This window comes from Choloepus didactylus, chromosome 14 (genome assembly GCF_015220235.1).
Source record: "Choloepus didactylus isolate mChoDid1 chromosome 14, mChoDid1.pri, whole genome shotgun sequence".
In the NCBI taxonomy this organism is placed as follows: Eukaryota; Metazoa; Chordata; class Mammalia; order Pilosa; family Megalonychidae; genus Choloepus; species Choloepus didactylus.
The window spans coordinates 31,525,415-31,597,503 of NC_051320.1; the positions used below are offsets into that span (position 1 = coordinate 31,525,415).

The 72,089-nt window shown below is 35.5% G+C and overlaps 1 protein-coding gene across 1 annotated transcript; it reads left to right on the forward strand.

Annotated features, from left to right (window-relative positions):
- Nucleotides 1-17,450: 17,450 nt before the first annotated feature.
- On the forward strand, nt 17,451-53,989 carry LOC119508811 (dynein light chain Tctex-type 3-like). The gene is made up of 2 exons (XM_037802590.1): nt 17,451-17,616; nt 53,628-53,989. Exons 1-2 carry the CDS (start codon nt 17,451-17,453, stop codon nt 53,987-53,989), a joined length of 528 nt encoding a protein of 175 aa, XP_037658518.1.
- Nucleotides 53,990-72,089: the final 18,100 nt, after the last annotated feature.

The window sequence follows — 72,089 nt, forward strand, 5'->3', positions numbered from 1 at the left end:
AGGGGCTAGGTGAGAGATAAGCATTATATTTATATGCAGATCAAATCTATTTGAAAATCTCTATGAATAATTTGAATTTCACATTGCAAAGAAATACAGTCTTCGAGGGAGCTGAAGAAGGATGTGATGTGGTCAATGCATGGTATTTGCGAGATGATTTTGGCAACCTTGTGTGGCAGGAGGTTAAGGAAACAAACAAAAAAACATGCGGAGTTGAGGTGCGACTATATATGTGGAAGATGAGGAGTCCAGATGAAATTGACCATTGACCAGATGTTCAGGATTCCTCTGCAGAAACAGAGGAAAGGATATTATGAATGAAGAAACACACTGATAAGGTTTTTTCAGTTTGGGTCCAAAATAATACATGATTGATTTTAGGATGCGGGGTCTTTTTTTTTTTTTTTTTTTTTTTTAAAAAGGAATGGGAGAGTGAAGAACCAAAGGGCAAAAGTTAAAAATACCAGTATTTGGTAACATAAAGGAGATATTTAGAATAAAGGAAGTTATGGTACATTGTAGAAAATTTAAAATCAGACATAAGAAAAAAATATAATTTACTTTTCATTTCCAACCCAAGATCATTATTTTTTTGGCATGTATACCTCTAGCGTGTATATAGTATCATATACAGTTTTATTATACACATTTTAATTATGTGTCTTAAATATTTGTGAAAACATTAAATAATCTGCAATAGCATTTATCATGCATTATTCTGCTGATTCTTGTTCCATTAGGTCTTAGTAAGTTTTATGTGGAAATAGTATTCCAGGGCCAAGTTAAATTTGGAAGCATTCCATATAATATCTCCTGCATCCTCCAACATGGAGAAATACAATGAATCTTAGAATATTTACATATTTGATAATTAATGAAAAATAACTTTATATGATTTTGCAGATCCCAAATACTTATTTTTCCATAGAATACCTTCTGAGAATTAGCATTTCTTAAATATAAGTCTGGGAACCATTGTTCTATTTTACAGTCTATGTTGTTTTTCCATTCCATGGATATAGCGTATGTAATAGTCCACTTACTGGACTCTAAAGTTTTTGCATTTTTACTTACATAGAGTTTAGATGGTATAGTCTTGTACCTATAACTTTATGACTTATTTGATTATTTCTTTTTTTAAATTCATTTTTATTGAGATATATTCACATACCATGCAATCATACAAAGCATACATTCAGTTGTTCACAGTATCATTATATAGTTATGTGTTCATCACCAAAATTAATTTTTGAACATTTTCATTACCACACACATAAAAATAATAAGAATAAAAATTAAAGTGAAAAAGAACAATTAAAGTAAAAAAGAACACTGGGTGTCTTTTTTCCCCCCTGCATTTTCCTATTTATCCATCCATACACTGGACAAAAGGGAGTGTGGTCCGTATGGCTTTCCCAATCACATGGTCACCCCTCATAAGCTACATTTTTATACGATCATCTTCAAGATTCATGGGTTGTAGTTTGATAGTTTCAGGTATTTACTGCTAGCTATTCCAATTCATTAGAGACTAAAAAGGGTTGTCTATATTGTGCGTAAGAGTGCCCACCAGAGTGACCTCTCGGCTCCTTTTGGAATCTCTCAGCCACTGAAACTTATTTCATTTCCTTTCACATCCCCCTTTTGGTCAAGAAGATGTTCTCCATCCCACTATGCCAGGTCTAGATTCCTCCCCAGGAGTCATATTCCACATTGCCAGGGAGATTCACTCCCTTGGGTGTCAGATCCCACTTAGGGAGGAGGAGGGCAGTGATTTCACCTGCCAAGTTGGCTTAGCTAGAGAGACAGGGCCACATCTGCACAACAAAGAGGCATTCGGGAGGAGGCTCTTAGGTACAAGTATAGGCAGCCCCAGCCTCTCCTTACAGCAACAGTGTGACCAAGGGCAAGTCCTGTGGTAGAGGGCTCAGCCCATCAAACCATGAATCCCTTATGTCTGTGAGCACATCAGCAACCATCGAGGTGGGGAAGCCCAACACCCCTGCATTCTCCACCAGCTCCTCAAGGGGGCTCTGCATATTTTTTTCATTGTTTTTTTTTTTTTTTAATTAACTCTTTTTTTTAAATTAACTATATCAAAAAAATTGAAAAAAAAAAACACAACAAAAAAAATTTCAAACAAACCGTAACAAGAGAGTAAGAAAAAGACAACTAACCTAAAATAACTACTTTATTTTCAACATGTTCCTACTCTACCCTAAGAAAATGACATAATATAGCAACATTTCTGTGAACTGGTTCCTACCATACCCATCAGAAATTAACAAAACATAGTCATTTCTGGGCATTCCCAGAATGTTAAATTTACCCAGGATAGCTTATCTGTTCTTATTGGGTTATCATTCCCCCTCCATTAATTGCTCTCTATCGCTATTTCCCCTACATTCTAAATTATAAACCATTTATTTTACATTTTTCAATGTTCACATTAGTGGTAGCATATAATATTTCTCTTTTTGTGCCTGGCTTATTTCACTCAGCATTATGTCTTCAAGGTTCATCCATGTTGTCATATGTTTCACGACATTGTTCCCTCTTACTGCCGTGTAGTTATTCCATCGTGTGTATAGACCACATTTTATTTATCCACTCATCTGTTGAGGGAGATTTGGGTTGTTTCCATCTCTTGGCAATTGTGAATAATGCTGCTTTGAACATTGGCATGCTGATATCTGTTCACATCACTGGTTTCAGATCTTCCGGGTATATACTGAGAAGTGCAATTGCTGGATCGAAGGGTATCTCTTTATCTAGTTTTCTAAGGAACTGCCAGACTGACCTCCAGAGTGGCTGAACCATTATCCAGTCCCACCAACAATGAATAAGAGTTCCAATTTCTCCACATCCTCTCCAGCATTTATTTGATTATTTCTTATGGTAGCTTTCTCTCAGTGGTATTGTTGGAGAAAGTGCATATGAATAACTATGACTTTTAATGTGTATAGTTATATCATCCTTCAGAAGATATGTACTAATTTATATTCCTACCACCAAGGTTTGAATATCTGCAAATTTGAAAGTTAACTTTGACTTGATTTTGAAAAATAGAGCACTTGTCTGAGCTGTATTTATGACACGTATTCAGATGATTTTACTTTAGAATTTTTTGTATAATGTTAAAATGGTTTATTTCTTTTCGTTATAATAAATGAAAGTTTGGCGATATATCATTATATCTGGAACCAGAGTTGGATGAAATGTTCCCAAATCCACACAGTTAGTAAGTGACAGGGCTTGTTCTAGAACATGTGTCCTCACTCTCCATCTTGTTCTCTAAGCCATTAAACTGCACCAACTCCCAAGAAAGAAATTCCCTCTCATGGAATCAGATCTAGTCAATAGCAGGGAAAGTGCCGTATCCTAATGGCCACACCACTACAGTCAAGGAATCCAGGTATTATTTCCAATTCTGTCATTCCCCAGTTAAAAGACCTCAGACACTCAGCCTCCCAAGATATCGGTTTCCTTATTGTAAAATGAAGTGGGTGGAAAAAATCAGTTCGGGAGGCGGGGCAAGATGGCAGACTGGTGAGCTGTATGTTTTAGTTACTCCTCCAGGAAAGTAGGTAAAAAGCCAGGAACTGCGTGGACTGGACACCACAGAGCAATCTGTCTTTGGGCATACTTCATACAACACTCATGAAAACGTGGAACTGCTGAGATCAGCGAAATCTGTAAGTTTTTGCGGCCAGGGGACCCGCGCCCCTCCCTGCCAGGCTCAGTCCCGGGGGAGGAGGGGCTGTCAGCTCCAGGAAGGAGAAGGGAGAATTGCAGTGGCTGCTCTCATCGGAAACTCATTCTACTGATTCAAACTCCAACCATAGATAGACTGAGGCCAGACACCAGAGACTCTGAGAGCAGCCAGCCCAGCAGAGAGGAGACGGGCATAGAAGGAAAACAACACGAGAAGCTCCAAAGTAAAAGCAGAGGATTTTTGGAGTTCTGGTGAACACAGAAAGGGGAAGGGCGGAGATCAGGCCTTGAGGCGCATATGCAAATCCCGAAGCAAGGCTGATCTCTCTGCCCAGGGCACCTTTCCTTAATGGCCCTGGTTGCTTTGTCTATTAGCATTTCAATAACCCATTAGATCTCTGAGGAGGGCCCTTTTTTTTTTTTTTTTTTTTTTTTTTAAATCCTTTTTGCTTTTTCTAAAACAATTACTCTAAGAAACTCAATACAGAAAGCTTCAAAGAATTGAAATTTGGGCACGTCAAGTCAAGAGCAGAACTAAGAGAGCTCTGAGACAAAAGGCAATAATCCAGTGGCTGAGAAAATTCACTAAACAACACAACTTCCCAAGAAAAGGGGGGTGTCCGCTCACAGCCACCATCCTGGTGGACAGGAAACACTCCTGCCCATCGCCAGCCCCATAGCCCAGAGCTGCCCCAGACAACCCAGTGTGACGGAAGTGCTTCAAATAACAGGCACACACCACAAAACTGGGCGTGGACATTAGCCTTCCCTGCAACCTCAGCTGAATGTCCCAGAGCTGGGAAGGGGGAGCAGTGTGAATTAACAGAGCCCCATTCAGCCATCATTTGAGCAGACTGGGAGCCTCCCAACACAGCCCAGCAGCCCAGAACTGCCCTGGGGGGACGGCACTCACCTGTGACATAGCACAGTCATCCCTCAACAGAGGACCCGGGGTGCACAGCCTGGAAGAGGGGCCCACTTGCAAGTCTCAGGAGCCATACGCCAATACCAAAGACTTGTGGGTCAGTGGCAGAGACAAACTGTGGCAGGACTGAACTGAAGGATTAGACTATTGCAGTAGCTTTAAAACTCTAGGATCATCAGGGAGATTTGATTGTTAGGGCCACCCCCCCTCCCCGACTGCCCAGAAACACGCCCCACATACAGGGCAGGCAACACCAACTACACACACAAGCTTGGGACACCAATTGGGCCCCACAAGACTCACTCCCCCACTCACCAAAAAGGCTAAGCAGGGGAGATCTGGCTTGTGGAGAACAGGTGGCTCGTGGACGCCACCTGCTGGTTAGTTAGAGAAAGTGTACTCCACGAAGCTGTAGATCTGATAAATTAGAGATAAGGACTTCAACTGGTCTACAAACCCTAAAAGAACCCTATCAAGGACAGCAAATGCCACGAGGCCAAAAACAACAGAAAATTATAAAGCATATGAAAAAACCAGACGATATGGATAACCCAAGCCCAAGCACCCATATCAAAAGACCAGAAGAGACACACCTAGAGCAGCTACTCAAAGAACTAAAGATGAACAATGAGACCCTAGTACGGGATATGAAGGAAATCAAGAAGACCCTAGAAGAGCATAAAGAAGACATTGCAAGACTAAATAAAAAAATGGATGATCTTATGGAAATTAAAGAAACTGTTGACCAAATTAAAAAGATTCTGGACACTCATAGTACAAGACTAGAGGAAGTTGAACAACGAATCAGTGACCTGGAAGATGACAGAATGGAAAATGAAAGCATAAAAGAAAGAATGGGGAAAAAAATTGAAAAACTCGAAATGGACCTCAGGGATATGATAGATAATATGAAACGTCCGAATATAAGACTCATTGGTGTCCCAGAAGGGGAAGAAAAGGGTAAAGGTCTAGGAAGAGTATTCAAAGAAATTGTTGGGGAAAACTTCCCAAATCTTCTAAACAACATAAATACACAAATCATAAATGCTCAGCGAACTCCAAATAGAATAAATCCAAAAAAACCCACTCCGAGACATATACTGATCACACTGTCAAACATAGAAGAGAAGGAGCAAGTTCTGAAAGCAACAAGAGAAAAGCAATTCACCACATACAAAGGAAACAGCATAAGACTAAGTAGTGACTACTCAGCAGCCACCATGGAGGCGAGAAGGCAATGGCACGATATATTTAAAATTCTGAGAGAGAGGAATTTCCAGCCAAGAATACTTTATCCAGCAAAGCTCTCCTTCAAATTTGAGGGAGAGCTTAAATTTTTCACAGACAAAGAAATGCTGAGAGAATTTGCTAACAAGAGACCTGCCCTACTGGAGATACTAAAGGGAGCCCTACAGACAGAGAAACAAAGACAGGACAGAGAGACTTGGAGAAAGGTTCAGTACTAAAGAGATTCGGTATGGGTACAATAAAGGATATTAATAGAGAGAGGGAAAAATATGGCAAACATAATCCAAAGGATAAGATGGCCGATTCAAGAAATGCCTTCACGGTTTTAACGTTGAATGTAAATGGATTAAACTCCCCAATTAAAAGATATAGATTCGCAGAATGGATCAAAAAAAATGAACCATCAATATGTTGCATACAAGAGACTCATCTTAGACACAGGGACACAAAGAAATTGAAAGTGAAAGGATGGAAAAAAATATTTCATGCAAGCTACAGCCAAAAGAAAGCAGGTGTAGCAATATTAATCTCAGATAAAATAGACTTCAAATGCAGGGATGTTTTGAGAGACAAAGAAGGCCACTACATACTAATAAAAGGGGCAATTCAGCAAGAAGAAATAACAATCGTAAATGTCTATGCACCCAATCAAGGTGCCACAAAATACATGAGAGAAACATTGGCAAAACTAAAGGAAGCAATTGATGTTTCCACAATAATTGTGGGAGACTTCAACACATCACTCTCTCCTATAGATAGATCAACCAGACAGAAGACCAATAAGGAAATTGAAAACCTAAACAATATGATAAATGAATTAGATTTAACAGACATCTACAGGACATTACATCCCAAATCACCAGGATACACATACTTTTCTAGTGCTCACGGAACTTTCTCCAGAATAGATCATATGCTGGGACATAAAACAAGCCTCAAGAAATTTAAAAAGATTGAAATTATTCAAAGCACATTCTCTGACCACAATGGAATACAATTAGAAGTCAATAACCATCAGAGACTTAGAAAATTCACAAATACCTGGAGGTTAAACAACACACTCCTAAACAATCAGTGGGTTAAAGAAGAAATAGCAAGAGAAATTGCTAAATATATAGAGACGAATGAAAATGAGAACACAACATACCAAAACCTATGGGATGCAGCAAAAGCAGTGCTAAGGGGGAAATTTATAGCACTAAACGCATATATTAAAAAGGAAGAAAGAGCCAAAATCAAAGAACTAATGGATCAACTGAAGAAGCTAGAAAATGAACAGCAAACCAATCCTAAACCAAGTAGAAGAAAAGAAATAACAAGGATTAAAGCAGAAATAAATGACATAGAGAACAAAAAACAATAGAAAGGATAAATATCACCAAAAGTTGGTTCTTTGAGAAGATCAACAAGATTGACAAGCCCCTAGCTAGACTGACAAAATCAAAAAGAGAGAAGACCCATATAAACAAAATAATGAATGAAAAAGGTGACATAACTGCAGATCCTGAAGAAATTAAAAAAATTATAAGAGGATATTATGAACAACTGTATGGCAACAAACTGGATAATGTAGAAGAAATGGACAATTTCCTGGAAACATATGAACAACCTAGACTGACCAGAGAAGAAATAGAAGACCTCAACCAACCCATCACAAGCAAAGAGATCCAATCAGTCATCAAAAATCTTCCCACAAATAAATGCCCAGGGCCAGATGGCTTCACAGGGGAATTCTACCAAACTTTCCAGAAAGAACTGACACCAATCTTACTCAAACTCTTTCAAAACATTGAAAAAAATGGAACACTACCTAACTCATTTTATGAAGCTAACATCAATCTAATACCAAAACCAGGCAAAGATGCTACAAAAAAGGAAAACTACCGGCCAATCTCCCTAATGAATATAGATGCAAAAATCCTCAACAAAATACTTGCAAATCGAATCCAAAGGCACATTAAAAAAATCATACACCATGACCAAGTGGGGTTCATTCCAGGCATGCAAGGATGGTTCAACATCAGAAAAACAATCAATGTATTACAACACATTAAAAACTCGAAAGGGAAAAATCAATTGATCATCTCAATAGATGCTGAAAAAGCATTTGACAAAATCCAACATCCCTTTTTGATAAAAACACTTCAAAAGGTAGGAATTGAAGGAAACTTCCTCAACATGATAAAGAGCATATATGAAAAACCCACAGCCAGCATAGTACTCAATGGTGAGAGACTGAAAGCCTTCCCTCTAAGATCAGGAACAAGACAAGGATGCCCGCTGTCACCACTGTTATTCAACATTGTGCTGGAAGTGCTAGCCAGGGCAATCCGGCAAGACAAAGAAATAAAAGGCATCCAAATTGGAAAAGAAGAAGTAAAACTGTCATTGTTTGCAGATGATATGATCTTATATCTAGAAAACCCTGAGAAATCAACGATACACCTACTAGAGCTAATAAACAAATTTAGCAAAGTAGCGGGATACAAGATTAATGCACATAAGTCAGTAATGTTTCTATATGCTAGAAATGAACAAACTGAAGAGACACTCAAGAAAAAGATACCATTTTCAATAGCAACTAAAAAAATCAAGTACCTAGGAATCAACTTAACCAAAGATGTAAAAGACCTATACAAAGAAAACTACATAACTCTACTAAAAGAAATAGAAGGGGACCTTAAAAGATGGAAAAATATTCCATGTTCATGGATAGGAAGGCTAAATGTCATTAAGATGTCAATTCTACCCAAACTCATCTACAGATTCAATGCAATCCCAATCAAAATTCCAACAACCTACTTTGCAGACTTGGAAAAGCTAGTTATCAAATTTATTTGGAAAGGGAAGATGCCTCGAATTGCTAAAGACACTCTAAAAAAGAAAAACGAAGTGGGAGGACTTACACTCCCTGACTTTGAAGCTTATTATAAAGCCACAGTTGCCAAGACAGCATGGTACTGGCACAAAGATAGACATATAGATCAATGGAATCGAATTGAGAATTCAGAGATAGACCCTCAGATCTATGGCCGACTGATCTTTGATAAGGCCCCCAAAGTCACCGAACTGAGCCATAATGGTCTTTTCAACAAATGGGGCTGGGAGAGTTGGATATCCATATCCAAAAGAATGAAAGAGGACCCCTACCTCACCCCCTACACAAAAATTAACTCAAAATGGACCAAAGATCTCAATATAAAAGAAAGTACCATAAAACTCCTAGAAGATAATGTAGGAAAACATCTTCAAGACCTTGTATTAGGAGGCCACTTCCTAGACTTTACACCCAAAGCACAAGCAACAAAAGAGAAAATAGATAAATGGGAACTCCTCAAGCTTAGAAGTTTCTGCACCTCAAAGGAATTTCTCAAAAAGGTAAAGAGGCAGCCAACTCAATGGGAAAAAATTTTTGGAAACCATGTATCTGACAAAAGACTGATATCTTGCATATACAAAGAAATCCTACAACTCAATGACAATAGTACAGACAGCCCAATTATAAAATGGGCAAAAGATATGAAAAGACAGTTCTCTGAAGAGGAAATACAAATGACCAAGAAACACATGAAAAAATGTTCAGCTTCACTAGCTATTAGAGAGATGCAAATTAAGACCACAATGAGATACCATCTAACACCGGTTAGAATGGCTGCCATTAAACAAACAGGAAACTACAAATGCTGGAGGGGATGTGGAGAAATTGGAACTCTTATTCATTGTTGGTGGGACTGTATAATGGTTCAGCCACTCTGGAAGTCAGTCTGGCAGTTCCTTAGAAAACTAGATATAGAGCTACCATTCGATCCAGCGATTGCACTCCTCGGTATATACCCAGAAGATCGGAAAGCAGTGACACGAACAGATATCTGCACGCCAATGTTCATAGCAGCATTATTCACAATTGCCAAGAGATGGAAACAACCCAAATGTCCTTCAACAGATGAGTGGATAAATAAAATGTGGTATATACACACGATGGAATACTACGCGGCAGTAAGAAGGAACGATCTGGTGAAACATATGACAACATGGATGAACCTTGAAGACATAATGCTGAGCGAAATAAGCCAGGCACAAAAAGAGAAATATTATATGCTACCACTAATGTGAACTTTGAAAAATGTAAAACAAATGGTTTATAATGTAGAATGTAGGGGAACTAGCAGTAGAGAGCAATTAAGGAAGGGGGAACAATAATCCAGGAAGAACAGATAAGCTATTTAACGTTCTGGGGATGCCCAGAAATGACTATGGTCTGTTAATTTCTGATGGTTGTAGTAGGAACAAGTTCACTGAAATGTTGCTATATTATGTAACTTTCTTGGGGTAAAGTAGGAACATGTTGGAAGTTAAGCAGTTATCTTAGGTTAGTTGTCTTTTTCTTACTCCCTTGCTATGGTCTCTTTGAAATGCTCTTTTATTGTATGTTTGTTTTCTTTTTAACTTTTTTTTTCATACAGGTGATTTGAAAAAAGAAGGGAAAGTTAAAAAAAAAAAAAAAAAGAGAAAAAAGACAAACAAGGGAAAAAAAAAAAAAAAAAAAAGAGAAAAAAGATGTGGTGCCCCCTTGAGGAGCCTGTGGAGAATGCAGGGGTATTCGCCTGCCCCACCTCCATGGTTGCTAGCATGACCACAGACATAGGGGACTGGTGGTTTGATGGGTTGAGCCCTCTACCATAAGTTTTACCCTTGGGAAGACGGTTGCTGCAAAGGAGAGGCTAGGCCTCCCTGTATTTGTGCCTAAGAGTCTCCTCCTGAATGCCTCTTTGTTGCTCAGATGTGGCCCTCTCTCTCTGGCTAAGCCAACTTGAAAGGTGAAATCACTGCCCTCCCCCCTACGTGGGATCAGACACCCAGGGAAGTGAATCTCCCTGGCAACGTGGAATGTGGCTCCCAGGGAGGAATGTAGACCTGGCACCGTGGGACGGAGAACATCTTCTTGACCAAAAGGGGGATGTGAAAGGAAATGAAATAAGCTTCAGTGGCAGAGAGATTCCAAAAGGAGCCGAGAGGTCACTCTGGTGGGCACTCTTATGCACACTTTAGACAACCCTTTTTAGGTTCTAAAGAATTGGGGTAGCTGGTGGTGGATACCTGAAACTATCAAACTACAACCCAGAACCCATGAATCTCGAAGACAGTTGTATAAAAATGTAGCTTATGAGGGGTGACAATGGGATTGGGAAAGCCATAAGGACCAAACACCACTTTGTCTAGTTTATGGATTGATGTGTAGAAAAGTAGGGGAAGGAAACAAACAGACAAAGGTACCCAGTGTTCTTTTTTACTTCAATTGCTCTTTTTCACTCTAATTATTATTCTTGTTATTTTTGTGTGTGTCCTAATGAAGGTGTCAGGGATTGATTTAGGTGATGAATGTACAACTATGTAATGGTGCTGTAAACAATCGAAAGTACAATTTGTTTTGTATGACTGCGTGGTATGTGAATATATCTCAATAAAATGATTATAAAAAAAAAAAAAAAAAAAAAAAATGAAGTGGGTGCTTGGGTCCCTTTTAGTTCAAATATTCTATAATAGTGAATATGAGTAAAAATATTATACTTCCTAAGATAAAAGTTATAAATTATTTATGCCTGTATCACTCCTTTTACTTTTAAATAATCCTTCTTTTTCTTTTTAAATTTTGGATTTAAATAATTTCTTATTCTATTTGCTATAAATAATATTTACCATTATATTGCAGACTGTTAGCTTCTCCTAAACAAAATTAAAGACAGAGGAATATAAGATTAAAAGAAATAACATATATTTTGAAGATGTAGAGAATTTTTTGTGAAAAAAGGAAATAGTATAGTTAAAAGGAAAAAAAAAGGACACACAAACTAATTAAAACCCTTGTTCTTTAATTTTGTTTTTACATAATTTCTGATTTAAAGAAAAGCTGCGAGAATAGTACTTAGATTTACTGGACACCTTTCACCCAGATTCTACAAATGTTCACATTTTACTATATTTGCTATAAATCTTTTTTAAGATAGGTAGGTAAATAAATAGATGATTAGAAAATTTTTCTCTGAATCATTTGAGTAAATTCAGAGATAATGCTCTTTACTATAAACATTTTAGTATTTCCCAATAACCAATTACAGTACAACTATCAAAAGGGAAATTAATATTGATGTAATATTATCTAATTTGCAGACTTTATTGTGATTTCACCAATGTCCATTAATGACCCTTGTGCAAAAAATACCAAAATCATCTTTAATCTGATGTTTAATCTGAGTTTCTGAATTTTTGCATTTTATGTCATTGATAGTATTGAAGAGTATAAGGCACACACATACTCTCCTATGATATATATATATGTAACTGTAGCTCTCAATTTGAGTTTGTCTGATGTTTTCTCATACAGTTTGGGTAGAAATTCCAGTCTGGGGAGTAATTTCACACAACTGATGCTGAGTTCTCAGTACATCATATCTGGGAGCCCTTGCTGTCAGTTGGTCTCTTTTCTGGCAATGCTAATTTGATCATTTGGTTAAGGCAGTGTCTGTCATATTTCTCCATGTTACTATTTATTTCTCCATGTTACTATTTATTTCTCTAAAGTTACTATTTTACATTTGTTCTAGTTTGCTAATGCTGCCAGATTGCAAAACACCAGAGATGGATTGGCTTTTATAAAAGGGGGTTTATTTGGTTATACAGTTACAGTCTTAAGGCCATAAAGTGTCCAAGGTAACACGTCAGCAATTGGGTACCTTCACTGAAGGATGGCCAGTGGTGTCCAGAAAACCTCTGTTAGCTGGGAAGGCATGTGACTGGCGTCTGCTCCAAAGTTCTGGGTTCCAAGTGGCTTTCTCCCAGGACATTCCGCTCTAGGCTGTGGTTTCTCAAAAATGTCACTCTCAGTTGCTCTTGGGGCTTTTATCCTCTCTTAGCTTCTCCAGAGCAAAAGTCTGCTTTCAACAGCCGTCTTCAAACTGTCTCTCACCTGCAGCTACCCTCTCAGCTTCTGTGCATTCTTCTAAGTGTCCCTCTTGGCTGTAGCTCCTCTTCAAAATGTCACTCTCAGCTGCACTGAGTTCCTTCTGTTTGTCAACTCATTTATATGGCTCCAGTGATTTAATTTAGACCCACCTTGAATGGGTGGGGTAACACTTCCATGGAAATTATCCAATCAGAGTCATCACCCACAGGTGGGTGGGGCACATGTTCACGGAAACACTCAAAGAATTACAATCTAATCAACACTGATACCTCTGCCCACACAAGATTACATCAAAGAAAATGGCGTTTTGGGGGACATAAAACATTCAAACCAGCACAATATTGTATAATTATTAAATATCTTGAGAGGAGATATGCTAGGATTATGTAAATATTCTGTTACTCTTCAAACTTTCACCAACTAGTTTTTAGCCTCCCTTGATGACTCTTACCTGAATCAATTAAAATAATGGTGGTTAGAAACTGGTGATTTTGAAATACCATCCTACCTCTACATTTATTAGTAGAATTGTGAAAAGTGAATAGTAGAATAGTGAAAAGGCGTAATTTCTCTTCTCCCTGCTAATTCATTTATTTATTTTTTTTTATCACTGTGGACCTGTGGATTCTTATTTTATTCAATGAATTATAATCAGTTACTATCATTATTTATTTTTATGGTCAAGTTGTGAAGGTTGTAAGAGACCTTCAGATCAACTTCTGTGTCCTTTTGACATGTCCCCATCATTCTTTTTATCATTTGAGTCAGAGAGTAATCTGACTCAAAAAGTATTCCAGCATTACTTGTACTTTCCCTGCCTCAGCTCTGAAATCAGCTATTTCTCTAAGGAGTCCTGATTCCTTCAAGAGGAGAGTGGTTTTATAAACAAAACCCCAGAGATTAGATATATTTGTTGGTACTGGGGTGCCATGGCTTCTAATCCTTCTCAGAGGATGAAAACAGATAGCTAACACACTGATGTTGCCAATTCCAATTCCAATCATTCTATCTTATTATTTTTCATGTTTTGCTCTCTTCACTGAGAAACCTGTTTTCCCATTTTTGCAGAGTTTTTACTTAAGCATTCAGAATGTATAGAATGTGTAGAAAATGATCTCAAAATTGCTGACTGATGCTTTTGTCTATATGAAGCTATGTAATTGCAACTCAATTTATTTAGAGTTTTTAAGAGATAATTTCCTTTTGTCTTTGTTTTGTCTTTATCTTCAGGGCATATGGTCTAACTAGTAGGTTAAATGTGACTTGTTTTTGAAATCCCTCCCCCTTTCAATTTGTAATGTTATTCATTTAAAATATAGCTTGGTTTATATGTTTTTGTTTGTATTCCATTTTAGAATTTTTGTGGATTTCATTTAATTTTTCTGATAGTATGAAACATTCCATTAATATGAAAGTCAGGTCTATAAACAAAGGCATATTCAAAGAAGTGTCATCTCATTCCCCATTTCCTCAATCCTTTCTATCTCATTTCTATCCATTCCATAAAGGTAACCAGTCTCAGTAGTATCTGGTTTATCCTTTCTGTATTTCTTTATACTCAAATAAATAAATACATGTATATATATTTTTTCTTCTTTTTTTTTACATTAAAGTACTCTTACATACTTTTTCACTTATTACTATATCCTGGAAAGCACTCTCTATCAGTTCTTGGAGAGCTTCCTCATTCTTTTTACACCTGCTTAGTATTTAATTGAATGGATGTAGCATAGTTTATTCAGTCACTCTCTTATGTACAGGTATTTATATTGTGTCCAGTATTCCATAATAACAAATATTGTTGTAGTGAATAACCTTGAGCATGTATATTTTCATATTGCTGGAGGTGTATTTTAGGATAAATTCCTAAATATGGGATTACGTATACATTTTTGATACATTTTATACAAATTTCCATTCACACCAGCAATATATGAAGGTCCCTGTTTCTCCCAATCATTTCAATAGATGTGTCACCTTACATTTTTTAAATTTTTGCCAATTTGGTAGGTAAGAAATAGTATCTCAGTAATGTTTTAAATTGCTTTTCTCTAATTATGTGTGAAGTTGTGTATGTTTAAGGACATATGTTTAAGGACAATTTTGGCATCTTTTCTTTGTGACTTACCTGTTGCCTATTATGCTTTCAGGCTTTTATAATTTTCCCTTTTTAAGAGTTCTTTATGTGTTAGCATGATTAGCCCTGTATTTAAGATACGTGTTGCAAATATAATCTCCCAGATTGTCAGTTGTATTTTTATTTCCTTTATGGTATTTGTCATGCTAATTAAACAATTATGTAGTTTTTTTAATCAACTTTTTTATTGCCTCTAGATTTTGAGTCAATCAGAAATCCTTTCCCTGTGCCCAAGAGGGCTCCACCCATATTTTCTTCTACAACTTTTAAAATTATTGTTCTCCATATTAATCAGTGTAACCTTATTTTCAGTAAAGTATTTTTTTCCTCATTTTAGCTGTTAATGTTAGATATTTAAGTATACCTTCAACAACTTTCACATTCTTTTTTGGTAAATTTGATACGATTTGATGTTGCTGTTAGGCAAAAGGGTGTGGTATTTTCTGAGAGATAAGGGTCCACTAATCAGGTTGGCAATTTTGAGTTATAATATAGCAAATATGTTGATTTTTAAGAGAAGCTTCATATTAAAAAGGTAATAATTTTGCTTATTTTGCATGAGCATTTTAACTTATATTAAGAGGGTAAGAGAAAAAGTGACACAATAGAATGAATGAAAATAAAATTCATGTTGACTTAAATGATAAAAGTGGTTTAATTATGATAGGTTAGAAATGAAACTAAAGAAATATCAGGCACTAAAGCATGCAAGACCTATTAAAAATCCTATTTAATTTGAACTTCACCCTAAGAGAAGTAAGGAATGTTCATAGAGTTTTAATTAGGGGAGTGACATGATCGTTTTTTAATGATCATTGTGGCTCTAAGGTAAACAAGGAATTAGAGAATGTGTAAAGCTTGAAAGGAAACAAACTAAGGTCCTGAAATATGATGGTGGCATGTTCAAAGAACTAGTATTTGTGACAGAAGTGGGTAGATTCAAGAAATATTTGGAAGGTAAAATTGACAAGATTTATTAGCAAATGAATTTGGGTGTGTGGGCTATGGCGTAGCCTAAGATGAAGCTCAGGTTTTTGTCTAAGTCACCAGCATGCATGGTTATAACAATCAGTCATGTGTCAAAAACAATTGAAGAGAGATAAGAGAGGAGTGAGGAATGTGGGAAGATAAGGTAAGCTTAGGTTCTGAAATGATGAGTTTTATGGGACAGCCAAGTAGAGAGGTTTACTAGTATTTTGATATATAGATCTGATTCCCAGAGGACTGTTTTGGCTAAAGTTAATGATTTAAACATCTTCAACACAGATAAGGATGTTTTCCTCAGGAAATTATGAAGTACTGTAATCATAGTTACTAAAAGTAACATTTAGGAGAGAAAATGAGCGAATACTAAAATAATAGTTTCTTTCTTAATACTATTATACATACAGAAGCACTTGAATGATTCTATTCATTTCATCAAGAACTCTGGGGATGTTGGGTTTGGAAAGAAAACTTCAAACAGTTTGTGGGTTGGTGTAGCTTAACACCAGATTTTCTGGTCAACCAACTGGGACTATAATAGATGCCAAGTTCTCCTTTACTGATGATTTTTTTTTTTTAGCAAGGCCAATGGGCCACAGGGTTTTCATTAAACAGAAACAATTCTTGACATGCCTTCCCTGAAACCTTAAAAAGCAACAATAGAGAGTAGGAGAGGGCAGAAAGCAAACTTATCTAAACTCACATGGCATAACTCTTGAAGCTTAAAACAATGATCTGTGGCAAAACAAAGCTTCTGATCTATATACTACACAGTCTTTAAATCCCAGATCTACTGAACTTTCGTGAACTTTGAAAACATAATGCAGTAATGTATTTCAAAGAGTTAACGAGGGAAGTCAAGAGCAATAAAAGATCACAAGACAAGAAGGTCAGTCTAGCCAAAGAAAATGGTGATAAATTGTAACCAGGTGTCTTTATTTCCTGATTCCTCAAGTACTGCAGACTCAGCTTTCTCTGTTACGGCAGCTTGTGAAATCCCATACAGCATTTGTCAGCTTCAATACTTCCTTGCAAGATCTCAGACTTTTTTTGCTTAATCTTAACTACTTCGGAGCCAGATGAGACAGACTATTTAGAAAGTACACATGGAGTGAAAGAAAATAAAATGCTCGCTGTAATTTAGAAATTTCATATGAATATTTTATTAGTGTGCTGATGTTTGCTAAAACCATTTAGGACTAAGTAAATTTAATTGTGCACAAGTTAAAAGCAAAGTTGTGAAGCATTCCATAAGTATATGCTGACTTTTATAACACCCATACTAAAATTCCTGTGAATGTATTTCACACCTTATTTATGTCCTCTCTAATTCCTCCCAAGGCCAAATTTTCTTTAAATGGACATTGCACAATTTGTAGTATACTATATATTTGTGTTGGTATTTGTTTTAGGTCTGATTATTTCTCTGCACTATGTGAATAGATAAAAAACATTCAAAGAATTATCCAATCTAAGGGAAAATGATATGGCAAAGCTTGAGATACAGAACAGAGAAACCATCTGAGAAGTATACAGAGCAGGAGATTAAGGGGGAAGCCTGGAAAAATGGACTGACAAGAATGTGTCCGGAAACAAGCCCTCATCACTCGATGCGGTACAACGTGGCATTCCTACCTTCAGTCACAGGTTTGAGGAAAGGGAGAGATGGAAAATGATAGAGAAGATAGAATCGTCTTTCTTCTCCTGCACTGCAAGGAGATGCACCTTTCTATGTATTAATGGAGTTGTGCAAAATATTCAAGTCCAAGGTTACTATCCCCTAAGCATTTCAGTCTTCAGATGTGGAACCTCAGGAAAAATTCTAGTCATTCCGTCCAGGGAATTAATAACTACTGATACCTTAAAAGCTGAAGATCTTTTGGAAAGTGGTATGTGGTCCTCTTGTGCCTAATAGCTCAGTGCTAAAGAATTTAGCATCCTGAAGTGGACAAGGGATTCATGCATACTTAAATATAATGTCTTCAAATAAAAATCATGTACCTATTCCTTTTTGTCTTCCTATAGAGACTACTGGAGAAAAAACTTAGGATAAACTGGTTTTCAAAAACAAGTCTCTTCTGCTTGATTTTTCTGTAACCCTAATAAAACAAATTTTTAAACAGTTCTCTTTTATGTCAGAAGTTCTCCTTAATTTCAGAAACAGTAGTGATCTTACAGTGGGGAAAGCAAGTTATTCTACAATAATCTGATTATTTCCCATAAATTAAAGGAAAAGGAAAAGGAAATTAGCTCAATTTTTTGAACTGAGATATTGCAAAAATGACAATGTATTACCAAATGGCTGGGTTGGGAATGTTTCAAGACACTGCTTCATTAGCAGTGGAGAAGACCTGCTCCTGGAGGAAACAAATAAAAAAACGTCAATTACTGTAGTTACAGAGGGCAGCAGGCATGAGTAGTTGAAAAAGCACCCTACAACTCACCAACTGATACATTGTAGGATTAGAAGGTTTGCACCCCACCCTTACTAAAGAATAAGGGTTTCAACTTTTTAAATATAAATAATCAAAAGAAACAAACTGAAACTCAACCTTCAGAGAAGTGACTCATTTTCAGAAGACACCCTGAAGAAAAATCCTTGGGTGGGCCTGAAGCTTAATAACATGCAAGTTGTCCACTTGAATAAAAGAGGAACTTATTACTCAGAGTATTTTCTTAATGAAAGATAGTATGTTTTATAGGAACATATCTAAGTATGCATTGCTAAAGGCAAAAATATGAGTGTTGATTTATTAAATGAGCCACATCTCAAATAAAAACCAAGAGCCAGGCAAAATCATGTAGGAGTTTCAATTTTCAATTTTAGAGAAGAAAATTAATCATTTTCCAGAAATCAAGAAGTAGGAAATTTATAAGTTTGGTAGCTTGTTCACATTTAATTTTGTCAAGTCTTGTTTTTTCCTCACAGTGATTAACAGTAGACTCCATTTGGCTTGTGTATTTTTAGTGGCAACAAAAAAGGGAAAAAACAGGGGAGACAGCATCCCTATTTCCCTAAATGTTTTGAAAAAGAGAAACCCCCAAAGGATAAAGTGGTTGCAACCACTAATATAGAAAGAAAGAAAAATTAATTCTTTTGGCAAAGGGAAGGAAGAAAAAAATAGGGGTGTCCGTGGTATGGGCTGAAGACTGGCCTTGGGGCATTGCATGTGAAAGGCTTTTGCATATCTGTAATAACAATTAATTAATTTGATGAGGATACTAGAAAGAAGATAGGTGCAGTTGAGAACAAATTTTAAAAATAGAGGATTGTTTATTATTTAGATGAGTATTATTTCTAATAGTCACTATAATTTTTCACTGGTAAGGTTAAATGTAGAATCAAACCTCTCATTACTTCTTTTCTGTTGCATGGCAAAATATTGGTACTAAACTACATCTCATTAACTTCTCAGCTATTGACATGACAAGTTGTTTTTATCTTGAAACTGTGCTAAAATATACTTGGCTTTGCCAAGTCTTTAAAATGGCTTACTGTTTTCTTGCCAGAAAACAAGAAACTAGCAATTTTTTAAAATAGGTAATAATTTATGTTGTAATGACCTACACCTACCTCCTTTTGGGTAATATGGTTTTGTTTCATTTACATGTTTTAATGCATTCATATTTAATTTATTTATAGTAAAAACTACTCAGTTGACATTCTTAAGACTGAACTCCTTTGTAAGTACATAACTGTTACTGTAGGGGTATAATTTGGTAATTAAAATGCTCTTCTTGATTGCACAGCACATCTACTTTGTATTTGATGGAATGGAAAGCTTTAACCTCAAGACTGGGTATTATTTGTTTCAACTTACACTTTATTGGTTCTAGTGAATTAATAACAATGCAATTTTTATTGTAGTTACCATAATGTGTGAATTTTGCTCTTGAGGGCAATTATAGTAAGCAATAAAGTACTTCATTTGACCAGTACAGGTACTTACATCAAAATAGCATGAGTTAAGGTACTTGGGTCCAATAGAAATAAAAGGTTAAAGGACAAGACTTAGGTAGTAACTTATTATTTTGACAATATGTCCAATATGTCCTCCCCAAACAATGCAAAACTGTTAAGAAGATAAACAACAACAGCAACAACAGCAAAAAACTGTATAAAAATCTTCCCATAAGCATGACTTGAAGACAAAGAGTGCCCAAACTTCAAAATAATTACCAGTGAAAAAAAAAAGGAAAGCATCAAATCCAAGGGAGCAATTTATCACATTACCTAACCACTGCAAGCCTTGCTGCTAGCAAAGACAGGCCGAGAAAAGCTGCAAGGGAAAGAAAAGAGGATAAATAGTGATGAAACTAAGGTTGAACTAAAGATACTTCCAGAGGGAGTGATTCCACCCTGATTGTAAAAACGGTAAGATGGTGTTGTGTTAGATCAGAGCATGGTGTGGATGTAAATGTAAAAGTGTGCATGATGTGGAATAATAGTTTTTGAGAGTCATGGTTACCAGGGTAGAAAAAAAAGGAAAAAGGGAGAAGGATAGATACTTTTTGGGCAGTTGAGTGATGAATGGGAAAAAAAGAAAAAGGGAAAATTTAGGTTTTTACCGGACAAAAGAGAACCAAAGTCAGAGAAACACAACCTCTTTCTCAACACCCCACACACACAATAATAAACACCATCAAAGATCTGTATTTTGATCTATTTTTATCTACTAACACAAAAGGGTGCCATTGAACTAGGAATTCTGTAAAGAACTGAAAATCCACAATGAAAAAATAAAACAAATCTACACAGAATTATTACTAAAATCAGAAAACAAAATTCAACACACTTTGACTAATGAAACTCTCCAGTGCCCCAAAAATAAAATGAAGGAAAACATGTAGCAGAAGAAAACTGTAAGACAATATTTTGAATTAAATATACTCAAACAAGCATTTAGAGATAAAAAAAAAAAAAACACTTCAAATTATAAATTTTAAAGTTAAGAACAGAAAAGAACAAAAAAAGAGAGAAAGAAAGAAAAGAGGGTGCTTTGAACTCAATAAAGATGTGGAAGACATTGACTAAACTATCTCAGAATGAAAACAAATACATGATTCCCAAAGGAAAATAAACTTAAATAAAATTTAATACTAATATAGGAAAGGCAGGAGAACAATCAATCAATCAATCAATCAATCAGAAAAGTGAAAGAACATGATGGAAATGAAAGGCAAGCAAAGAGAAATAACATTTTTATAATTGGAGTCCCAGAAGACTAAATTAACCAAAGCTAATATTTACAATTGTAACTGAAGAAAAGCTCTTTGTGATAAAAGAAGGTTTGAATCTGTATACTGAAAGTGCCCACCTGGAACCTGGGAAAAGTAATCTGGTATGATTACTCTTGAGACTTAGGCTAGTAAAACTATTAGGTTTCAAAGATAAGGGGGAAAGTCTCAAGGATGCAAGGAAGAAATAAAATAATTTGCAAGAAAATTTATTATTTTGACATCAGAATTTTTAAAAACATGATATAAAGCAAGGCAACAATGGAACAACATTTTCAAAATAATCAATGAATTTGTGAACCAAAGATATTCCATCTAGCCATTCTGCTTCAAGTACCAAAGCAACAAAAAATACAGGAACTTAGGGAATTCTGTACCTCTGAGCCCTTCTTGAGTAATCTAATGGAGAATGAGTTTCATTCAATGTTTTAGTAGAAAATTTCAACAAAGGGAGTGCTGGTGAGCATTTTGTTAAGCTTAAATAGTGGATCTAAGACTAAAATGGGAGGGGTTGAGCGTGGAAAACTAATACACAAAGTTATAGATTGTGTGAAAGTAGAAATGATGCAACTAAAAAGTTGGAAGAGAAAGGAAAGGGAATGATCAAAGTAAAATAAGGTATTGATTATTGTAGGGACAATGTATGAGAGCTAAAAGATGCCAACAAAAGCTGACAAACCTGGTAATAAAAGGTTGAATGAGAAAACAGACGACTCAAGTCTTTAAAAATGTATACATAAAATAACCACTAAAACAAAAACACAAACCTTCCTAAATGTTAAAAATTACTTTAAAATAAAACAGCCAGCAATATACATCTTTTAGAGGAATAAAGCATAGCAAATGTAACCAAATATAAATAAAGTACTTTGAAAGAGTTGAAACTGAAATATCTGTGATATTAATAAATGTGAATGAGCATAACTTAACTATTAAAATCAAAAGATTTGCAATGTTACTTACAAGGATACATTCAACAATGTGCTGTATCAAAAATCATACTTAAAGTGATTGAAAAAGAATAAAAAATAAAGTTGTGGACAAGAGTTTGCTGGCACATGGGTGCAGTAAGAAAGTAGGTGTAGCAGGCCTGCTATTGGACAAAATCAAATTCAAGGCCAAAAAAAAAATTTAATTGAGAAAAATAAGGGTATATTCAATACTAATAGCTAAATAGCTAGTAGCTAATTCAATGCTAATGCTAATTTCCAACAAATATATAATACTTCATGAATATCAATGCACTGAATAACAGCAATCACCTTTACAAAGTAGAAATAGCAGGATATGCAAGAAGACACAGATAGAAACACATTAGTAAAACTTTAATACATCACTCACAGTGCAAGTCAGATAAAATGGACAGATAATAAATAAGGATATATAAGATGAAACAACATAATCAGCAAGGTAGAGCTTATGGATATATATTGAACTTTACGTCCTGAATATACCTTCTATTCCAGCGCTCTTGGGACATTCACAAAAACCAATCATATGTTAGATCATATGTTAGATCATATGTTAGATCATATGGAGCTCCATAAAGTAAAAATATTACAAACATCTATCTCTGGTCACAAAAGCAACAAAACTAAAAATTATTGGCAAAATTTAAAAAGTTATTCCATCTAGAAATTAAAAAGTAAATGTATTTCATAACTCTTGGGTGAAAGTGCAATCACAGAATTTCTCAAAAGTAATGATTTTTAAAACACTATTTGTCAGCATTTTTTGAGATAAATTCAAAGCAGTGATCAGTGAAAATTTCACAGCACTGAACTCTTTTATCATTAAAAAAAGAATACAAATAAATAAATCAAATACTCTGTACAAAAAGAAAACAAAACACTAGAAAATAACAAAGTGAGCCAAGAGAAATAATAATGAAGAAAGTCTTCAATTTCAATTTCGAAAGAGAAAATTAATCATTTTCCAGAGATAAAGAAGTAGGAAAGTTTTAAGTTTGATGACTTGTTTATATTTAATAAGAATAATCAAAAGACATTCCCAGACGTATTTTAGTATGTTGCAATGCTTAATAGGGCTAGTTCTCCCAAAAGGTTTTGTTTGCTTGTTTGTATTTTAGTGTTTCCCTGACTATTTGAGTATGTTTGTTTTTCTATATTAACTTTCATATCAAACTTACCTAGTTTCGTAAAATAGTTACTTGATATTTTTATTGGGATTGCATTACATTTATAACTTAAGTTAGATAGAACTATCATTTTTATGATGTTGAGCCATCCTATCCAAGAAGAAGAGATATTTTTCCATTTGTTTCAGGCTACTTTGTGTCTTTCAGAAGTGTCAAAAATATTCCTCATATAGGTTTTGCACATTTCTTGTTAAATTTTTCCCAAATATTTATTCTCATTTGTTGCTTTGTAAATGAGTTTTCTTTATGATTCTGTTACCACATTGGTAATTGTTAGTGTTTATGAAAGCTAGATTTCTGTACATTAATTTTGTATCCTGCTACTTTACTGAAATTTTGTTTTTATTTTTGGGGTTAGTTTTATCATTGTTTCTCTAGGCTTTTGCAGGAATGCTATCATATCATCTGCATAAAACTGGTATTTGTTATTACTAGTTATAATGCCATTTAAAAATTTTACCTTGTCTAATTGCATTGGATAAAACCTTTGGTGAAATGGTTCATTGGAGCCGAGATGGCATTCTTGCCTTTTCTGATTTTAATGGAAATGTGTTTAGTATTTCTCTCTTAGGTAAGATATAGGTTTTAGGACTAAGGAATATACTTATACACATATACACACAAACATATACACAATATCCATCATTTTAAAATTTTTTTATCTTGAGTGTATTTATCAGCGATGGATGTTAAATTCTGTCAAAGTCATTTTCAGCATCTATGGAAATAGTCCAATAATCTTTCCCCTTAAATCATTTTATTAACAGATTTCCTAGCAAGGAATCAAACTTGTGTTCTTTGAATAAGCGCAACCTCAAGATGGTGAGTTATTTTCTGAATGTTGTATTAGATTTGTTTGCTAATACTTTAATTAATACTTTGGTATATTTATAAGGGATATTTGTCTGTGGTTTTCTCTCTCTGTTTCTTTTGTACTACCTTCATCCTGGTGTGGATGCTAGACTTACTACATCTTGTTTTTAAAGAAGTTTCCTTCTTTTTCATTTTTCCGAATGGTTATAGACCATTGGGATGATTTGACCTTTGAAACCTAGTGTTTTTTTGTGGGGTAGTTTCTTAAACATTTTTCCTTTTTCTTCTGTGAAAATTATTCTTTTAGAGCTTTCTATATCTAATGGAGTCATTCCACTGTTACACAATTACTGTTAAACCAAATGTCTATCTTTCATTCCTTACCTACCCAGAAATAAAATCATCTGGGAAAATACAACCAAAAATATTCTGCATTTCTGCATTTACTTAGCATGTGGGAAACTTTTATGGTAAAGATGTAAAAATTGCATGAATATTCCCTTAGGTGTTTCTTTTGTTTAACATTTAAAATAATTAAATGCATCTGAAATTGTTTGAGAGGCCTCAGCCTTATTTATTAGCTTAGCACAGCTGTTGGTTTTGGACAAAGGATAAGGGATAGTTTATATTATGGTTTGGCTCTGATACTGTTTTAACTTTGAGGAGACCTTATGTTATATTATATATTTGAGGAAAGGTTAAGATTTTGCTCGAACAATTTTAAAAATCTTATTATATAAATTATTTTCTTTATTTTCTTCTTAATTTCTGATAAGCAGTCTGTTAAGGTAGGGATGATACTCTATACCACAAACCATCTAGCAGATTTGAAACCCTCTCTTCAGTTGCCATCTCTTATCGGAATTCTTCAAACCATAAACCAACACCAAACATCTCCTTGTGGTTCCGAGTGTTCTGTGGTTTGTTTTGGAAAGTTTCCAGGAATGCTTCAGCGGTAAGTTCATCTCAGTGACCAATGAATGTGAATTATGAAATAGACTGAAAGGCTAAAATTTTCTGATGAACTAAACATAATGTAAATGTAATTGATGACAGTTCTGGGTGTCTTTGTTTCAGAATGATCAAAGCCATTCATAACGGCTGAAGGACATGAAAGTGTTATCAGGGAGGCCTAGACTTGCTCAGTTTCTCCCACCTCACCCAGAACTCTGAAAAGTCCCTGGCTCCTAACAAGCAGGGGCTGCCCCCCTCAGAAGTCAATTCTCAGCCCCCCGTTATGGCATATCCAGAACCAGGTGGCTGAGGATCCAGATAATGGTAGGATGAATTGAGAATAACTCCTCGTGTTACAAAAAAGAAAGAATTTTAGAGTTGTTACCTCTCCATTTCAGGTAACTTAATCAATTATAAATTAATCTCTTCATTAACTTCCTTTTGTAATCATTATTATCTGAACCAAAGAAACCTCGCTAAGTCAGTGAATTGCAGATAAGAAACAGGGAAGGAATTTGCTTTAGCAATTAGAAGAAAGTTGCTTTACCAAGGTGTGGAGAATTATTTTGCAACTTCTCAAGTCACTTCCATCTAGAAAGTGTAATTATTTTTTTACATGAGGGTGAAGTTTCCAAGGGGAAATCAGACATAGATTTTCACCTGATATAAGTATGATGATTTTTTACTATTTGAATGTTCTTTGAGATACAGTCTCTGTCTTTTAGTATTTCTTTTTCTTATAAATTAAATTATTTTTTCTTAAGAAAAGCTTTCTCAGACCTTTGAGTTACATTACTTATAAAAGAAAATGTCAAACATCTTTAGTTCAGATATATAGCTATATAATTTCAAATTTTGAAGAGAAGAATAAAAGAAATAATTTTAAATACTCTGTCATTGCTCCATTCCTTGTTGCTTCCTTGCTTCTTTCCTTCCTTCTTGAATAAATCATTCCAAGAGATAATAGGTAGGGCCATGCATGGGAAGAATTTCCATGGGTCTACTGCTGGATGTTGGTATCCACACAGGTTGGGTAGGCCATTCATTCAGGAATGGTAAGGCTGGGGGCTGCTTACTGTGTGCTGTTGAAGCCCAAATTAGTAAAGGGAGCATGTGTGCAAAATTGGATGCATCAGTGCTGGGTATGTGTGAGCTGGGGAGAGTTGAAGAAAGTGTTCTTTATGGGTAACAGTGGCAGAGGCAGGGATTGTTTACATTCAGAAGAGATTGATCATATGAAACAAATGTTGAGAATAAATGGAACCAGATTTGTACCCAAGTTCATGGCCCTGGAGACCCACACAATGAGCCTCTGGTCCTGTAAGTCCACCCAGAGGTTCCCATGCTGAGATGGCATCCACAGGTTCACTGTTGAAGAAGGGAATACCAAATATGTAAGGGAGAAAACAAGAATGGCACTGTATTAGAATTAGAGGTGTCAGTGTCAGTTCATGGTTTTAAACATTATAGATAAATATATATATAGGATAAATATACGCATTTATGTGTGTGTATGCATGTGTTTGGGTGTGTGTTTACGCATATATACATACACCTACATCCTAATTCTCCACAAAGAGGGCCTGAGAGCAGCAACATCCTAAACTAAGATGGAGTATTAGTCCTTATTAGGACTAATAGCAATCAGTCTTGATTAATAATAGCAATCAGTCATGACTAATAAATACTATTCTCCAATAAAAGGAACTGTTCCTCCTTAAAAAAAAAAAAAAAAATGACTGATGCCAAAACTGGAGCAGGGAAAGAACAAGGTGATACTGGAACAGCTCATTTTCACTGAAAATAAGGACGTACTGAAGGAATGATGGATATGTCATAAAGGACTCGGAAACCAGCTTGAAGAGGCTCCCTTGTGCGAAATCTGGACAACTGGAGCATCCAAATAAATGTAAGGGATTACAGCTCAATGAATAAAATAGGAATTCATGAGTTCATACTGACATAAATAAGTAAACAAATACATAAATAGGTAAAGAGATTTCTTTAGAGTAGAATGTCAACTAGCAGATGTAAACAAATACATAAATAGGTAAAGAGATTTCTTTAGAGTAGAATGTCAACTAGCAGATGTAGAAGAGTATTTAAATTGGAAAATCACCATTTCGTCATTGGATGAAAAAACTAGTGAATGAAATATAGGGAAAAGTATGTATACAGTCTCAAACTACCTCTCTATAAAGATGTGAAAAGAGGAAACAAATAACTTTAAAGTAGAGAAAACTGGTAAGAAACTTTTTATGCAAGTAATAAAGTTAACCTCCCCAGGAATAAAATTAATCAAAATAGGGCACTATATGGTAGTATCCAATGTGACAAACACAGCATAACTTCAATAAAATTGCTCCAAAAATTTGTATACTATGATTCTAATCATGAAAGCACATCAGATAAATCCAAATTGAGGGTTAATTCTAGAAAATAGCTGACCCATAATTTTCTCAAGTCAAAATAATGAAACTCAAAGAAAGACAGGATTTTTTTTCTGTTTGAAGGAGACTAAGAAACATGGCAACTAAATGAAAAAAGTGATCCCAGACAAAATAATTCCAGGATATTTTGTCAAACCTTGAGTGGAGTCTGTAGATTGTTGATAGTAATGTACCAGTGCTGGCTGTGTTATGGTTGGGTAAGAGAATGACCTCCTGGAGGAAATACACATTGAGTTATTTGGAGATTTTGGGCATCATACTGGTACTATCTCAACTGATTCAGAAAATAAAAAGTTTTTTTGTACCATTATTGCAATTTGTGTGTACATTTAAAATTATTTCAAAACAAAATCACATATTGTAAAAGTAACATGTAATTATATTTAAGAAGAAGTGCAATCATTTATAAAACATTGATTATTTTTTACCTGAAAATCACTTAGAAAAGAAGCTCAATTTTGGACTAAATGTTAAGGTAGAGGGAGTTTTTGTGCGTATTTATTATTATTATTCTTAGTAATCAATTTTAAAAATTATCACCTGAATAGGATTATTAAAAACTTAATTTTACAACAAACAATATTTTGACAACAAATGACAAAAGACAGTTTATAAAATCATATGTAACATATATTTTGAAAAATAATTTAGCAGGTAAATTACATTGCATTCAGTGAAAGGAATTTACCATTTTATGAGATGGTCTGTGAGAACTCACTCTTAAACAGGTTAACAAATGAAGGACTAACTAAAAAATCAATTTCTGGAACAACTTTTAAGGAAGGTTCCTATATTAATTCTGTTGAAACTGAAATCACTGTTTATATATTGAAACAGTTTTTTTTAACAACCTGCATTTTTTCTCTTAAATACTTCACATTTCCTAAGAAAAGTAGAACAATTTCAGAAGTTAGACTTTAAAAAGTGAAGAATAATATTCTCAGAAAGATTAATATTTCTAGTTCAATGATTTGAAAGCGAGTTATTATTCAGGTCAATTTTTATCTATTAAAATAACTAACTATACAGAGCTATCAGTACCAAAAGAATGAGACTTGCCAAGATTAAAACCATTACAAAACTGTGATTGCCACTCCTTTTCCTCTTGAATCTTCATGATTTCTGAACAAAAAAAATCATCCCACCCACAATTATCCCCCTTTGTAGACATAATTGATAGCCTTGATGGGAACAGAATTTTCAGCTGATGGTCAGAATTCAGATTCCCAACTTTAACTGATTACTTCCGATTCTGACTCAAACACGCTGAGCTCTGTCAGTGAGGCCTCTCAGGAATGGTCAATTGAGACAGGGATAAACAGGGCTTGTTGAGTGTAATCCATCTTCCTGTGCATTAAACTTCCTCTCTGCTGCTGATAGTTCCTTGGTCTCTGAGATTTTGTCCTTTATCTCCTCTTCTGTGGCCCCTGCCCCTCAACCTGCCAATTGACTCAGAAATTTTTGAGTCCTGTTGCTCTGGCTACCCTATAGACGAATTAGCCACTGCCTCATATGCAGGGCTGTGAACAGGAACATCTCTCCTCAACCTCCTTTTAGACAAATTCCTCCAGGGGCTGGGAGGGGGCCTCCTAACAAGCAGAAGAATTTAAGGCGATCTGTATATGGATTACTGAGATAGTGTGCTAAGGCTACATAAAGGCGACAGTGAGCTGGGGTGAAGTCCCTGTTCTATTGGTCTTCCCAGTGGTGTCAGTCAGATTGGATGCTGAGGTCTACATCTGTCTGGAGCCTTAAATTTTCATTTCACTGAGAACCTCTGACCATGTAGGTTACTATTCTTATCCGCTACATAGGGACTAAAAATTTGCACATTACTGTTGCAAACATCCCATTGGCCACTAAGTCCAATGGCTGCAAACACTTGCTGGGAAATAAGGACTGTATTCTAAATTGCCTTGTGCCTAGGTAATAATTCTATCAATTTTTAAGAAGAGGAAAACAGATTTGGGGGACAAATAAAAACCTGTGTTACACCACTTCAAAATATTGTTTTCCAAGGTAGGATGCAGCCAGAAGATATTCTGAGAAAATCCTTCTGGTTTAGCTTTCCTCAGATGTTTTTACCTTGTAAATGAGGAACCCTTGGAGATGCCCAAACTGTTGGCTTGATAATATAAGGTGTTGCTTTAACTACATAAGATGGATTTTAATTTTGAATAAATATTCGGCTGTGGTGGATTGGAGAAGAATCCACCATGTAAGAACCATGCTCAGTTAGTCCCACAAAAAAATGAAAGCATTCAGCTGCCAGGGTAACTTGTCATTGCAGGAACACAGTCTAGCCAAGGCGTCACTCCTGCAAGGGCTGGGGCATGCTGACAGAATACAAGAAGGTAACTTTGCATCTTAATGGAGCTGTGACTTTCTTTTCCCCTTCCACTGTGGATAACTGGAGACTTAGCCACAGCATGTCCATGTTTTAAAGTAAAACCCTCAGCCATCTGTAAAATACCAGGGAGTGTGAAGTTCCCAGGAACAGACCCAGAGCTGGGAACTCTAGAGTTGGTCATTTAATAATCAGCTCACTTACAAATATTTATAAGACTTTGGTTATCCTCTCAGGAAGATTATGATAGTTTAAGAGACAAAGGGCAGTGTAAGAGGAATGCAAGTGTGGCTCAAGACTGACTGTAAGCCCTGAATGGGAAGTATAGGCAATGTATTCTCTGAGTTCAGAGGACAAAACCATTGTCCCTATACACACTGCAATGACCAATGAAGATTTCATGGAGGACCTGTTGGGGCCCTCGGTGCCTCTGATTCCAGAGCAAATAAGAACTTTTCTTTGGGGCCAAAATATATTACTTTACTACCCTGATTTCAGTCGAGAAAATTTTCCCCAAGTAGTCTTTTTCTTGATCATTTAGATCTGGGTCAGCCAATTCCTGCCTGTTGCCTGTTTTGTATGGCCTGCAAGCCAAGAATGGCTTTCACAGATGAATATTTGTCATCAGCTTGATGATAGGGAACACTAACATTGAACTCCACTAAGTGAGATGTTATCTCCCTAAACAAAAACTCCATCATTTTCATAAGTACACATGTGTTACAGTTTGCTAAAGCTGCTGAAAGGCAATATACCAGAAAAGGATTGGCTTTTACAATGGGGATTTATCAATTCAAAAATTTACAGTTCCAAGTCCATAAAAGTGTCCAAACTAAAACATCAATAAGAGGATACCTTCACTGAAGAAACGCTGATGGCATCTGGGACACCTCTGTCAGCTGGGAAGGCATGTGGCTTGTGTCTACTGGTCCTTTGCTCCTGGGTTGCATTGCTTTCAGCTTCTGATTCCAGTGGCTTTCTCTTTAAGCATCTATGGATTCTCACTTAGTTTCTCCGGGGCAAACTCTGGGCTTCATCTCTTAGCTTAGCATCACTAAATGTCTTTCTGTCTGTATCTCCAAGCGTCTGGGTCTGTGTCAGCTCTGGGCTCTTCCTGAGCTCTCTTAAAGACTCCAGTAAACTAATTAAGACCCACCTTGAATGGGTGTAGTCACCATGGAAACAACCTAATCAAAAGATCCCACCCAAAATAGGTCTGCCCCCACAAGAGTGGAGTAAAAGAATGTAATCCTTTATGGGGTACATAATAGATTGAAACCAGTACAACATGTATTACAGTAACAAAAATTTCTCCCAATTATTGTTTTCATACTTTGGATTTTGTCAATAAAATTTTTGTGAAATTTGTTTTCTTTCTCTCCTCTTTTTTTTTAATCAAAGTATTTACATCGTAGTCTCAATTTTGCCTCCTGGCTTTCACAGACTAAAATATTTACTCCCTGTCCCTTTACAGAAAGAGTTGGCCCATCCCTGATGTAACTCAGGCTAGGTTTACTGATTCACTTCTTGTCCTCAAGTTTTGCCTAAATTACAAATGTCTGCCAGGAAAATATTGCTGCTAAGATTTCTTTAGAATTTTCTATTTTGTTTTGGCTCTCTTCCCACAGAGATTCATCTCTGTCTATAAGCTTATTTTATAGACTCTCCTGAACTGTTTTGACAAGCATGGCATTAACTTGTTTAAAGCCCAGTTCTGTTTAAAATATTTTAGGATTATAGATGTGTTACAAAAAAAAACAAAACAAAAAAAAACAGAAACAAAACCCACAGACAGGGAATTTTCTCACGGTGAAGTTGAAGGGCCCCAGATTCCTGAATGCCTTTAGTACCAGGAATGTTTAATCCAGATTCCGGTGCCAGGCACACAGGAAGGGACTGAAGTAGTCTGTTCTTTTTCACCACAATAACTTGAATGTTTCTCAACCATTGTATGTGTGCCATAATAGAAGGGATAGCACTAGCTTTTATATATATATAAAAAGTGCAGGTTATTTTTTTGGTCTGTGAAATATTTGAAAATATATTCAGAAAATCCTCACAGAAAGTGCCTCTGTTCTCATAGAGAGTAATATATCTTTGTGTTACCAAATATACTAGAGCACTAATAATTACTATAAATAGAAATAAGTATAATTATTAAATATTTATGTTGAATAATGTATAATACTTATATATTTTTATTCTATAAGGTATGCTGCATATAATAGAATTAATAAAATTTATTATAAATATAAAAATAATAACTACAATGTATTGAGTATTTATTATGTGGTAGGCATTGTCTTAACAATATCTTTATGATATAGACCCTAATATGATCCCCACTGTATCCATGAGAAAATTAAATCTTGAAAAAGCTGTGTAACTTCTCCAATATCACAGATAGGTACCAATTAGGAGAGTGGCATCTCAAACCCAGGGCTGTTTGCCCCCAGATTTGTGTTTTAACCTCTGTACATGATTGCCTTCCTCTGTACTTGTCCAGTGAAAACTACTCTCAGCAAGAGTCAGAAAAGCGGTTTTATAGCCCATCTTTGCTTCCACATCATGGTGGAAATTAAAATTACTCCGAACAATGTTTGAACTTCCCCAGTGCTAAGCATTGCCATCTTGTCTCCTGAGAAATAGCAAACAGATTATTTTGCCTGCATTATATTTATTAAAATCTTGTGTCAACACATAAAGTAATTTGGGCAGAGAATAAAAAATATATTTACGGCTCCCCTCCCCACTCCTGAGGAGCTGGGGGAAGGTGCAGAAGTGTTGGACTTCCTCACCTGGACTGGTGTCGATGTTGTCACAAACCTTGGGACTGGCGGTTTGATGTGCCAAGCCCTTTTCTTGGGACTTGCCCTTATGAAGCTCGCTACTGCAAAGGAGAGGCTAAACTTGCATATAATTGTGCCTAAGAGTCTCCCCCTGAGTACCTCTTTGTTGCTCAGATGTGGCTCTCTCTCTCTCTAACTGAGCCACCTCAGCAGGTGAACTCACTGCCCTCCCCCCTACATGGGACCCTACTCCCAGGGGTGTAAATTTCCCTCGCAATGCAGGATATGAATCCCAGGGATGAATCTGGACCCAGCATCATGGGGTTGAGAACATCTTGACCAAAAGGGGGATGCAAAATGAGACAAAATAGTTTCAGTGGCTGAGAGATTTCAAATGGAATTGAGAGGTCACTCTGGTGGACATTCTTATGCACTATATAAATAACAACTCTTAGGTTTTAAATGTACTGGAATAGCTAGAAGTAAATACCTGAAACTACCAAACTCCAACCCAGTAGTCTGGACTCCTGAAGACAATTGTATAAGAATGTAAATTTCAAGGGGTGACAGTGTGATTGTGAAAAGCTTGTGGATCACATTCCCTTTATCTAGTGTATGGATGGATGAGTAGAAAAATGGGGACAAAAACTAAATGACAAATAGGGTGGGATGGGGGGATGGTTTGGGTGTTCTTTTTTACTTTTATTTTTTATTCTTATTCTGATTCTTTCTGCTGTAAGGAAAATGTTCAGAAATAGATTGTGGTGATGAAAGCATAACTGTATGATCGTACTGTGAACAGTTGATTGTATACCATGGATGATTGTATTGTATGTGAATATATTTCAGTAAAACTGAATTAAAAAAAAAAATCCTGTGTCAACATATTGAAGGAGGCAATGCTGCTGCTCTTAAACCTGACCCACAAAGCCATTATCTTATGTGGCAAAAATGCCACCAGGCTGCCCAGTCAGGAAGGGTTCAGATATCAATCAGCAAAAATGTGCAAGGATTATTACTGGTTGTGATTTATTTTAGTTTTCTATCAGAAACACATTGTCTCTCCTTTAAATCTGACCTCTGGAGGCTTCCTTGTTTATTCCTGAACATTGGTGATTGAAAGGTCTGATTACTTGTTCACCAGCAAACATGTCACATCTGTGTAAACTGGCAGATGAAAAATTATATACAAGGGGAGGGGTTTGCCTCAGTCCTCTCATTTGTAGCAGGACCCTGGCTCAGGTCCATTCCACACAGCCTGTTAGATAGGCACAAAGAAGGACAGTTTCTTGTATGCCTAAACTATTATTATACCCCCATCCCAAAATGAGAAGACAAGTTATGATTAGTTGCTCTGATTAAGTGTGATTATTCATTCTAATTTTGAGGAGTATGAAAATGTTAATTTTTACCTAAGTATCCCTTGCTTAGAATCAAATGAGTATGCTGCTATTTAAGGTTGGCAAGTTGAGCTCCTGCATTTGGTTCTGCTCTCTGCCAAAATGTTCTATGACAATAGTAAAGGTGTTTTTAAAGACATCAACTCAAAAGAACAAATGAAGGGGAAATATGCAAGTCTGAAAACCCTAAGTTGGTAACTGCTTAACAGACCTTAAGAAGCTGCTAAACATTTGCCATTTGGGGCAGAGGACTGAAGTGGTTTCTTTGGGAAATTAAACCAGGAAGCAAGTAAGCAAGCAAGCAAGCAAGCAAGAAAGATACTCATGTTGGGTATTCTCCAAGGAATCAACCAGCTAGATCAACCTGCACTGAAATCCTTAGTCAGCAAATGCTACACACATTTACAAAACTTCCAGGCAGCATTTTAGTTTTTTACTCCTAAATATGAGTAGTCAAAGATTATGAGACACTTGAAGAAAATCTCTTATAAAAGAGGGGGAAAAATAAAAACAACAAACTTGGAAGAAATAGGAAACATGTAAGGAATGGAGAGCAAATTAATTTATTATTAAAAAAATAATAAAATGCTCAGAAATAACAGAGAAAACATGCATCCATGGAAAACAATGTTATTAAAAAAAAGGGAAAAGGCAGGGCAAGATGGTGGACTGGTGAGCTGTATGTTTTAGTTACTCCTCCAGGAAAGTAGGTAGAAAGCCAGGAACTCCGTGGACTGGACACCACAGAGCAATCTGACTTTGGGCATACTTCATACAACACTCATGAAAACGTGGAACGGCTGAGATCAGCAAAATCTGTAAGTTTTTGTGGCCAGGGGACACGCACCCCTCCCTGCCAGGCTCAGTCCCATGGGAGGAGGGGCTGTCAGCTCCAGGAAGGAGAAGGGAGAACTGCGGTGGCAGCTCTTATCGGAAACTCATTCTACTGATCCAAACTCCAACCATAGATAAACTGAGACCAGACACCAGAGAATCTGAGAGCAGCCAGCCCAGCAGAGAGGAGACAGGCATAGAAAAAAACACTACGAAAAACTCCAAAATAAAAGCCGAGGATTTTTGGAGTTCTGGTGAACACAGAAAGGGGAAGGGCAGAGCTCAGGCCCTGAGGCTCATATGCAAATCCCGAAGAAAAGCTGATCTCTCTGCCCTGTGGACCTTTCCTTAATGGACCTAATTGTTTTGTCTCTTAGCATTTCAATAATCCATTAGATCTGTGAGGAGGGCCCCTTTTTTTTTTTTTTAATCCTTTTTCCTTTTTCTAAAACAATTACTCTAACAAGCCCAATACAGAAAGCTTCAAAGACTTTCAATTTGGGCAGGTCAAGACAAGAGCAGAACAAAGAGAGCTCTGAGACAAAAGGCAATAATCCAGTGGCTGAGAAAATTCACTAAACACCACAACTTCCCAAGAAAAGGGGGTGTCTGCTCACAGCCATCATCCTGGTGGACAAGAAACCCTCCTGCCCATCACCAGCCCCATAGCCCAGAGCTGCCCCAGACAACCCAGTGTGATGGAAGTGCTTCAAATAACAGGCACACACCACAAAACTGGGCATGGACATTAGCCTTCCCTGCAACCTCAGCTGGTTGTCCCAGAGTTGGGAAGGTGGAGCAGTGTGAATTAAGAAAGCCCCACTCAGCCATCATTTCAGCAGACTGGGAGCCTCCCTACACAGCCCAGCAGCCCAGATCCGCCCTGGGGGGACAGCACTCACCTGTGACATAGCGCAGTCATCCCTCAACAGAGGACCCGGGGTGCAAGGCCTGGAAGAGGGACCCATTCACAAGTCTCAGGAGCCATACGCCAATACCAAGGACTTGTGGGTCAGTGGCAGAGACAAACTGTGGCAGGACTGAACTGAAGGATTAGACTATTGCAGCAGCTTTAAAACTCCAGGATCACCAAGGAGATTTGATTGTTAGAGCCACACCCCCTCCCTGACTGCCCAGAAACACGCCCCTTATACAGGGCGGGCAACACCAACTACACACGCAAGCTTGGTACACCAATTGGACCCCACAAGACTCACTCCCCCACTCACCACAAAGGCAAAGCAGGGGAGAACTGGCTTGTGGAGGACAGGTGGCTCGTGGACGCCACCTGCTGGTTAGTTAGAGAAAGTATACTCCACGAAGCTGTAGATCTGATAAATTAGAGATAAAGACTTCAATTGGTCTACAAATCCTATAAGAACCCTAACAAGTTAAGCAAATGCCAAGAGGCCAAAAACAACAGAAAATTATAAAGCATATGAAAAAAACAGACAATATGGATAACCCAAGCCCAAGCACCCAAATCAAAAGATCAGAAGAGACACAGTCCCTAGAGCAGATACTCAAAGAACTAAAGATGAACAATGAGACCATAGTATGGGATACAAAGGATATCAAGAAGACCCTAGAAGAGCATAAAGAAGACATTGCAAGACTATTTCTTTATCATCTATAAAAAAATTAGATGATCTTATGGGAATTAAAGAAACTGTTGACCAAATTAAAAAGATTCTGGACACTCATATTACAAGACTAGAGGAAGTTGAACAACGAATCAGTGACCTGGAAGATGACAGAATGGAAAATGAAAGCATAAAAGAAAGAATGGGGAAAAAATTGAAAAAATCAAAACGGACCTCAGGGATATGATAGATAATATAAAACGTCCGAATAGAAGACTCATTGGTGTTCCAGAAGGGGAAGAAAAGGGTAAAGGTCTAGGAAGAGTATTCAAAGAAATTGTTGGGGAAAACTTCCCAAATCTTCTAAACAACATAAATACACAAATCATAAATGCTCAGTGAACTCCAAATAAAATAAATCCAAATAAACCCACTCCGAGACATATTCTGCTCACACTGTCAAACATGGAAGAGAAGGAGCAAGTTCTGAAAGCAGCAAGAGAAAAGCAATTCACCACATACAAAGGAAACAGCATAAGACTAAGTAGTGACTACTCGGCAGCCACCATGGAGGCAAGAAGGCAGTGACATGATATATTTAAAATTCTGAGTGAGAAAAATCTTCCAACCAAGAATACTTTATCCAGCAAAGCTCTCCTTCAAATTTGAGGGAGAGCTTAAATTTTTCACAGACAAACAAATGCTGAGAGAATTTGCTAACAAGAGACCTGCCCTACTGGAGATACTGAAGGGAGCCCTACAGACAGAGAAACAAAGAAAGGAGAGAGAGACTTGGAGAAAGGTTCAGTACTAAAGAGATTCGGTATGGGTACAATAAAGGATATTAATAGAGAGAGGGGAAAAATATATATGACAAACATAAACCAAAGGATAAGATGGCTGATTCAAGAAATGCCTTCACGGTTATAACGTTGAATGTAAATGGATTAAACTCCCCAATTAAAAGATATAGATTCGCAGAATGGATCAAAAAAAATGAACCATCAATATGTTGCATACAAGGGACTCATCTTAGACACAGGGACACAAAGAAATTGAAAGTGAAAGGATGGAAAAAAATATTTCATGCAAGTTACAGCCAAAAGAAAGCAGCTGTAGCAATATTAATCTCAGATAAAATAGACTTTAAATGCAGGGATATTTTGAGAGACAAAGAAGGCCACTACATACTAATAAAAGGGGCAATTCAACAAGAAGAAATGACAATCATAAATGTCTATGCACCCAATCAAGGTGCCACAAAATACATGAGAGAAACACTGGCAAAACTAAAGGAAGCAATTGATGTTTCCACAATAGTTGTGGGAGACTTCAACACATCACTCTCTCCTATAGATAGATCAACCAGACAGAAGACCAATAAGGAAAATGAAAACCTTAACAATCTGATAAATGAATTAGATTTAACAGACATATACAGAACACTACATCCCAAATCACCAGGATACACATACTTTTCTAGTGCTCACGGCACTTTCTCCAGAATAGATCATATGCTGGGACATAAAACAAGCCTCAATAAATTTAAAAAGATTGAAATTATTCAAAGCACATTCTCTGACCACAGTGGAATACAATTAGAAGTCAATAACCATCAGAGCCTTAAAAAATTCACAAATACCTGGAGGTTAAACAACACACTCCTAAACAATCAGTGGGTTAGAGAAGAAATAGCAAGAGAAATTGCTAAATATATAGAGACGAATGAAAATGAGAACACAACATACCAAAACCTATGGGATGCAGCAAAAGCAGTGCTAAGGGGGAAATTTATAGCACTAAACGCATATATTAAAAAGGAAGAAAGAGCCAAAATCAAAGAACTAATGGATCAACTGAAGAAGCTAGAAAATGAACAGCTAACCAATCCTAAACCAAGTAGAAGAAAAGAAATAACAAGGATTAAAGCAGAAATAAATGACATAGAGAACAAAAAAACAATAGAGAGGATAAATATCACCAAAAGTTAGTTCTTTGAGAAGATCAACAAGATTGACAAGCCCCTAGCTAGACTGACAAAATCTAAAAGAGAGAAGACCCATATAAACAAAATAATGAATGAAAAAGGTGACATAACTGCAGATCCTGAAGAAATTAAAAAAATTATAAGAGGATACTATGAACAACTGTATGGCAACAAACTGGATAATGTAGAGGAAATGGACAATTTCCTGGAAACATATGAACAACCTAGACTGACCAGAGAAGAAATAGAAGACCTCAGTCAACCCATCACAAGCAGAGATCCAGTCAGTCATCAAAAATCTTCCCACAAATAAATGCCCAGGGCCAGATGGCTTACAGGGGAATTCTACCAAACTTTCCAGAAAGAACTGACACCAATCTTACTCAAACTCTTTCAAAACATTGAAGAAAATGGAACACTACCTAACTCATTTTATGAAGCTAACATCAATCTAATACCAAAACCAGGCAAAGATGCTACAAAAAAGGAAAACTACCGGCCAATCTCCCTAACGAATATAGATGCAAAAATCCTCAACAAAATACTTGCAAATCGAATCCAAAGACACATTAAAAAAATCATACATCATGACCAAGTAGGGTTCATTCCAGTCATGCAAGGATGGTTCAACATAAGAAAATCAATCAATGTATTACAACACATTAAAAATTTGAAAGGGAAAAATCAAATGATCATCTCAATAGATGCTGAAAAAGCATTTGACAAAATCCAACATCCGTTTTTGATAAAAACACTTCAAAAGGTAGAAATTGAAGGAAACTTCCTCAATATGATAAAGAGCATATATGAAAAGCCCACAGCCAGCATAGTACTCAATGGTGAGAGATTGAAAGCCTTCCCTCTAAGATTAGGAACAAGACAAGGATGCCCGCTGTCACCACTGTTATTCAACATTGTGCTGGAAGTGCTAGCCAGGGCAATCTGGCAAGACAAAGAAATAAAAGGCATCCAAACTGGAAAAGAAGAAGTAAAACTGTCATTGTTACAGAAGATATGATCTTATATCTGGAAAACCCTGAGAAATCGACGATACAACTACTAGAGCTAATAAACAAATTTAGCAAAGTAGCGGGATACAAGATTAATGCACATAAGTCAGTAATGTTTCTATATGCTAGAAATGAAAAAACTGAAGAGACACTCAAGAAAAAGATACCATTTTCAATAGCAACTAAAAAAATCAAGTACCTAGGAATAAACTTAACCAAAGATGTAAAAGACCTATACAAAGAAAACTACATAACTCTACTAAAAGAAATAGAAGGGGACCTTAAAAGATGGAAAAATATTCCATGTTCATGGATAGGAAGGCTAAATGTCATTAAGATGTCAATTCTACCCAAACTCATCTACAGATTCAATGCAATCCCAATCAAAATTCCAACAACCTACTTTGCAGACTTGGAAAAGCTAGTTATTAAATTTATTTGGAAAGGGAAGATGCCTCGAATTGCTAAAGACACTCTAAAAAAGAAAAACAAAGTGGGAGGACTTACACTCCCTGACTTTGAAGCTTATTATAAAGCCACAGTTGTCAAAACAGCATGGTAGTGGCACAAAGATAGACATATAGATCAATGGAATCGAATTGAAAATTCGGAGATAGACCCTCAGATCTATGGCCAACTGATCTTTGATAAGGCCCCCAAAGTCACTGAACTGAGTCATAATGGTCTTTTTAACAAATGGGGCTGGGAGAGTTGGATATCCATATCCAAAAGAATGAATGAGGACCCCTACCTCACACCCTACACAAAAATTAACTCAAAATGGACCAAAGATCTCAATATAAAAGAAAATACCATAAAACTCCTAGAAGATAATGTAGGAAAACATCTTCAAGACCTTGTATTAGGCGGCCACTTCCTAGACTTTACACCCAAAGCACAAGCAACAAAAGAAAAAATAGATAAATGGGAGCTCCTGTCCTCAAGCTTAGAAGTTTCTGTACCTCAAAGGAATTTGTCAAAAAGGTAAAGAGGCAGCCAACTCAATGGGAAAAAATTTTTGGAAACCATGTATCTGACAAAAGACTGATAGCTTGCATATATAAAGAAATCCTACAACTCAATGACAATAGTACAGACAGCCCAATTATAAAATGGGCAAAAGATATGAAAAGACAGTTCTCTGAAGAGGAAATACAAATGGCCAAGAAACACATGAAAAAATGTTCAGCTTCACTAGCTATTAGAGAAATGCAAATTAAGACCACAATGAGATACCATGTAACACCGATTAGAATGGCTGCCATTAAACAAACAGGAAACTACAAATGCTGGAGGGGATGTGGAGAAATTGGAACTCTTATTCATTGTTGGTGGGACTGTATAATGGTTCAGCCACTCTGGAAGTCAGTCTGGCAGTTCCTTAGAAAACTAGATATGGAGTTACCATTCAATCTAGCGATTGTACTTCTCGGTGTATACCCGGAAGATCGGAAATTAGTGACACGAACAGATATATGCACACCTATGTTCATAGCAGCATTATTCACAATTGCCAAGAGATGGAAACAACCCAAATGTCCTTCAACAGATGAGTGGATAAATAAAATGTGGTATATACACACGATGGAATACTACACGGCAGTAAGAAGGAATAATCTCGTGAAACATATGACAACATGGATGAACCTTGAAGACATAATGCTGAGCGCAATAAGCCAGGCACAAAAAAGAGAAATATTATATGCTACCACTAATGTGAACTTTGAAAAATGTAAAACAAATGGTTTATAATGTAGAATGTAGGGGAACTAGCAATAGAGAGCAATTAAGGAAGGGGGAACAATAATCCAAGAAGAACAGATAAGCTATTTAACTTTCTGGGGATGCCCAGGAATGACTATGGTCTGTTAATTTCTGGTGGATATAGTAGGAACAAGTTCACAGAAATGTTGCTACATTAGGTAACTTTCTTGGGGTAAAGTAGGAACATGTTGGAAGTAAAGCAGTTATCTTAGGTTAGTTGTCTTTTTCTTACTCCCTTGTTATGGTCTCTTTGAAATGTTCTTTTATTGTATGCTTTTTTTTGTAATTTTTTTTTTTTCATACAGTTGATTTAAAAAAAGGGAAAAGTTAAAAAAAAAAAAAAAAAAAAAACAAGGAAAAAAATACGTAGAGCCCCCTTGAGGAGCCTGTGGAGAATGCAGGAGTATTGGCCTACCCCACCTCGATGGTTGCTAACATGACCACAGACATAGGGGACTGGTGGTTTGATGGGTTGAGCCCTCTACCATAAGTTTTACCCTTGGGAAGACAGTTGCTGTAAAGGAGAGGCTAGGCCTCCCTATATTTGTGCCTAAGAGCCTCCTCCCGAATGCCTCTTTGTTGCTCAGATGTGGCCCTCTGTCTCTAGCTAAGCCAACTTGAAAGGTGAAATCACTGCCCTCCCTACTACGTGGGATCAGACACCCAGGGGAGTGAATCTCCCTGGCAACGTGGAATATGTCTCCCGGGGAGGAATGCAGACCTGGCATCGTGGGACGGAGAGCATCTTCTTGACCAAAAGGGGGATGTGAAAGGAAATGAAATAAGCTTCAGTGGCAGAGAGATTCCAAAAGGAGCTGAGAGGTCACTCTGGTGGGCACTCTTACACACACTTTAGACAACCCTTTTTAGGTTCTAAAGAATTGGGGGAGCTGGTGGTGGATACCTGAAACTATCAAACTACAACCCAGAACCCATGAATCTCAAAGACAATTGTATAAAAATGTAGCTTATGAGGGGTGACAATGGGATTGGGAAAGCCATAAGGACCACACTCCACTTTGTCTAGTTTATGGATGGATGAGTAGAAAAATAGGGGAAGGAAACAAACAAACAGACAAAGGTACCTAGTGTTCTTTTTTACTTCAATTGTTCTTTTTCACTTTAATTATTATTCTTGTTATTTTTGTGTGTGTGCTAATGAAGGTGTCAGGGATTGATTTAGGTGATGAATGTACAACTATGTAATGGTACTGTGAACAATCGAATGTACGATTTGTTTTGTATGACTGCATGGTATGTGAATATATCTCAATAAAATGAAGATAAAAAAAAAGGAACACGGAGGAAATAAAGAGCTCGTACAGCAAATAAAAGAGATGGAAATTAATCTGAAAGCTCATGGACAGCTTCCCTAAAGCATATGTAATTTATCTTGGTCTTGAAGCATGAGAAACATTAAATAGCTAAGAGAGAGGGTATAGCATGTGAAAAGGGTATGAAGAGAAAGAAACGTGGAAGTGAACTCAGCAGCCGAGGGTAGGTGTGGGAGTCTGGAAAGGAAAAGTCAGGGTGGTTGGGCTGTAGGGAGCCGAGGATCCACTAGTTCACGATGAGGCTGGAGAGGTAGCAGGAGCCAAATTATTCAGGGCCTTGGGAATCGTATTAGGGATTTATGACTTGGTCCTAAGATTAAAGAAGACATGTAGCTCTGCTTTAATAACAAGGTGATATCTTTACTATTTTCTTTGTGTGGGTTTCTTGAGCAAAGAGGTAAAAAGTGGGAAGCTGAAAGACTTGAAAGGAAAGCCAAGAATGAAGCTTATTTATTTGCATGCACACAAAAAATAGCCAGAAGTGACATTTATTTAAAATCCTTGGTTTTGAGAGAAAAGGGTTATCAAGGAGGATAATGATTGTTGGTCTATGAACTATATTATTTTCTTACAATCTTCATTTACCAACATAGGAACAAGAATAGGATCAAACCTGCCTTAGGAAAGCAAGCGGACTTACCCAGTAAGAAAAATCTCCTGCATTATGAAATACTATACTTGGATTATTTTGCAGAATGTTAGTTTTGGGTAACAAAGTATTTAGGAACAAATCCATTTCTGCATGTTCAGGAAGGTTGTAAGGTTTTATATTAACTTCAAAAGTTCATTTAGGGTGGGCATGGAAAATCCTATTCTCAACAAAATTGTCTGTTTTGGTCCAGTGAGTGTTAACTAGCATGTGATACAGCCTGGGACAGCTATTAAATATAAACCAAATAGTTGAAACATGTCTGGTGGATTTTTTGTGTCAAACCTGTTAGAGCTAACCGATGAATTCAATGATTCAAAACACTGTATCCAAGAAGGAAGAATATTTCTAAAATACTTCTTACTAGACAATAACAGTTTTAAGAACATTCTCAAATAAAAACCAATAAAGAATAGAAAACATTAGAAATACAGCAGTGTGGAATATAGATGTAATAGTAAAAACAGCAAAAAAAGGCTGCTATAGACAATCAGCCAGACTTTACCTTGTGAAACACTGTCACTGAAGGAGAAAACTCATTCCAATGCAAGCTGATCCAGGAAACTCTTAGAGCATGCTTTAACAGGCTAGTTCATGCTTCAGAAATGTGGAAAACTTGAACGTCACATTCAAAACAGATTTCTCAGAGAGACTCTGGGGTTTCTGATTTAAATTCCTGGGGCTTGAGGGAAGTGTGTACCCTGAGATTGAGACTTATTTTGATTTTGGATTAAATTCTGGGCATCACTCAAGTATGCATTTTGTCTGATGAGAAAAAAAGAAAGAAGGAAAGAGATAAAGAGGGATAGGAAAGAAGGAAGGATGGATAGAAGGAAGAAAGATAGGAAAGAAGAGTAGAAAGAGTAAGAAGGAGAGGATGATAAAAATGAAGATGAAGACGAAGATGAAGATGATGATGATGATGATGATGATGATGATGATGATGATGAATCTGCAAATGAGCTTAAGGAACTTGAGAAATCAGACCTTTCCCAAACACCCCTATTGTGGTCCCCTTGCCTAACAAAAGAATTTTAATACATTGTATAATGAAGATGTAGTTTGGTGTCAGGGGCACATTCCAGAGAAGATTAGTATGGTCTTCCCATCCCAGTCTATTATTTATAATTCATAGACAGGGGCCAAAGCAAATGCAATGAAGATAATCCTAAGGGACGGGCAGGACTGTTGCTAAGAGAGGAAGTGAAAGCTGCATCCAGACCTAAAAAATAATGAACTGACATTATTCCTGGTGTCGGTTACTAATTGGTTCCTGTAAACAAAATACAGATAGCCAACTATGGTTTTAAAGCACTGGTGTGAGCTTGTATCATGCTTGATTGAAAAAAGGAGGGAGAAGAACATGTTTGCTCAGGCCCTGAAGCAATTCCCAGACACCCCATGCAAATAGGAAGCAGATGGCTTATTTTGTGCAAGTCACAAAATTGCAGAACCCTCATTTGAAAATAAGCTATTATAATGGGCAGTACTTGGCAAAAATCAGTGGCTGACAGGGAGGTAAATCCAATTCCGAGGAAAGGTGTGGTGTCTGTTATGGATTGTTGACCATGTATGGTTGCTTCCCCCTTTTGCTTTTTCTAAAAAGAAATGCTAGTTTTTCTTTTAATTTTTTCTTCAGCATTATTTTATTTCAGGCACTTTGAGTATGCCTAATGATTAGAGTTGCCTTTAATCACACAAGACTGTAGAGTCACAACCACGTGTCATTGAGAAAAACAGAAAGCATTAAGAAGCCTTGAGCTTGGAGCTAGAGGGAACAACTAGGTGACTTTAAGTGGGCTAAGTACACTGGTGGTAGTAATTGGGATGGTTGCACTGAATGTTACAATAGAGCAAACACTATTTGTTGCTTACCTATTACCCATTCTTCTCTTTTTCATTATTAATAAAACCTGTATTTTGTATAAGGCAGAAATCTGCTCAGCTGGAAAACTGTTTCAACCTTTCTTTGCAGCCTTAGGACCCATTGTGTCACAGTTTGGGCCAGTGAATGGAAACTAAAATTTGATGGCTATTTCCATGAAAATTTTCCTTTTCTTTTGTTGACTTCACCCTCCCACTTTGTGACTTTTCTTTGTCATAATAACATTGTGTTTGTGGATCTTCAGTTGTAGAAGCCAATTAATATACTCGAGATTCAATTTACAAATTGAGAATGAAAGCCACCTGATTCAGATGGTAAAGAGAAAGAAGGACATTGATGGCATCATGGAGACACTATGCCTATGCTACATTGTCTAATTCTGAATTCCTCATTTTTTGAGAAAAATAACTAACCATTATTCAGATAAACTGCTGTTAGTGGATTCTGTTAATTTAGGGATATTAATGGAATGGTGAAAAGTTGAAAAAAAGTGGGCAAGGTATAGTGTATGCGAAAGGAGTCTGGAGTGTCTTTGGGAACCAAAGGTTGAATGTGGAAAGCATTTGTTGTTCAGACTTCTCAGCCCCCTCTCTTCTTTGAGAAATACCTCTCCTTTTGGAGATATTACACCCGCCCATACATATTCCACTTCAAAATGTTCAAAATAGAAGCCACCATTTATAAATCACTTGATTCCACATTCATGGTTATTAGTTGAGTCATGAGCCATGGAGGCATACACTTATATTTGTTAATACCTCCAAACTCTAACCTCAAAAATTGTTTCAGGAATGAGCAAGTGGTAATTGCACTTCCTCCCTAGGATTTTCCCTAGGATGGCTGGGAGCGATGTACCCCAGAAAAACACATTCTTAATCTTAATCCGTTCCTGTGGAACCTATTGTAATTAGGAGCTTTTGATGTGGTTGCTTCAGTTAAGATGCGGCCCAACTGAATCAGGATGGGTCTTAATCCTATTACTGGAGTCCTTTACCAGCAGAATAAAATTTGGACACACATGGAGAAAGGCATAAATGGAAGAAGTCAGAAGAGGCCAGAAGAGGCTGCCATGTGCTTTGCTATGGAACAGAAGAAACAAGGATCAAGGATCACTGGCAACCAGCCCCAGAAAGCCACAGTCTTCTGGGATAAAGCATCCTTTGATGATGCCTTGATTTGGGAATTCTCCTAGCTTCAAAACCATTAGCCAAAAAGAATTCATGTTGTTTAAGCCAACCTATTGCATGGTATTTGTTTTAGCAGCCAGGAAACTAAAACAGAACCTTTTCCTATCTTGTCAGAATGTTTGAGAATATGAAATTATCCATTGGAGTTTAACCCAACGAGAGAACCAAGATAGGAAACACTGAGAATTCTGACTGTGAATGAATCCATGGATCCAGTTCTCTCTGTTCTTACTGTGTCTCCATCAACCAAAGAATCCTCTCATTTGCTTAAGTTAAATCAAGTTAGATCTATTTCACTTACAGTTACAAAGAGTTTTGACTCTTTAAGGTAGCAGCACCAGATTTTATTTCCGATTATTTTAAAAGAAAGACCAATGTAATATTTGTGGTGTCTATAATTGAAGCACTAGCATGGGCATCATGGCCTTTTGTTAGCTGATTTGTTATCCTGTGTCAGCATGTGTAAAGTGTAATCATTACTTTATTAAAAAAATGTTCCATGATTGAAATCTTAAGTAATTAATTAAAAGATTTAATTTCAGAAGAGTAATCAGATTCAGTTGTGACTAACAGTATTTTCTGTGAAATTATACCTCACAGTTAGTAGCTATGATGACTGTGAAAATTAATGCTTTCCCCTCCACCTTTTGGATTTCTATCTAATACCTCAGGTTTTTAAACAGCCAATCTAGCCAACATAGCTAATTAAGTCACCCAAAATAGTTTGTGCCCAAAGACATTTCTCTTTTGAATAAAAGCAAAGAGTGAGCCCTCTGAAAATATTTGTTTCCCATTGCTGTTATAAATCAGTGTTTCATAAACTTGGGCAACAACAACAAAAATCCTTTAAAAGGAAAATACTTTTGGGAACACCCAGTGTTGGCAAATATAATTTTGTTTATAATATCATATAAATAATACTATAACTGGGTATTAATTAATGTCCAACTTTTATACTATACGACAATTAAAAGTCTACAATACTATATGGCATTCAAAACAATTACATTTTAATTGATAAATGACATGCTCTTTTAGTGGAGCCAAGTAACTATCAAGGATTGAAATATGGTACCTACCACTATAGATCCTTTTGTTTTGTCATGAATATCTTTACTCAATTCTTCTACCCATTGTTACCTGTCTGAACCATACAATCATTATAAAATATGTGAAATCACTTGGATTTCATTTGGTACAAAACTTCATTTACATATTAAGTTTATCACTCCTTTCTTCTAAATAACCTGGTATTACATAGTACACAACATGGAGTTTTTAACATGAGGTTAACACTTAATAACTCAGTGTTAATAAGTGTTATTCTATACAAGTGTGTATCAACTTGAATTATGCCTGTGAAGGTGTTTTTTCTTTGTAATTGTGAAGAAATTTCACAAAGATGCAAAAACAGAATTGGGACAATTATTGCCATTTTGATCATAGAACAATCTAATATGAAACATTTTGGGAACATAATTACTCTGTAGCCACCTTATGGACACAAATGTAAGGATAAGCCCCCAAATTGTAGGATTATAAAATAATAGCAAATATGTTGAATGTGGTAAATATTGATTTTAGTTTATAAGCAAAATGAGAGCAAATAAACTACCATTTCTGGCCATGATGCTGTAATTTGGACTGAAATTAGATTTATGCTCTAAATAAATAAAAATTAAAAAAAAAAAAACTTAGAATACAACTTGTTCAGATATTGGACCAAAAAAAAAAAAAGAAACGGAAACAAATGCAGTAAACCTTACAGTTGTTCCAGATTTCTGGCTGAAGGCAATTTCTAGATTTTAATATATTAACGAAGGTCACAAAAAAGTAATGGCTGTCTCACCAATCTTGAAAAAAATAACAAAGCTGGGATTACTTATACTATGTGATTTCAAGACTTACAGTAAATCTACTACAATTAAGGATGATATGGGCGTAAGGATATATCAATTGATCATCTAAACTAAGCAGAGAGTTCAGAAATAGACCAATGCATAACTGTTCAATTAATTTTTTAAAGGGTGCTTTCATTCTTGAAGAATATTTTCATTGGATAGAATTATTCATTAACATTTATTTTCTTTCAGCACTTTAAAGAGTTTGTTTCATTGTCTTTTGACCTTTATACTTTCTGATGAGAAGTTTGCTGTTATTCAATTTGTTATTCCTGTTTATCAATTGTGTCACTTTTCTCTGACTGCTTCCAAGATCTTCAGTAGGTTGTCTGTAATGTTCCCAGGCATGGTTTTCTTTGATTTTATCCTCTTTGGGTTCATTAAGCATCTTGAAACTGTCAATGCATGTCTTTATCAAATTTGGGAAGTTTTCAGGCATTAGTTTTTCAAATATTTTTTCTGCTTATTCTCTCTCTCCTCTCTTTCTGGGACTTCACTACCTATAATAATTGACATTTTGAAATTTTCCGACAGGTCTGTGAGGATATGTTTATTTATTTTGTTCAATCTTTTTCTCTCTATTCTTAAGATTGTATTATTTAGAGTGATCTATCTTCATTAACTCTTTTCTCTATCATCCCCAATTTGTCATTAAGCCTATCCAGTGAATTTATTTTTAGATATTGTATATTTAGTACCAGAATTTATATTTGGTTGATTTTTATAGAGTACATATCTTTGCTGAGATTTCCTAACTTTTCATTCATTATGAGCACTTTTGCTTTCACTTCATTAAGCAGAGTTAATATGGTTGTTTTGAAGTCCTTGCCTCATTACTTTAGCATCTCCTTTACCTTGGGTACCTGTTTATTGTCTTTTCCTTTAAGGCTGGATAACATTTTCCTGATTCATGCTATGTCAAACAATTTTCTTGTATATCCTGGACATTGTGAATATTATGTTGCTTGAATTCTGGATTCTGCTATGTAGCTCCAAAGAGTGTTGATATTTTTGTTTTACCATGCAATTAACTTGGTTAGACTCAAATCTGGGCAGCAGCTTTGACAGTTCAGTTCTTTAAGCCTTAGTTGTAAATTGCTTATAGTTTTCCCCACACAGAAATGATTCAGAGAAAATCATGGATTTATGGCAATTTTGCACATGAAATTAAGAACCTCTTGGTATCCTTTATGGAAGTGCCCCCTCAACATTCAGAGGCTATGGTTACCTCAAGACTACTTCATCTAGTTCTAAAAAGGTGATAAAATTTTCTATCAGAAATTTGGCCACTTGACATCACAAGGTTAAGACTTCATATAGCTTCAGTGTAGAGAAAAAAATTAGAAATGCACTTTGCCAGTTGTTTGCATCCCTAAATATTGACTCTTCTTCAAAAATGGACTGCTTTTGTTTAGTATCCAGAGCAGTAGAGTATTTTGGTTGTTGTTCTTTATGCAGATTTTGTGACTGTTATTTGTGGGAGAATCAGTTCATTAGGCATGCACTTCTCCATACCTGTTGACAATCTATTAATTTCTAATGGAGAAAATCCCAGGGAAAATTTTGCTTACTTTTTATATATTTGTGTCATATTAAGTTGGGGCCCTGCTGGGAAGTTCTTATATCTTATGCTTGGAAAAGAAGTAGCAAATGTGTCCACATGCAAAGCTTGAGAAATTTTCCTGATTCCTTCATTTAAGTGAAATATGAAGACGGCTGCCTTGAGTTCTATAACCTGAAATAGAGGTGGAAAATTGTGTCAACTCTATACTGATCAAAAGACCATACTTCCATCACCATTCTGCTCTTAGGGTCTCACCTGGTTTGCAATTTTTCATGGATCTTTCTCCTTTTCTCTCAAGTCTACATTTTAATATTTGTTGCTAGTGTCAGCAACTCTCCAGCCAAACATACCCTGTTTGTTGCCAGGTGTCGTTCTGCTATCATAGGCCATGTTTCAGTGAACCAAATTCTTTCTTCAACTCCATGAATATAGCTGACTATGCACTTCTCACATCTTCCCCCCTTTCTTCAAAATCACCATCTCCTGGAGGAGGATATACAAATCCCCAATGCTCTGAAGTCCATTCTTACTTGTCTGTCCACTGTTTTTGTTTGTTTGTTTGTTTTCATTTTTTTGTTATTGTTGTTTCTTTGTTTTTTTGTTTGTTTGCTTTTTACAGATTATTTTATGGCACACAAGAAATAAGCACTGGTGATTTTTGATGCAAATTGCCAACCTTCTTTACTGATTTTGTCTTGAAAAGAGTTGTCTTTATTGAAATACTCCTTCAGGAAGTGTATGACACTCTTTCAGGGACTTACATTCCCTAATGTAAAGTTGGAATTGACATCTCAAGGTCACTTTCAACTCTAAGGCACGATGCTATACTCCTCACCATATCTTTAGCACATGATACCCCACAAAAGCAATTATTTAACTGTGTATATTAGAACTGATAACCCTCTGGATACATAAACACTATTTAGAGAATTCAGTGACACTCCTTTTCAGACTACTCTAAAAATCACAAAATGAAATAAACCCATGTTAATATTAAGGGGTGATTTATGGCTTTATTACACAAGAAGTCTGACATTAACCTAACAGAGGTTCCATGCAGGAAAATTATTCTGTAGGGGAAAAAGCCAAAATGAAAATTAGCCCTGTGCTGAAAGAGAACCCATTATAACCGATTTGATGATATTAATGGCATTTTCTGTCCTTTGCAGTATTGTAAAATCTAAACATTTTATTAGAGTTCATTTCCTTGTGTTGTGGGAAAGAATTACATTACTCTAAGACCTTTGTAAATTTTATGGCATATGGTATATAGTGATTTGATTCCCATACTTTACTTACTGAGTTTAGGGAGCTTCATTCCTTTGATCAGAAGCTGTGAAGCAAGAACCACTGAGGGCTCCAGATCCTGCCTGCCAACCACTGGCCTTCATGATAGTTCACAATGCCAAGTGGACAGAAACCAATTATTTTCTGGTTCCCAATTTCTGAGCCCTGCACTGTAGGTTAGACCAGCCCATAAAGTTAACTTTGTGTATACAGTACTCTGAAATGGCATAATCAACACATTTTTCTTCCTGCACATGGCAGCAGAAAAGAAGAACATGTTCCTTTAATTGATCTCCTGAAACCTTGGTCCACAGGGAAATAAATCTTTCAACCCTTGAGTTATAAGCACTGTAGTTTTCCTACAGCAGTGAGGATCTTTTAATATACTTTTCAGTGTGATGTTAAACCTTAGTTTTCAGTACTCTCATACATTCATGAACACTAGAAATCATTCTTACCCATATACTATTTTAATAACTATTACTCTTTCTAATATTAGATTCTCCTACTTAGCATGTCCAGAATACATATCTCTAAAAATGATCTCATTCAGAAGAACAGTAGAAGTGGAATAAATTAAGTGTATATAGCCATTCTTTAGTTGAATAAATTAAGTATATATAGCCATTCTTCAGTCTTACCCAAAGCACCTATTACTCAATCAGATTCAATTATCTGCAAAATAATTGAGAAGGAAGTTATCAATATAATAAAATTAAAAACTTGTGTTAGATTAAATTATTGAGCCTTAAGTCTTCACTTCTCTGTTTTGTGGGTCTTCTAATGAAAGATGATCTGTGCTTCCCACCTCATTTGGGCTTGGCCATTTGACTTGTTTTGGCCAACGGATAGGAATGAATATGGCATAACCAAAGGCAAGGAAAGCAGTTGCATTAATTGTCTTGCTCTGTTGCACTCTGCCATCACCAAGAGAAGAACATGCATCTAGCTCTCTGGTCCAAGGAGATGAGACACACATGTAGGGGAGTTATATGGCTGACCTGCTAACCCCCAGCCTATCTACCGATTCCACCATGACAGTAACTGATAAAATTCTTAGACAGAAAATCAGCAAGAATAAAAAATTTGTACAACACAATCAAGCAACAATCAATGAAAAAGGATCTAATTAACATATTAGGACACTCCACACAACAGAAAAATATATGTATTTTTTCAAGAGAGCATGAAACATCCACCAAGATAGACCATATCTTGGGCCATAACGTGAACCTCAACAGATTTTAAAGAATTGAAATCAGAGGGTGTTTTCTTTGAATAGAAAGCAACAACAGAAAAGAAACAGGAATATTATTTATAAATACGTGGAAATTAAACAACATACTTCTAAAAAACGTTAGTTCCTGCCTCTAGTACTAGCAAAAGAAGAGCAAAATAAACTAAAAGTAAGTATAAGGAATGACATAATAAGTACCAGGGCAGAAATCAGTGAAATTGAAAACAGAAAATTAATAATCAATGAAACATACATTTAAAGAAAAATTAATATCAATTTTAAGCAATTTCTTCCACAAAATAGAGGATGAGGGAACACTTTTCAACTCATTTTAGAAGGAAAATATTACCCTGATGCCAAAACCAGACAGGCAGTAAAAAGAGAAGAGAAAACTGCAAATCCTTTTCTCAATGAAATGAAATGTGAAAAATTCTCAACAAAATATTAGCAAACTTAATCCAACAATATATAAAAAGAATTATACAACACAACTAAGTGTGATTTATTTCAGTTATGCAAGACTAGTTTAACATTCAAACATCAATGTAATCCATTATATCAACAAGCAAGAGTTGAAAAATCATGTACTCATACCAGTTGGAACAGAAAATAGCATTTGACTAACCCCAACGTGCATTCATGATTTAAAACAAAAGCCCTCAGCAAGTTAGGAATCAAGGGGAATTACCTGAACTTGATAAAGGGCATCACAAAATACCTACAGCTAACATCATGCTTAATGATTTTCCCCTAAGACTGGGATCAAGGGAGGATTCATATACAAAATAATACTAGAAGTTCTAGCCCTTGCAAAGAGGTAAGAAAAAGAAACAAAAGTCATACCGATTGGAAAGGAAAAAAATAAAACTATCTCCGTTTGCAGATAACATTATTTCCTATGTAGAAAATCCCAAGAAATCTACAAACAAACAAACAAAAAAACACAAAAACAAAAACAAAACCTCTTAGCCTTATAAGTGAGGTTTTTGTTACAGGATATAAGATCAACACACACACAAGATCACATTTCTTATATACTAACAATGTACATGTGAAACCATAGTTTAAAATGCAGTATCATTTGTAATCACATGAAATAAAATGAAATACTTAGGAACACACTTAGTAAAATAAGTACAGGATCTGTATGCTAAAAATAAAAATGCTTATAAAAGAAACCAAGGTCTACACAAATAGAGAGAAATACTGTGTTCATGGCAAATATATGAATTTGCCCCGAAGTAATCTATAGGTTTAAGGCAATTCTTATCAAAATCACATCAAAAGGGCTAAGCAGCACCATTGAAGAGTACCATCGCCACTGTGATGAGAGCTTTAATGCTGATGAAGCTCACAATATTGTTAAAAGGTGTGTAGATGAGTTCTCAGATGGTGAAGATTATAATCAAAATAATATCAACCAGTGGACTGCAAGAATAGTAGAACATTCCTTGACCCATTTTGTTAAGTTGGGAAAAGTTTATAAAAATATTGTGACCTTTGCAGTGGTGCAGAGGAGTGCATGTGGCTTGCACACTGCCAGCTCATGTTTTTGGGATGCCATATCTGATGGAAACTGTATTGTAAGATGGGAGAACCAAGCCACGAACTGCATCGTCAATGTTTTTGCCATTGCAGTTGTCTTGTAACCAACTAAAAATGTTAGGCAAAAGCCATTAACTTAAGAATTGGTCTGTGTACCCTTTCTAAAAAGAGTAGTAGTTTCTTATTAAGGCACTAGATGAAAAGTACACAGCATGCTTCAAAGCTATCAACAAAAAATATAAGGCAAGCATTCACATAGTAAGTTGACAGATTGTTTCACATCCTATACAGCATCATTTAAATAGGAAAAAATGAATGCTAGCAAAAATTAAAAGCAGATATATGGTGGCTTTTCATTAACACTAGGTACCTAATGAGATGGGGAAATACATTCAGATGATAAAATTCTCTCTCAGCTAGAGAAGTTAACAGGAATAGAGGTCAAAAAGTTGTAAGGATAATTGTGGAGAAAATGGTAACGACTTAGCCAATACTTAATATTTATCTTACTAAGTTATACAGAGAGTTTCTATAAACTACGATAGTGACTATGATTAACTTTACTTTTTCTGAGAATTGTTAAATTGTTTTTTTTATTTTCAAACGCTTGGATTTACATTTGAATTGATTCTGGTCATATGTCTCTCTAAGCATTACAGTTATTAATATGTCATTTAGATTCTCAGTTTCTTTTAGTACCTATTTGATTGGAAAACAGTAACATTTATGTTTGGGAAAGAAAAAGGAGTTGTTTTACAAGACAGGAAAAAAGTAAATCTGGTTGTTCACGTGGAAGTAAACAAAATGAAAAGCACTTATTACTGACAGAGAATTATAGATGTAATTTTAAGAATTGCTTCTAGAAAGTTAAAAATGCATAAAATATGCAACTCTTATAGGCCTTATTAGCGATCTATGTTAGTAGTAAATTATATCACTGTTGTAGTTAACAACCATCTGTAAATAATTTTAAATATTTATTATGTGGGGTTCAAATCGAGTGGAGTAAAGTATAATGTAGAAGTATACAATCATTAACAAGTTATCTAGTAACTCAGAGCTTATGAAATGTAGTAAAATTAGTAAGAAAACGAAAGATGAAAAATTAAAGTACACACAGTTAACCATCAAATGTGAAGGCAATCTGCTATTTAATCTTAAAAACAAAGTCAATTTTGCATATTACCACTAACACTAATACATATAGTCTGTGGAATCATGATTCATTGATTTTTTTCTTTTGATAAAAAGAGCTTAATTTAGTATTGATAATGTTAAAGGGAGTATTCTTGCAGGAATACTGTGTGCATGTTTGATATTTTGCTGAATAATAGAGTTTAATGCAGCACTCTACAATTTTAGCACATCAAAAACTCTCATAGCCATTAGGCTTATGTTACTTTAGGTTGCTGGATCTTATAGAGACCAAAGTATCTGTGCAGTTAAAGCTTGATTTTGATTTTTGTTATGAAACCTGATTTTAAAAATAGTCATCAAAACATACCTCATCAACTTGCTATCTGTTCTGTTTCTAGTTTAAAAATATAATACAGATTATCTTCCTGCGCTTAAAAAAAAAATCACATCAAGTATTTTTGAAGACCTAGACAAGCTTATTCTAAAAAAATTGTATGAAAAGGCACAGGTGCTAGAATAGCCAAAGCTATCAAAGCTATATTGACAAGGAAGAATAAAATGGGAGCAATCCTACTACTTCATATTAAATGTTATTTTAGAGCTACAATAACCAAGGTTATAAGAGGGATAAACACATAGATTAATGGAACAGAAATTGAGAATCCAGAAGTAGACCCCTACAAATATGCTCCAAAAGTGTGAAAGAAATTCAATGGGGGAAAGATAGCACGTTCAACAATTGATGGTGAAGCAATTGGATATCCAGAGACAAAAATTAAAAAAAAAAAAGATTCTTGGCCTTAATCTTACATCTTACACAAAATTTAACTCAAAATGGATCATAGGTATAAATGAATACTGTAAAACTATAAACTTTTACAAAAAATAAGAGAAAATCATTGGGTTCTAAAGCTAGAAGAGTTTTTAGACTATATACTAAAAGCAAGATCCATAAAAGAGCAAAACTGATAAATTGGACTTCATCAAAATTTGAAGATTTCCATAATGTAAACTATAATACAATATAGTAATATTCTTTCATCAGTTCTAACAAAGATATCACTGTACTGAAAAGTGTTAATAATAGGAAAAACTGTGTGTGTGGGGGGGTGGTGTTATATGGAAACTCTGTATTTTATGCATGATTTTTCTGTAAACCAACAACTTCTCTAATATATATATATGTGTATGTGTGAAAAAAATAAAAGCCTTTGTTATATGAAGGCCTGTATGAAGAGGATAAAAGACAAGCTACAGATTAGTAGAAAATATTTTCAAACCACATATCTGAAAAAGAAATAGTATCTAGAACATAGAAAGAATTCTCAAAACTCAGCAATTAAAAAAATAATCAAACAAGCCAATTAGTAATTGGGGAAAAGACATTTCACCAAGGAAGACATACAGATGGCAATCCAAGGCCATCTTGGATACAGTTGCTGCAATCAGCCTATCATCTATTCAGTAAGGATCACCAAAATGAATGAATTTTCCTTACTGGGAAGGCAATTTTTCAGTAGCATCAGAACAACTTTTCTCCACAGTTCTGTTTGTAAAACTGAAGATACCTTTTTATCCATTTAAACAAGTTTTGTCTATTTGTGAGTACCCTGGATCACACAGACTTCTTTAATTTTCTCTCCCACACCCCACGTCACAGAATTACTGCAAAGCTCATTCAAAATTATGTTCTTGTTTTATGACATTACCTGCTCTTCCTGCTTGTTAACAACCATCCCTAGGCCATTCTCCTGGAATTGTGTACACTTAATATTTAGTGTGATTGTTTTCTTCAAACTCAAACACTTGCCTTCTCTCCTACCACTTGTGGATCTTCTCTGTTCAAATGGATTAAGAATAACTTGTACAAAAATCTAAAAAGAAACCATCAAGTAGAAGTTTAACAAAAATGAGATTCCTGTCAAAGAAGGAAACACATTCAAGTAGAGATGTTAAAAATTTTGTTTTAGTTGTACTATGGTTCTGGTGGATGCCTGACATGATGAAAACTGTAATTAAATCTCTTCAAAGAAAGTATTCCAATATGAAATGCATCTTTTATTCATTAACCTGGCAATGGTGTGTTGTTTAGCATTTGGGTACTTTCTAAAATTAAAAAAAAAGTCTCAACTTGTTATATCTGAGTAGATATTTTCTCTAAATTAGGAATGTTGGGACCCAGAAATTTAGACTTGTATTCATTCATTCATTCAACATATATTTATTTAAAATATACCATGGACTAGGTATGGTCTGAGTTGTTAAGGAGATAGTGGTCAATATATATCAGTGCCCTCATGGAACAGACATTCTAGTGGAAGCTATAAACAATAAATAATAATTATGATTTAGTTACTTTTGTGGGAATTGCTATACAAATAAAAAGAAATGTAGAGCTTGATAAGAGTGTATGACAGAAACTTATCTGGTGGAGGAGGGTATAGAGAAAAAAACATTTAACTGAAATGCAGCTTCAGAGATAGAGTTAACTAAGTGAAAAATTGGGGGTGCATAATTCTCAGGCAGAGAAAACATCATTCATGAATACAGTAGGTTAACATTCGAGTAACTGAGCAAAGGCAAGGAGGACTAGAGGAAAAGAAGAAATAGTACAGAAATAGACCTAGACATATGTCAATAACTGCCAATGTCATTTAATGGTATACACATAATATTTTAACAAATGATCCGGGATAGTTGGAAACCAACATGGAAATATACAACCATTGTTCCTTACCTCAACCCATATACAAAATTACTTGTAATGGATCATAGATTTATATATGAGTTAAAATTATAGCATTTCCAGGCGAAACACAGGAAAAAATCTTTGAGACATTTGTATATGCAAAAACTTTTTAGATGTGAGTCAAAAGCCATGAATTATAAATGAAAAAAGATAAAATGGGATTTATCAGAAAAATTTTAAACTCAGCTTTGCAAGAAACACAATTAAGGATACAGAAAGACAAGCCACAAGCTGAGAGAAAATATTCACTATATATATATGTGTATATATAAATGTGTGTATATATATGTATATATATGTGTATATATATATATCATAAAGGTCTTTTATCTAGAATACACAAAAAATACTTTTAGCTCAATTGTAAGAAGACAAAGGACCTAATGAAAATGTGGGTAAAATATTTGTATAGATAATACAAATATAGAGAATATATTAATGGCCAATATGCTCATAAAAAAGGTATCAACAGTATCAATCAATAGATAAATGCAAATTAAAACTAGAGTGAAATACCATTACATAACTACTAGAATGGGTAAAATTAAAGACTAAAAATTCCAAAGGATGTGGAGCAATTGGAACATAGCTGGTAGGAATGTACTATGGCAAAACCATTTTGGAAAAGAGTCTCTGCCAGTTTGTAATAAATTTCAACATATGCTTACTTTATAATCCCACAATTTCAGTCTTAGGTATTTACACACACTGGTACATAAATGTTCCTGGCAGATTTATCCTCAATTACCAAAATACAAAAGCAACCTAAATGTCCATCAACAGATAAATTGTGATATATTCATACAACGGAATATTTCTCAACAATAAAAAATAAACTATTGATGGACACAAGAACATGGGCAAATCTCAAAAATCTTATGCTGAGTGAAAGAAGCCAAACAAAAAAGAATATTTACTATATGAGTTAATTAATGCAAAATTCTAGAAAGACAAGTTTCATCTATAAGGACATTGGTAGTCTGATTGGAAGGTGTACCAGTTTGTATATATTATGTCCCCAAGAAAAAGCCATATTCTTTAATGCAATCTTGTAGAGGCAGATGTATTAGTGTTGATTAGATTGTAATCCTTTGATGGTTTCAATGGAGATGTGACTCAATCAACTGTGAGTGAATCATTTGATTGGATAATTTCCATAGAGGTGTTACCCCGCCCATTCAGGGGGGTTGTTAATTGGAACACTGGAGTCATATAAAGGAATTCAGACAGAGGATCTCAGAGCAATTGAGAGTGGCATTTTGAAGAGGAGCTGCAGCTTGCAGAGACATTTTGAAGATGACCATTCAAAGCTGACATTTTGGAGAAAGCCATTTTGAAATACAACCTGGGAGCAAAAGATGAAGACGCCAGCCATGTGCCTTCACAAAAACAGAGGTGTTCCAGACACCATTGGCCATCTTTCAGTGAAGGTACTCTGTTGTTGATGCCTTAGCTTAGACACTTTTATGGCCTTAAGACTGTAACTTTGTAACCAAATAACCCCCTTTTATAAAAGCCAACAGATTTTTGGTGTTTTGCATTCCAGGAGCATTGGCAAACCAGAACAGATGATTTCCTGGGAAGGGGCACAAGGGATCATTTCTTTGGTGATGAAAATGTTGAGGGTCTGTTATATAGTATTCATTGAGCACAATGAAGGTGATTTTCTTTGATAAATCCCTAAATCTTCCCAACAACCAATATTTGGTATTATTATATCAAGTTTACAAATGACTAAACTAGAGTTTTGTGAAGACTAACTTTTCCTGGATTGTGCTGCTGGTACAGAATAGAACAGTGGCCTATCTGACTTCATTTCTTCACTCCTTTCATGACATATGCTGTTCAAAATGGTGGACCAACAGTGGCAGGGACCACCATTGAACCTAATTACCATGCAATGAGTAGAACCACAACCAACCAATGTCCCAGCTATGAGGAAAATGACATTCTTTGTGAGAATGCATTTGCAAAAACATGAATGAAGTCTGCATAATCTTTCGGGGTGGTTATGAAAGGTATGTGTGGGGCTTTGGTAGTAACTACTTAGTAAATATTTTGGTAAATACTTAGGATATTGTCTACATTTGCCAGGCTGCTATAGCAAATACCACACAATGGGTTGGTTTAAATGACAAGCATTTATTGGCTCACAGTTTTGGAGGCTACAAGGCAACAAAGGAAATGTTTTCTCCCCAGAGACGGACAAAGCCTGAAGCGTTCTGGTGCTGGCTTGCTACAATCCTCGGGGTTCCTTGGCTTTTCTCGGAACATGGGGATCTCTCATTCCTTGTGTCTTTCCTTCCAGTTTTGTTCACTTCTGGCTCCTGGCTCTTCCTGTGGCTTTCTCTGACTCCCTTTATAAAGCCTCCAGTAATACAGATTAAGGCCTGAATAGGTTGGGCCAAAATGTAAATAAAAATAATATCATCAAATGTTCCTATTTATGAGTTCACACCCACAGGGACACAGACAAAGATTAAGAACATATCTTTTGTCACAGTGCATAATTCAAATCTACCACAATTTCCAGGTGAGATGGAAAAATGTAGAGAGGGTATTCTAGCGACTTCTATTCTTCTAATGACTCTTTTTTACTGTCATCAAAATTCAAAAGTCAAATGTTTAACTCACATCCACTGACATTGAAAGAATATTTATTTCTATTTAGTGAAGTAGCTGCTAATTGGCATCCAGTTCCCTGAGAAATATGTTCCTGGGAGCATGAATGCCCATTTCATGAAATCACTGTATTTGTTATGGATTTTTGTTTAGAATTCTAAACCAATACTGCTTTGCTATTTAAGCTTTCCACTACTTTATAAACACTCTAGTTGGTCACAGAGTATTTATAGAGTATATGCCAAACTTAATTCAACTAAGGGCCTAGATTTGTTTTTCAGTGTTTTGCAAACTGCATAAATTTTGATGATTGACAATAAGGGTGTGATTCTTTTTCCTGGACTGAAAAATAAATTAAGTCTCTCTACTTTGGATAATAAACACCCACAAATTAAACAGAGCAAAAGGGCTTTGGTTGTTTGTTTTCCAAAGTGAATTCACCATTAGAAAGTAAACCTAGAATAAACAACTCTTTATGTCCATTTGATTCAAGACTTCTCAGGAACAAGACTGGTGACTTATGTTGATACTGCTATGGTTTCTCTAAGATAATCAATGCGTTCCTTCTCAGCCCAAAATAAATTAAACTCAGCATTGTTACTAATGTATATTCAATGTTTTCTGATATTACCATGTGGGTTAACTTTTCAAGCAAATTTTTAGCATATGCTATTTAAGCTATTAAATTATATATTTTGTATCTGATTCATATGTAACCTCTTAATGTTTATTTTTATATGAATATGTAGTCTCATCTATATTATATTGTTAATTGAAGTTTTAAATAATTTGATTACTACTAAAAACTTTTATCTTCAGCATATTTGCATCAAAAATATTTTAAATAATTTAGTAATTTTCTTAAAATTTTTCATTAGCAAGCAGATGCCAAGATTTTTCATGATGCTTAAATATATATATATATAGCAGGTAGTGAAAGACAAATGCAATTTACATAAAGCAATAAGGACAGCCAAAAAATGAAGAACCCCAATATTATGATAATAAATCCTGAAAAGAATTATTTGTCTATGATAGTAACACTCAGGGAAAATAAACCACAATACATTAGATTTAAAACCTTCTAATTTGTTTCAGCCAGGAAGTTAAACTTTTTTGACCATTCACATGTCTCCTTAGTTCAGGGTTCTGGTGTAACTGCCCCAGATACCCTTTCTTTATACTACTTCTTTTTCTTTTTATCTTTATTTTATTTGTTTTATTTTGCTTTTTTGTAAATATTACTGTTGGCAATAAATTCTCGGAATTGGCTCTAGGAGTTAGGGGAAAATTGATTGTAAAAATTCTTCCCAAGCTACCTGTTGGTACCACCACACTCAGCATACACAAACTTAGATTAACCAAAATGAGTATTATTAACCTATCCATTGAAAAAAGGTCCTGATAGGGTTCTACACAAGAAGAAAAATTAGAAAGTTAACCAAAATGAATATTGTTAACCTATCTATTAAAAAAAAGGTCTCAGTAGGGTTCTATATAAGAAGAAAAACTAGAAAGTTAACCAAAATGAGTATTTTTAACCTATTCATTGAAAAAAGGTCTTAATAGGGTTCTACACAAGAAGAAAAACTGGAAAGTAACAGTAACTATCCACCATCCATCAGTCATCCAATCTGTCACTTCTAGTCTTTAGGATAATCCAAGGGTGGATGTAACAGGCAAATGGATACACTGTTCATTACCCCTTTGAGATAATTATTTGACTTCACTGGTGTCTTCCTCATCTCTTACTTTGAGTTGGTGTAGAGTGGTGATATGGGCTGAGAATACTGATATAAATTTGGATTTGAGGCATCCTTTCAACAAGCAAAGTGTAAATGGTGCGATTCAACCCCCTTTCTGGTTTTCAACCTGCTATTGCCCTCCCCTAATGCTTGCCACTCTCCATTAGTCTTCTCTTTATATTATCCTCTTGTGAAGGTCATTAACTTGGAATTAGGGAGTCACCAATTTATTTACCTCTAAGATGAATTCATCATCTTACCTGTAAGATGGATTCATACTGTGTTGAATAGAACTTCGGCCTAACATAGTTTGATTTTTTCATTTGTAAATGATAGAAAATCAAACTAGCTTACTATCTTAGTTTTCCGTGATGCTATGACAAATACCACACAATGGGTGGGCTTAAATAACAGGGATTTATGGGCTCATAGTTTTGAAACTAGGAGAAGTCCAAAATTGAGGTGTCAGCAAGTCATGCTTTATCCCCAGTCTCCAACATTCTGGTGCAGGGATCCTTAGGGCTGTCTGAGATCCTGAGGGTTCCTGGTTTCTCTCTCTGCCTCGTGTCACAACAATGCCCTTTTCTTTCTCTTCCAGTTTTCATTGACTTCTGGCTTTCGGCTTCCCCCCGTGGCTTTCTCTTACTATGTCTGTATTTCTTCTGCTTATGAAGGACTCCAGTAATATGAATTAATACCTACCCTCATTCAGTTGGGCCACACTTTAACTAAAATAATGTCTTCAAGAAATCCTATTTACAGAAGGTTGACACCTGCAAGAATGCAGATCAAGACCAAGAAGATGTCTAAATCAGGGTACATAATTCAACACACCACATTTAACCCTCAGCAATTTGTTCCCTGACAACTAAAACAGATAAGGTGACTTACATCAGACATAGCAAGATTCAGCATAATCAGGTTGTTGGCTGAATTCACTTCCTGGCAGTTGTAAGACTGAGGTTCCTATTTCCTTTCTGGCTTTCATGGGGGATGGGAGTGGCTGGTCTTTCTTTGTACAGGCTGCCTGCATTTCTTCTTATGCTTTCCATGTCACTCCCCATCTACCTCTCCCTCACTCCTCCCCCACCCCGGCAATGACAGGCCAATTCCCTCTCATGCTTTCAATCTCTCTGACATCCCCTTCTGCTGCATCTCTTTGACTGATTCTTTTTGCTTTGCTCTTCTGCTTTAATGACTCATTGATTATATTGGGTCCATATGGATAATTCAAGATAATCTCTGTCTTTTAAGGTCAGCTGATTAGCAGCCTTAATTACATAGCAATACCTAGATTAGTATTTGTTTGAATAACCAAGGCATGCGAATCTTGGGAGTAGACAGTAGGGGGCGTCTTTAGAATTCTGCTTACCAAATGGAATGAGGGCTAAACTAGTATTAACTCAAAGAAAATTGACAAAGCAGAAAACTGACAAACTTCTCTGCTTCATTTTTTACTCCTTAATAGTACTATACACAAAAGTGCATATGGATGTACATAAGTCAGAGTATTTTTTTCCGCCTAAATCTGTGCAACTAGACAAATGCAAGCAATCTTGATAAGTTTTTTTTCATAGTGTATTTATATCCAACCAAAATAGTAGTAATGCTTACACAGAAGAATATTGAAGAGTTCAGATTCAAAGTTGTGATATGTCTTTAAAGAAAGCATTATAGATGTAGGTATCATCATATTCTCTCATTTATTCTTCATCTTAAATTCTATATTTGAAAAAATGATTCATTAGTTTCAACTTAGTAAAATGAACATTTAGAAACTTTCATTTCTTGCTGTAAAATTATCTATTATTCTAAAATAAAGTTACTTTCGTATAGTTTCCTAATAAATAACATCCAAAATTTTAATATTTAAAACACTTGGGTCACCGTATATGCATCTGAATTCTTTACCTTGTTTTTCTGCTTATATAAACCTAATTTTTAAAATACAGATATACCTAACTTGAACAGCTGTTACATAGAATAAATGAGACAGAGAGGAAAGAAAAGATCCTAAAACATTATCAATAGATATTAATTCACAACAATCATCCCCAACTTCTTCTTACCATATCTAGAAATGATTATAATGGGGTTTCTTAATATAGGTACTTTTAACATTTATAATATACTGTTTTTCTTTTCTAAGAAAAAGGGCTGCTGTTTATAAATTAGAAATACTTATTGAGCACTTAACCAAGATAGTGCGTTGTGTTTAAATACTGAAATTTCATTAAACTTTCAATGTTTATTTTTCTCTTGGGTAGATACAGACATATTGGAGTACATGAAATAATATGTGATTTACAAAAACATAAGGAAAGGAAATTTTATTTCTCAAATACATTTTAAAAAGACAGCAAGATCTGGTTTTAAACTCCTCGCTTGAGCTCCAAAGTCAAACTAAAGTCAAACAGACTTGCCTTACGCTCCCAATTTAATCACTTGCTACAGATTTCCCTTTGGGCAATTTCATAACTTTTCAGGGGTCTTTGGGTTCCACTTGTGTATGAAATGAGAATAATGATTCTTAACTTGCTGGGCTGTTGGGAAGATTGCATGAAATGCAGATAAAACAGTTAGCATGGTACCCAGCCTGGTAGTAAATGACCAATGTAACTCATTATTATTATTACGTAAATATCCATGTTCTAAGCTTAACAGATAGTTTAATATGTTACAAAACTCTAGGAAAAAAATAAGCTTTAATACATTAAAAGAACACTTTCCTCTGTTTTCACTTTATTATTATTTCTTAGGCAAAGACTTTCATTAGCTTCCAAACTTTCTTATTCTATTCTCTTGTAACTAAAATGTACTTTCCCTAACTTTTAGCAGTAACTTGAAAAACACTGCAATCCAAATTTCAGCTGCCAAACCCATCCACAAGTAGGGGCCCTTTCTTCCCATAACAAACCAACCTATGCCCACATGTTTCCTGGATCCTCTTTATAGCTATTTTCTATAATAACACCAGTTACCATACCTGAATCAGGAATAAATCTATTCTCCTTCATTCTTTGTAGTGAAATCAGGGCCTTTTGGCTCCAGCTTCCTTTTTCCCAACCCTCGCTTCTGATGTTGGATAGATATATGCTGAAAGGTTCCATTCCAGTGTCAGGCCATGACAAGCCCCTCACCTCAATATGAAATCAAAGATCAGGTTTGTATGTGCTATTGTAACCTTTTTAAAAATAGCAATGTGAAAATTGCATGAGTTTGCATAATTTCATTGTAATTTTACCTAATAAAATGTAAGAATTACATTATGTCAAATTATCAAGAACTTATGTACCCACTGCTGTGAGTGTGTGTGTGCTCAGGGGAGTGTGGGAATTCCAAAGAGGAATGTGGTAATACACATCAAAAGCCTTGAAACTGTGCATGCTCTAGGACCCAGCAATTCCTTTCCTAGGAGGTTATTACCCCAAAGAAATAGTCCAGATATGTACCATTTATTTTAGCAAAAGTCAGTTGGTTAATTAATGTATAAAAGAGAGGTCAATTGAATAAACTGTTGCCTATAGTCAATGAAATATAATACATATATTTTAAATACCATAGAAATATATTTATTGATATTGAAATATGCTGATACCTGTGATTAAAAAAGATTATAAAATAATATTTTGGCCTAATCACACTTCTATTATACAAATATATGTAATTTTGTCTATATGTCTGGAAGACAATGTACAAAAATGTTAAAATAGCTATCTCTGGGTTGCAGCTTTTACAGGTGAGTTTTTCTTTGTTTTGATTTCCAATAGTTTCTTTTTGTTCTTACAAAGAGCACGCATTACTTATGTATTAAGTAAAAAATCATAAACATTATATTAAAAGTAAATTACTCTAGAGATGTGGTATCCTTTTTGCATAATGGATTTTGCAGTTAATATTAAAGTATCACAATATAGAAGTCTATTTTGACATTTTTATTCTTGTAATGTATGTTTTTGTGGTTATTTATAATTGTGAATTTCCTGTTTAATTTTGTTGCTTGGCATCTTAGGAAGTTTGAATCCTAGGGTGCCTTCTGGCTGTGTCTTAACATCTTCCCAAAGAGAAATTAAATGAAATGAAGAAAATTATTATTCTCAGCTGGCTTGGGCTTGCTGGGGAAATAGGATTTCCACCAAACTGCTAGTGTGTAAGATGAAATACAAAAGGCCCACCAATATGAAATCCAAAGTGGAATATATTTAGAATTCAAATAATTTCAAAAAACAAAGTGTTCCTTTAGAATTTCTACATCCTGGCGATATTGGCAGGAATGGTCCTTAATGGACAGTGTGGAACACATGGTCCAAGTTCCACAACTCATCCCAAGTTTAGTTTCCCCACATCTCTATAAGTTTCCCCACATCTCTATAAGCAGTGGTGTGTCAACTTGGCCAGGTGATAGTACCCAGCTGTCTGGTCAAGTAAACACTGGCCTAACAATTGCTGTGAGGACGTTAGTGGCTGGTTTATTAAATCATCTGTAAATTGACTGCAGCTGTAGACTGATGAGTCATGGGGGGGGGTGTGTCTTCCACAATGACAGAAATCAATTGGCTGGATTTAATCCAGTTAATCAGTTGAAGACTTATAAGCGAGACAGATGGGGACCTTCTCTTCTTCTTCGACTGCCCAGTGAAGCATTTGCTGAGTTCATCGAAGTTGCCAGTTCATTTCCTGAGGAGTTCATTGGACATCTTCCTTGGAGTAGACAGTTTGCTGACTGCCCTACAGAATTTGGACTCGTGCATACCCACAGTTGCATGAGTCACTTTTATAAATTTTATAGTCATAGACACCTCTCATTGATTCTGTTTGCCTAGAGAACCCTAACTAATACAAGTGGTATGGCACATATATTACTTTATTTAAACTTTGGGCATATTGCTTTAATTTATGGCCAAAAAGACTACATAAGTACAGATTTCATACATGACTGATGTAGTAAGTAGTATAGCAAATGACATTTACCCTTTTTAGTTGGAACTAATAAATTTCTGGATGAAACTGTCTGGGACTAAAATGTCAAAGTAATTAGATGGTCAGTTCTGACTAATGATGGTTCCTTATCAGTGTAGGGTATGTCACTTCAGGGTTACAAAATCTCAGAGCCAGCTAGAAAGAAGTCATTGGATTCTCTCAATGATAAAATCACCCTAAATGTTGGCAAATAGTCTTTTTAAGTCAAGAAAATCATAGCTGACCCATATGTCACAACAATTTACTAGTCTTTGAAAGTACTACTAATAGAGTAAGTATAGCTGCACATAATCTACAATGATCATTTTGCCAGTATCGCAAGTCCTAAGTTGCCTTCTAAGATATGCGTACTAAGAAAGAACACCACTTTATTTCAATACTTCAGACTGTTAAAATACATCAAACTAAGTGTATACTAGCTACTTTTTATTGTTGAAAAGATAGGTAGTGCCTTTAGAAATCCGAAGAAGCAAAAAAGACTGAGGGGACCCTAAAATTGTCAGAGCTGAGGTAAACTAAAATATAGAAATCTAAATTTTCCAGAGACGATAGGGCAGAGATAAGGACAAGAATACTGAAATCAGCTATCCATGATGAAAACAGAGATAAAATCTAATTCCTGTGGCAGATGAAAGATGATAGAAGGGAGGTTAGCAGGACTCCCCATGCATTACATGCACAAAGTTGAACACAAATTGATTCTTGTGTTGACCTTGCATCATTATTCTCCTCTTTTTCTGGTAACTTGGAAAAAGGAAACACTATTTTTAGTGCTTTCAAAGAGACTCTACATGTAAAGCAATTTCTCCAGGCTCTGAGACCCTTAGTGGCAGGCTCTCAAAGCTGGGATGTAAGAGCACCTCAGCAATGCCATCACCACTCGTCAGAACAGACTTAATGTGTTGAAATAACTGCTGGTGGACACCAACAGTTTGAACTACAAAGTCCTGAAGTTAGTACCCTATCACAAGGACATACTCATTTTGAAAAATGAGGGGGGAAAATTATTAAAGATATTAAATTGTTTACTACTTTTTTTTTCCCCTTTTTAAATTAGAGAAGTTGTAGGTTTACAGAACAATCAGGCAGAAAGTACACACACCCCCACAGGTTTCACCTTTTAACATTTTGCATTAGTGTATTACTTTTGTTACAATTAATAAAATAATATCATTATAAATGTATTATTAACTATAGTCCATAGCTTATGTTAGGGTTCACTGTGTCGCACAGTTCTATGGTTTACAAAGATTTTTATTCTAATAACGTATATACAACCTAAAATTTCCCCTTTTAGCCACATTAATATGTATGTTTCAGTGATGTTAATTACATTAACAATGTTGAGCTACCATAAGCACCATTCATTACCAAACAGAAACCTCAAACAGAGGTTGCCTTTGCATCACCTCAAACAGAAGCTCAGTACTCATTCAGCATTATCTCCCCATCTCCTACCCCCTCCCCAGCTCCTGGTAACCTGTATTCTAGTTTCTGACTCCATGAATTTGCTTATTCTAATTATTTCATATGAGTGATATCCTACAATATTTGTCCTTTTGTGTCTGGCTTATTTCAATCAACATGAAGTCTTCAAGGTTCATTCATGTTGTCACATGTATCACTACTTCATTTCTTTTTATGGCCAAATAATATTCCACTCTATGTGTATATACCACATTTTATTCATTTATTCATCTGTTGATGGACACTTGGGTTGCTTCGATCTTTTGGCAATTGTCAATAAAATTTGCTACTATTTTGAACATGATTAATTGTTCATATTGGTCTAGAAATATTTCTTGTCCCACGTTCATTTGGGATTTGTTTTTCATGCTATAAAGTTATATTTATATTTAGTTATTTATGTCCATGAGAGATGATTAAGAATATGTCTGAGTCATTGAAAAATGACTGGACAAGAAATCTATATCAGCCAAAAGTCAAGATATGCATGAAAACCTAAGATTCATGATTCAAGCAACCTGTGACGCCCAGTGTGTGAGTTCTAGTGGACTAACTTTCACAGTTGTCAAAAAATAATTTTAAAATATAAAAAAAATCAACATCTATGAAATTCTAATAAATGGATCTTAAAATCTGAAATGTAAAATTATTGCATTTTGTAGAATATAAATGCTGTTTTTCTTGTTCTATAGCTTTCCTTAAAGCTGCTCAGCTAGCAAAGAACAAAAATACTTTTTTAAAATTCTGTAGTTTACAACTTTATTTTTAGATTGAAAATTATCATATCTCCTAAGAAATGACTAGCTAATATGAAATAAATTGGAAATGAAAAAATGCTTATTGAAACAACCTTTTAAAATGTAACTTGCTAACTACAAAAATGCTCATATTAAATTGCATAAGATGAATCTTATTTTTTATCCTACTGCAGTTTGCTGGATACTTTTCATTAATTCCTCCAAATCTACTCTCCTCTTTTCCTTACCCAGCTCTGCTTCCTGGTAAGTAAACTTTATTTACTAGTGTCTACTAAAAATTTAGCCTACACTTGAATATAACCCAAGATTCTCTGGGCAAAATTATTCTTTAGAAAACACCTTATAATATCATAAAAATAATAAAAGTCAAGAATAATTCTTCCTAGGAATTGGGTGACCTGGTATTTCCTCACTTTTCACAGAGTTTTCCAAAATACTATTAGACCCTTCACATTTATGAAAGCTTTATTAGATGCCCTAAATGAAGCTTGATCGGAGATAGGCCCACTATATAGACTTTCCAGTTTCAAAAATGAAAATTTATTTTGACTCTTAGCCAGTTGACTTTGCAAATGCATAAAATACTTGGCTATTATCAGATTTTGCTAAAATTTGAATTTTGCCAAAACACACATTTGGTCTAAACCATATTATTTCCTTTTATAGAGTTGGGGTTAAATGTAATTCTTCATGTCTATTTCGTTTTCTAGTATTCATCTTTAACTTTAATTGAAAAATACATATTTTTTTGCAATTTTCAGATTGCTTTTCATTTTTTGAGGTAACTATTCTATGAAAGTATTCATAAAGTTCTCCATAATAAGTCTTGAAGTCAGGCATGTTTGTTTCTCTTCATTTTATTAAAGGTAGAAACTCAGCAAAGAGAAGTTAATTAATTTGGACTATTACCTTCAGTGTCATCTCTCTGCACGTGCCTATGTAATCTTCTCTGACTTTTCACCTACTTTACCATTCTGTACCAACTCTCTCCTTACATATGGAACCTCATTTTTATATCTATTTTAACTTTTCAACCTGTCCCTTTAGGGCATGATGCCTGGAATATTTCTGGGATTCTTGGCAAGAGCCCTGAACCTTCTATTTGCCTGAGAGAGAACTCTGAATTTAAACAAGCTTTACTTCAGTAAAAACCATGAGCTACATTAAGCATTTGGAGGAGCATCACTGCTGGCCGACTGGAGCCTTTTGACACTTCGGAGAAAAACCCCTTTTCCTCTAGTGGCTGCATCTCTTCACTAGAGCACACACACTGGGGTCTCAGCCCCCAGTTCACCAAGTGGCCCGAGTACCTCCGAGCAGCACATAATCAACACAACCGTGCACTATCAGTGCTGCAGAGGATAAACCAGGTAATTTAGGCCCTGTCTCAGCTTTCGAAAATTCATAAGTAAGTTGGAGAGATAATGTATGAAAAATGTAATATTAAAAATAACTCTATAATCAAGGTATGAAAAAAATGTGCTGTGGCATTCCATCATACGAAGCAAATAATTGTAAAGAGTTAACAAATTTCTGCAGCTCTTATGAGCAGAGAATTATAGGCTTAAGGCCTAAAACTGCGGTTTTTGTGAAAAACCTAAGACGACCAAAAGACCTTTTCCTGGATTTGTTAACTCTCAGAGGACATGTGTTTGTGAAAACTGGGAACTCATAAGTAATCTCAGGGCCCCCTTATGTGCAAGTAACATGTAAAACCTCTGCCAGAGCAACATACATACACAATTTCAGACAAACCCTCATGCTACTAGCAAATAAAGTTTTTTTTTTTTCCTCACATGTTTTCTAGTGGCTGCACTCTAGAAACCTTAGCATTATACATTATATTGCTTTGTGGTGTCAGTAAGATTTTCACAGAGAAGGTGTATTTTACCTCAGTCTTGCAGGATATCAAGAAGAAATCTCGATAGTGGATAAGGTGGCAGGAGAGCATTCTGTGTGGAAGAAGCATTCTGCCCAAAGGCCCAGAACTACAAACGCACAAAAGGGTGCAACGTATTCAGCCAGGAGGTCTGAGTGACTGCAGCACAGGGACTATATATGGGAAATCATGGAAGAAGAAGGTGAAGAAGATTGGTACTTTATGTGACAGTAATACTTTTATATTTATTGAGATTTGTTTTATGGTTCAGAATATGAATCATGTTAGTAAATGTTTCAAGTACACTTGAAACTTACTAAACTTACTGGTTCTCTGTTCATTTGTTCTATCAATTATTTTGATGATGCTTGTGAAATGTATCAATATAATTATGATTTGTCTATTTCTCCTTGCAGTTCAATTAGTTTTTGTATCATATAATCTGAAACTCTGTTTTTAAGTATATGAACATTTATAATTATTATGTTCTTTTCAAGAATTGACATCTTATCATTATGAAATGACTCACTTTATTCCTGTTAATATTCTTTTAAAATGAAATCTATATTTTCTGATATTAATATGGCCACTCCAGCTTTATTTTTACTGATGTTAGCATGATATACCTTTTCCATCTTTTTCTCTTTAATCTATTTATGTCTATATTTAAGGGGTTTTCACAGGCATTTATAATTGGCTGTTTCTTTTTAATCCAATTTGACAATCACTGATTTTAGCTGGATGTCTGTGCCATTTATAGTTAATATTATGTTTGGAATTAAATCCCCACCTGGCTATTTGTTTTAAATGTATCTCATTTGTTCTTTGTTCAGTTTCCCTTGTTTTGTCTTTTGTTCTTATCAATTG

Excerpts from the sequence above, each read along its gene's own strand:
- LOC119508811 (XM_037802590.1), top strand. The coding sequence starts at position 17,451 with ATGATATGGCAAAGCTTGAGATACAGAACAGAGAAACCATCTGAGAAG. Across the intron at positions 17,617-53,627 it reads ATTCCTACCTTCAGTCACAG|GGCTAAGCAGCACCATTGAA; the intron begins GTTTGAGGAAAG and ends TCACATCAAAAG.